Below are 72,089 nucleotides of genomic sequence, written 5' to 3'. Positions count from 1 at the left end.
GAGTGCATAGACTCTACTTCAATAGGTGACCACAAAGATGATTGCATTGGCACAACGAGCATGGAGACTCAGGGAGACAAAGATACAAAGGAGGACAAGCTGTCAAAGCTGCAAATATTGAAAGCCAAACAATTTTTTTGAACTAAATTGAGATCTGAAATCTAAAAGTTATGTTGTGAGTTATATTAAATCAAAATCTCTTATTGTTACTCTCTAACAATTGTATCAGTTAAGGAAAAATCCTATGGACTTAGGTTGGTTTAACAACCATTTTGTAAATCCTTTAATCGGGTGACATTCGAAGTGAATGTTCTAAAGTCTTTTAACCAGGCCCACTTCTAATAGGATGGTTGAAATCCTTTAACCAAGTCATATTTAACAGTGTGTTTTGTAGCCTTTAACAGGGTAGGCCTTTCACAGGACATCACTTTAGAAGAGTGAGAAAGGAGTAGCATGTTAATGGTGGTTTTTCCCAAATTGGGTTTCCACATAAATCACTATGTTATGTGTTGATCTTTAATTTCTTATTCCTACATGTTGTTTCATTAGCAACTTGCTAAGAATAATGTTTAGCTTGGATGCATGGTTAGTTTAAATGGGCTCACTATACTTAGTGAAAAAGTTTTATTAGGACATCTGGACCTTGAATAACTAATTCACCCCCCCCCCCCCCCCCCCCCCCCAAGTTATTCTAAAGTATTTTTAAAAATTGGTATCAGAGCCATCTGCTGATTTGGTTTAAAGGTACTAGAAGCAAAAAGATCAATATGTCCAAGAGAGAAGTTCCCAAGCTCAACAGAGATAACTTCGTTTCATAGAAAATTTTAATGAAGTTTCACGTTGGATCAATAGGTGATCATGCACAAACCTCAATCGAAGTTGAACATGTTGATCTAGTTGGTGTCCCTATTGTAGAAGATATGAAGAAAAAGAAGGAGCACAATCAAGAAATGTTGGAGATTTCCTATGCCCTCAGCTATGTTAAATTTGATGACATCAAGGGATGTACCTCTGCATTCAAGATGTGGAAAGCTTTGTCAAATATTTATGAAGGAGATTAGAATGTCCAAAGAGAAAAAAGAGAAAGCCTCAGAGGAAAGTTTGATGACATGAGAATGGAGGAAGGAGAGAACATTTCTCAATATGCCTCTAGAATAAAGGAAGTAGTAAGTGCAATAAGAAGTTTGGGTGGTCATTTAGATGATGAAATTGTTAATAGAAAATTCTTAAGAACCTTGCTCCCCATCTATGTTATTAGAGTATCAGTCATCCAAGAGTTGAGATGCATACTAGGAAACAAACTAACTCTTGAAGATATAGTGGGAAGACTTACTACATTTGAGTTATCCAACTTTGATAGAGTTATCCAACTTTGATAACTACAAACCTAAGAATCTTGAATCTGCTTTCAAGGCCAAGCTGTTGTTGAAAGACATTGAAGAGGTGACACCAAAGAAGAAGAGAAGAAAGATAAAATATGCATCTAGTGATAGTAGCATAGATGAAGAAGATGTGGAACAATTGGAAGCACTGTTAGCCAAAAGATTTCACAAAGGCAAAGGTAAATTCAAAGGTAAGTTGCCTATCATTTGTTTTAATTGCAATGGAGTTGGACATATTGCTACAAGATGCACATAGAAAAAGAACTACAAAGAAGGCAACAAGTACAAGAACAAAAGAGAAGATGATAGGAGAGATTACAAAGAAAAAGGCAAAAAATGCTATATTGTTGAAGAAGAGAATTCTAATAAAAATGATGATGAGGTAGTCTATGTAGCTATGAAGGATGAGTCAAATGAAGATGAGGCAACAACACTAGTAAGTTGTGTTAACAAGAATGACAGGTGGATCATAAATAGTGGGTGCTCACATCACATGATAGGAGACAAAAGTAAGTTTGTTACCTTAACTCAGTATGATGGAAATAGTGTTAGATTTGGAAATGATGCTCTATGTCTAATCAAAGGAAAAAGTTCCATTAAGCTTATAGAGAAAATTTCATGTGATAATGCATATTATGTTGAAGGATTGAACTACAATCTTCTAAGTGTGTCAAAGTTAAGCAATGTAGGATACAAAGTAGGATTTGGATACAAAATTACCAAAATCTATGACATTGATGGAAATCTGATAGGAAAATGAGACTAAACTAGGACTAATTTGTTTTATCTAGATATGTAGGATTTTGGTTGTCTCATTGTCAGATTTGATGATGTGTAGCTATGGCATAAAAGGCTATGTCACATCAACTTTGATAATCTGATTAGCATTAGCAAAATGAAGAAAGTCTGAGGATTGCCCAAACTAAAGAAGCCTGACAATACAATATGCAAACAGTGTTAGCTAGGAAAGATGACCAATTCAAGTTTCAAAAGTAAGACCTATACTTCCAAAGAAGTACTAGAGTTACTCCATACTAATTTATGTGGACCAATAGAAGTGCAAAGTTACAAAGGAGACATATATATAATGTTTTTTGTTGATGACTACTCTAGGATGATGACTATCATGTTCTTAAAGAAAAAATATGATGCATTTCAAATGTTTAAGTGGTATTTGGCCAAGGTTAAGAAGGAAATAGGAAAGAGTCTGAAGTGTCTAAGATCAAACAGAGGAGGAAAGTTCACATCAAAAGAATTTGAGACATTTTGCAATGATAAAGGAATTAAGAGACAAACATCAACACCTAGAACTCCCCCATAGTATGGCATTGCAGAGAGGAGGAATAGATTAGTGATAGACTATGCCAAAACATTAATGATGGAGAAGAATTTTGTTCTAAAGTACTAGAGAGAAGTTGTAAGTATAGTTGTCTACACCTTGAATTAAGTACAAATCAAGACAGGTACAAATGCAACACCTTTTGAATTATGGTATGGTTACTCACCCAATGTAAAACATTTCAAAGTGTTTGGTTGTAAGTTTTATATTCTTAAAAATTCTAGAAATGGAAAGTTTGATGCAAAGAGTGATGAAGGTATATTCCTTGGATACTCCACTAGAAGTAAAGCATATAATTGTTTAAATACTAACACTAACAAAATTTTGGAGAGTGCCAATGTAAACTTTGATGAGCATGCAGAAGAATCCATCAAGAAACTAGAAGAATACAAATCCTTTGTATACTTTTATGAAGGAATGCCTGTTGAAGAAGTTGACAATCAAGTTGGGAATCAGCAACAAGTTTCATTATCAGCCGAGTCACAACCAATGAATGTCGAGTTACATTTTGAAGCCAAGTTGTAGAATGAAGATAATGCACTTCTGATTCTAAAATTAGTACACATGAAAGAGATGTTGAGTTACCTAAAAGAGATGTGCATAGTGACTCTAAAGCTGAAAGACCAAACATGGAAATAAGGACAGAACCAAGGCTATCAAAGTATGTGAGAAGACATCACCCTACTATACAAATCATTGGTGACAAGGAATAGACTAAGAAATGAATCATGTCTACTGAGCAAGATTGAACCCAAAATAGTGAAAGATACACTACTAGATGATGATTGGTGTAAAGCTATGGAAGAGGAGATTAATCAAATAAAGAAGAATAAAACTTGGGCTTTAGTTCTAAGACCAACTGATAAGAATGTGATTGGTACCAAGTGGGTATTTAGGAACAAGCTAGATGAGAATGGTGAGATCTCACAAGAAATAAGGCCAGACTAGTTTGTAAAGGTTATGCTCCAGAAGAAGGACTAGACTATGGAGAAACATTTGCTCCTATTGCAAGGATAGAAGGAGTAAGAACTCTACTTGCATATGTTTCTTACAAAGGTTTTTAAGTCTATCAAATGGATGTAAAGTCTACTTTTTTGAATGGTATACTAGAAAAGGAAGTCTTCATAGAACAACCAGAGGGATTTATTAATGACAACAACAAGGATATGGTTTGCAAACTGCATAAAGCACTCTATGGTTTGAAACAAGCACCTAAAGCTTGGTATGAGAGACTTCACAAATATCTTGTGAAGATAGGATTTGAGAGAAAAGATGACAACAATAATCTGTATATCAAGACAAAAAAGGTAAAGACATTCTAATATTTGAAATCTTTGTTGATGATATAATATTTGGAGGAAAAGATGCACTATGCAAAGATTTTTCTGATCAAATGAAACATGAGTTTGAGATGTCAATGTTTGGGGAAATCAAATTCTTTGTTGGATTGCAAGTACATCAACTAAAACATGGCATATTTTTTATTTAATCAAAATATATCAAGGAGATACTCAAAACATTTGGCTTAGAGGATTCAAAATCAGTCAGTACACCAATGGTAACAAAACATAAGTTATCTATGAATGATGAGTCAGCTATAGTAAATCAGACAATGTACAGATTAATGATTGGAAAGTTACAGTATGTTATACACAGTAGACTAGACATTGCATTATCTGTTGGAATAGTGGCAAGATTTTTTGCAAACCCAAGAAAAAATCATCTTATGACAGTAGAAAGAATAATGAGGTACCTAAAAGGAACATATGACTTTGGCTTATACTATAAGAAGACTGAAAAGTTTGAGTTGAATGCATACACTGATACAGATTGGGGAGATAACATAGATGACAGGAAAAGTACCAATGGAGGAGCACTCTTCTTAGGTAAAAGATTAGTCACTTGGACTAGCAAAAAGCAAAGTTGTACCTCACAGGCCATAGTTGAAGCTGAGTATGTTATTGTTGCCATCAACTGCACCAATATTGTATGGATCAAGCACCTATTGAATGGTATCAAGGAAAAGGTAATTGAACCTGTGATACTCTATTGTGATAATACAAGTGCCATCAACATATCAAAGAATTCTATGATGCATGCTAAAACAAAGCACATTGCAATTAAATATCACTATGTAAGAGAATTGGTGGAAGACAAACAAGTGAAGATGGAATATGTCAACTCAAAGGAGAAAATTGCTAACATCTTCACAAAACCATTACCTAAAGATGCATTTGAGTATCTTAGAGGTAAGTTAGGGTTGATACCCCTATCCAAGGCTGTTTAAGTAACAACAAGACTGCCATGCATCAAATGAGTTGATTGTTGAAATGGTATAAATTGATGCAAAGGATACTTACTTTAGGTTTTTCCTGAAGTAATTAAAATACTAAAATTTGAAATAAGTCACAAGCAAGGTGACAGAGGGAGAAAATTGGAGTTCCCATAAATGCTACACTTGCATGATAATATGTTGAAACAATATGTCTTTGGCATTGTTGTCAAAGAAGGAGAAATACTAGAAACTAATCAAATCTACAGGATCAAATATGTAAAGGAAGAAATAGCAGAAATAGATCAAATCTATAGTATCAAATGTGTAAAGGGAGAAATAGCATAAAGGAAGGAGAAAAGGAAATAGCAACTAAGAAGGAGAAAACAACGTAGGCAAGAATCAATCAGGATAACAAGATCAGAGAGGGAGTAGAACAAAAAAAGAGAAGTCAGTGTATCAATAAAAGAGATATCCCTAATACTTTGAAAGAGGGAGTTACTTATAGAATTCAGAGGGAGCCATAAGAAATTCAAAGTTGTTGATAGAATGAATAATTTTGGATACAAAGTTTTCTTTTTGACATTTGACTTACTGTTTTAACCTAGTTAGCATTTTGATAACTTGGTTGATCAGTTTGGTTTGCCATTAATACCAAAGAGGGAGATTGTCGAAATCTAATTGAAAAGATCATTATTGAAGAAGGGAGATTGTTGATAAAGAATATTTTCAATCATTATTTTGTCACTAATGTTAAACCTATTATTTGCTGGAATGACAATTGCTTATAAGATCCAGGTACTATCACTTAGTTTCTTGATGAAGAGGATTTAATCAATAACATGTAACAAAATCACCTAAGGGAAAGGTTGAGTTATGGTTTTTTAATGAAGTAAAAGGATCAATTAAGACAATGGTAAAATGATGTATTGATAATACACTTGAAGATACAGAGGTTGGCTACACTTAGAAAATCTAGAAAAATAAGTTGTAACAAAGCTATCTGTAAAGCTTGACTAAATTCATGAGTGGGTGCCAAGCAAGTTAGTTCATGTGAAGCAGATTATTAGTAAGTGCCGAGAAAATGTAAAATCTAGTGTGTGTCGAGTGAAATAGAAGGTTTCAAGCAAGTTCAGGTGCTGAGCTAGACAAAAATGTAATAGGTGTTGAGCATCAGTAAAACTTAGTTGATGTTGAGTGAATCCACAGTATGTGTCGAGCATTAGAAAGTAAATAGTGTCAAGCTACTGCATTATTTGAAAAGTCAAAGGTTTACCAGATCTGAGCCAAAAAGTTTGTTACCTTGAATTTTGTGAACCAGATGGAAGATAAGGATGTTAAGCTGGTGGCACCGAATTTTAGGTTAACCATTTTTAGGTGAATATAAGTGGATTTTAGATGATGTTTCTAGAAGAAAAAAATAAGGGGTAGATACATTGTATCTTACCTAATCCATTCAAACCAAAAATAAGAGTGGGAAGATTAGAGCAGGAAAAGCATTCCAGACTTCTATTTAAGGAGTTATAGGTCAAGAAGCAAAGGGTCTTTAGAGAGAGTGTGTAGTGTCAAGGAGAAGGAATCGAGAGGGAGGAATAGAGTACAAAGACTCTACTTCGATAGGTGATCATAGAGGTGATTTCATTAGCACAAGCATGGAGACTCAAGGAGACAAAGCTTGAAAGGAAGACAAGCTGTCAGAGTTGCAGACACTAAAAGCTAGGAAATTTTGTGAACTAAATTAAGATTTGAAATTTTCAAGTTATGTTGTGAGTTATATCAGATCAATAGCTCTTATTGTTACTCTCTAGCAATTGCATCAGTTAGGGAAAAATCCTATGGACTTAGGTTGGTTTAACATCCATTTTGTAAATCCTTTAACAAGGTGACATTCCAAGTGAATGTTCTAAAGTCCTTTAACCAAGCCCACTTCTAACAGGGTGGTTGAAATCCTTCAACCAGGTCACATTTAACAGTGTGTTTTGTAGCCTTTCATAGGGCATCACTTCAAAAGAGTGAGAAAGGAGTAGCATGTTACTAGTGGTTTTTTCCAAATTGGGTTTCCACATAAATCACTGTGTTATGTATTGATCTTTCATGTCTTATTACTACATGTTGTTTTATCAGTAACTTGCTAAAAATAATATTTAGCTTGGATGCATGGTTAGTTTAAATGGGCTCACTATACTTAGTGAAAAAGTTTTATTAGGACATATGGACCTTGAATAACTAATTCACCCCCCCTCTCAATTATTCTAAAGCGTTTCTAACATATGTCAATATATAATGTTAATGGCAAGTTACAATTGACTTTATTTTTACACACATATAACATATCACATTATGATCAATATGAAGATTAAGTTTTACTATTCATAATGTGATTTCATTATTATAAACATAATAGTGTGGTCACGTTTAGGCTTTGTAATAAGTGTGTTAAACTATCCAAGGGCTTGGGTTGATGTTTTCTCTCCATTTTTGTTCCTTGAGACATTTTTTCATCTTCTATGATCAATTCTCATTTTTTACTTCATCAAGTTTGCAAATGGTGAAGTGGTTATTTGTAAAATTACCACCATAATCTCACATGTTTTTATACCTTTCTAACCATATGTAATTTTATATTTTTAGATGACATTAGCATTGTGAAGTTAATTTCTATAAAAATTGACTTTTACAACATTATGCCAAATCATCCATTAAATGAGAAATATGGTGAGAAAGAAATACACATCAACAAAGGAGTTGAAAAGTTAAGACATTTCATTTAGATAACTGAAAAAGATTACATAGTTCATTACAAACTCCAATAACAATGATGTTAAAAAAAATATATAATGCTTAGAAGATAAGTCTTTGTTACATCCATTCAATGAAATGTTGACATAATTGAATATAATACTGGCACTCTTGCCAAAAATGTGTGCATAAAAGTGTCACACTTCTATAAACCATTATTCTTGAAAGAACGCATGTAAGAGGGAGTCTCAAGAGATGGCTTATAGCTCTCTATCTATGACATGCAAAGACTATGAGATGGTGGCTCTCAAATGAACTAAACTATGCAACCCTTGCAAGGTGCACCATAGAATAAGAGATTCAAAGGGTAGAGGCAAGAGTGCCAATATCCAAGAATCTAGAATAAAATACAATGCAAATGCAAGCTATTCTAAATGAAATGCAAACTAACAAAAAGAACTAAGCTAAAGCATAAATGAAATTGAGCTAAAAAGTATGTCATAATGTAAGTAGAATGAGAGCTAAGCTAAAATGCAAAAATTCAAGAATGCTCCAAGTCTCCAAAATCACCAAGAAAACCTGCAACATAATAATAGTATGAGAGACTAAGATTTTTTTGAATGAGAAGAGAGCCCTCCCTTTTAAAGAAAAATAGATGCTAGAGATTAAGAGGCAAGATGAATGTAATCAAGGGTGGAGTTTGAAAGTGGGAGTGATCCATGTGCACAAGCATCTCAACCAATCACAATTAATGGGTGACATTTGAGAGGGTTTGAAATGTGTGGAGGAGAATTAAAATTATTTTAAAAGTAGAAGATTGCTCTCACATTGAAAAATGTGCATTCAATGAGTGTACACAAAAATGCCTTTTCTTTTATTTCTAAAATAGGAATAATGCTTTATGTGTGCACACTTAGGATAAGAGATGAGTGGGTAATTTTATTTAATTAAAAGGGGGACTTGTTCTTTTAATTAAATATGAACTTGGGATAAAGTGGTCATACAATAGGTTATAATCAAATAAATAGATTTTTGAGGATTTGATAAAAAATAACCATTAGATAAATTATGAAAAAATGCTAGAAAGGGAGCTCATAGTCTACATGACCATTTTTAGTTGATTACATTTTTCCTTCTTTGACTAATGTGTGATCAATCTGGGAACACATGACGTCAAAGAATGAAGAAGCCAAGATGGCAGTAATATATATAGATATCTAATTCCAAAGAATGACATATAGAGAGAGATAGAAAATCCTGAATGTACAGCCTGATAGTAGTAATACTGAACACTAGGAAAAAAAGATGATGTTAGAATTCAAGAGGAATGCTAACACCTAGAAAAGAAAAAAGATTGAGAGCAAGTGAAAAGATCGAAAAAATGCTCCTAAGAAATAGATAGTTGTAGCAAGTGATGATAGATTATTTCTACCCCCTCGGGATTGAAATTGAAATGAGGTAAGGGGAATGCAGAAGTAGACTAGATATGAGAAAATTGAGGTATAGCAATGTCTAAGATGACAGATAGAGGATTAGAACCAAAGAGTGACCACCAAGCAATGAAGATATGCCCCGGTTTGACTAACTTTGACCAAGAAAGATAAAGCATAAGAATTAGGTCAAGTGGTAGAGAGTAGAAATGATGAAAAAATGAAGAAATGATGATTTCCCCTATAAGATTCAAAGATTAAGCCTCAATAGGTCAGCCAACTACATAGAAGAAGGAATAAATTTTGGACTAGCCAGATGAAGCTAAATTTGGATTTTGATCCTGAAAATGGATCAAGGATGTCGAGATTAGAAAAGATAGGTCAAAAGCATAGATGAGATGGTAAGATAGAAAAAGAAGCAAGAAATAGGAAAGAAGAGATAAGATAAGATCTAGAAGATACAAGAGAAAGATGAATGTAGTTAGCTAAAAAGTCCATGAAAGATAAAGAAGAGAGCTCTCTCAACATGAAAAATGCAAAGCTAAGCTAGAATGAACCCTAGAATGCAAGCTAGTATGAAAAGGTACAATTGCAAGGGTTACATAAGGAGGTCCTAGATTTTATCATTGAGCCTTATTAGGACATCAAAATATCATACAATCATCACTAGCATAAACTATGAGGATATACATATGATCTATATTAGATAGATATATGGGAATCCAAGCTATGCATCAAAGACATGCAAGTCAAGATGGCTAATAAAACTAAATATCCTAAGTTTAGTATAGCAAGATTACACCTGTATCAAGGAATAAGTGCCAGGATAACCCCCAAGTGTGGTCTTGCAAAAAAAGTAGTCAACGATGATACGTTTGTAAGCCAAAGTATTAAGTAGGACAAACATGAATGCTCGAAACACTATAGACTAACAAAGTATACCCATAAGAAGAAATCAAGAAAATATGCCCCATGCCCCCAATCTTCTAGCCAATGACATCTTCAAAAGACTATTAGGGAGGGAACATATAGCAAAGAAATTAGCATAGACATCACAAAAAGAAAATAAAGATCAGCATAGTTTAGTTGTTTAAGTGTTTAAGTTCATGTGCATGAGTCACTTGGCCATTTCTTCAAGACTTGATTCTGATAGTGAGAAATATCATGACATCGAAGACCATAGGTAAACTATTTGAAAAGTGTTGAGAAATACTTAATGTCAAGTTGGTGGAGTAGTGTTGAGAAATACTATTTTGTGAGTTGTCAAAGAAAACCTTAATGCACAAGAATACCTCAATAGGCTAAGCCATAGTGTCCCTAAGACAAGGACAAGAAACAATCCCAAGCTAGGAAATGTGTTGTGAAGTGGGTGATTGAGACTTTTGCAAGGGTCTCAAGTAGCACCTATTTTCAGGTTTTCAACACTTGGCACATTTTTTCAGGACTTTTTTCAATTTTTATTTTATTTTTTTTTATATTTTTTTTTATGATACATCAAAGCACCTATTGCTAGGTTTTCACTAAGATGCTCAATTTTTTAGGAAATTTTTTTATTTTTAGGATTTTTCAGCATCATATATGATTTTTTGGATTTTTTAGAATATTTTAGAGATTTCAAGCAAGATCACATCATTTTCTCCCAATGTCTAGCAACGTATAGGACATGATGGAGCAACAAGATGGTAGATAAGCAAAGACATATAAGAAAGGAGTATGAAACAAGTGAAAGTGATCCTGAAGGACCAACTCCTCAAGAGTTCCCAAGCTAGGGAAAGAGGTAAAATAGTAAGATGAAGTGTGTTTTGGATAAGAAATGGAAGTAATGAGCAAGATAGCATGTATGATAAGCAATGAAGCCAACAAGTGAGATACCATGAACCATGTAGTCTAAAAGAGTAGCCATGTCAAGACACCTATGAGAACCATGTTTTGTTTATTGTGATCAAGACTAAGGGGTCAACTAGATAGGATAGTAACAGGATAGAGCAATAAGAGTAAAGCTCAAGATGGAGGCTATGAGTGAATGAAAGAGCATAATATAAAATCTCGTGGATAAGATAGCCAATATGTAAAGATAGCTCAACATTGTCAAGATCAAAGAGAGAAGAGGGGATAGATGGATGATCGAAGAATTACGCATGATGCCTGTTTACTAGGTTTTCATCGTGGTACTTATCCAAGGTGCCACAAGAAGTGATTTTCACAATAGGATGAATTTTATTTCTCTTTACTTTTGCTACCAAGGTGCCATAAGAAGTGGTTTTCACCAGGCACATTTTCATTTATTTTTTTTGCTTTTTTTTCTTTTTCTATTTTTTTTGAATTTTTAGAAAGAGCTCAAGCTGTTTGAATGTAGATAGTGCTCCTATAGGAAAGATAAGTCATGATAAGCCAAGACCATAGAAAGGTATGCTCAAAGATGTTGATAGGATGATGGAAGAGAAATGGTAGTAGGAAGAATATATTGAGGATAAGAGTTCATGTATAGAAAGTAAGTGTAAGCTTTAAAGGATTTCATGAGGGTAGCTAAAATATTGGACAAGATAAACGTTGACACACACCTTGAAGGGTATTGGACTGATGAAGGAATCGTGGATGACATAGCTTGAGGTTTAGATGTATGAGGTGGTAGAAGAGATTTGGACAAAAGTGGAGTGGAAGGCATTGGAATATTTTTAGGAAGATTTTTGGAAGAAGATGGAATGGAAGCCTTTGGAAGCTTGAATGTCAACTTTGAAGTATTTTCAATATTCAAGTCTTTCAAAAGAGACTTGGGAATCCATACAGCTTTAGATTTTCCTTTAGATACTTCAAAACACATTTCTTCAATAATGGATTTAGGAACCCATATTTTCTTTTATTTAGCTTTTTTAATAGTGGACCATTGTGGTCTCTTAAATTTCTTCTTTGCATTCACATGTTGATTAGATGGGACATAGTGATATTCATTTTTCAATGGATTCTTATGTTTGTTCTCACTTCCAAAGGACTTGGGATTTTTGGATGAACAAGGCTGATATGATTGGTTTAGATGGATAGATGGGTGAAAATTCATCAAGACTGAGTGTCTTTGTTGATCTTGAGGTATGATGGGAGAGCTAGGAGTGGAAAATGTAGGAGATGAAGGAACATAAGGTCCCAATATAGATGGAAGGTTTGAAGGCTTTAGCTTTGATGGATGAGGACCAAGGATAAAATTAGGATATGCAAATGGATAGTGAAAAGGGATATTAACATCTCTAGAGTGAGCAACATGGTCAAAGCCATCAATAGACTCATGAGTAACTTTGATAGGAATAACATTTTTAACAGGAGCATTTGAAGCTTGAGCATAATTTTGAAGTGGATATGGAGAAGTAAAACATGAGTGGATGCTTTGATCTTGACAAGTAGCTTTGGATAGTATAGGAAGAGAACTTTTCTCATAATTTTCAATAAGCTCAAGGGAGATAATGGAAGTGGCATCTTCATCATACATGGGGGATGGAAAAGACACAGGATACAGAGGAGTGAAATTTTGAAGGAGATGAAAGGGTGCTTGATCTTGATCTTTCTTGACATTTGTAGCTTTTTATTTTTGGGACTCCTCTTGAAATGGAGCCACTTCTAAGGACAAGGGAGAATGAAGAGTGAATGGAGTAGTGCTTGGGTCTTTAAGCTTAGTAGCATGGAAAAGGTTTGCAGCCAAGTGAAGGCTAGCTTGATTTTATTTTAGAGGTAGCCCTTGAGGATAGGCATAGTGTACCTGAAAAGCATTAGGTTCTTTATTTGATAGAGGCATGATGGAAATATTTGAAGTATTCAAAGGTTTATGAGTGTTGGAAGAAGTGGACATATCAAGGAAACCATCACTAGAAATAGGTTCATTAATATGATCTTTCTCAACAAAAGTATCCTCATCACATGAATCATTAGAGGTATCAATAATTCCATTATCAATAAGATCTTGGATTTTATGTTTTAGCTCAATGCAATCTGAAGTATTATGCTCATTATGTTGATGATAAGCACAATAGATATCCAAGAATGGGTTTCCATATGAGCCAGACTTAGGTAACGTGATGAGCTTTGTGCCAAGAAGTGTTTGCAAAGTGTCATCATAAGAATCTTCCAAGGGAGCAAAAGTTCTATCAAAATTATGTCTAGAGTCCTTTTTTTGTTTCTCAAGTGAATGGCATGCATCCATGTCTTCATCATTTTCTTGTTCAAATATAGGTCCATCATGATATCTTGGAATAGGCTTAAAGTAGGTATCACTTTCTTTCTCTCTAAGGAGGTCTTTTGATCTAGAAGATGAAGACATTTGATGTCTTGGAGTAGAATATGTGGACCTTGAAGAAGATGACCCATGTGTATGTAAAGGTCTTAAGGGAGAATCATTTAAGAATGCAACCTTCTCCTCTAACCTTTTCTCAAGTTTAGACTTCATTTCTATCATGTGCTTAGAGAAATGAAGGTAAGAAAGATCATTTTTCTCTTCTAGTTCTTTGTATTGAGTGTATAAATCTTGAAACTCTTTAGTGGCATGGAGGATATCATGATCATCTAGATTTGGTTGAGGTATGGTAGCACAAGGTTTGAATTCCATAGTGGTAGATAGATAATCAAGCACGAAGGAGACTAGAGGAAGCTAATAATGTGACAAAAGATAACTTGATGTCCAAACTAAAGAGGTAGAGTGTTCACTTGCTAAAATAGTAAAGATAGAGTAAAGTGACTTGTCAAGAAAGTGTCCAAGAAACTTACAACACTAGTGACTCAAGTCAAGATCTAGGAAAGAAGCCAAATATCCAAGTAGATAGAGCAAGTGGGGTGACAAGTGAACAACTTTACCAACATAAGAGTGTAGTCAAGAAATCAAGGCAACCATTTTAGCAAAAAGATAACTAGCAAGAAAACATAGACCATGAAGATAGAAAGACCAAGAGCACTAAGACCAACGAGCCACTTTAAGCATGTTCAAGCACTAGAGACATAGAAGAGAAAAATCAAATGATGAGACTCCCCTTAGCAAGCAACACAAGAAAAATGTTAAGACTTGGTTGACAAAGTTTGACAATAGTTGATAGCATAGCAAGTTTAATGTTCAAAAGCAATTTCTTTCCAAGCAAGATAGTGACACATGGTGTAATGACCCTTGCCCAAACTGACCACAATTTGCCCCAATTTTCTACTTGTAATTTTGTCAAACAATTCATGTGCAACCTTGTAACTTGTTGGTCTGAGTTCATAAATGTTTTCCCAATGATATCCAATGTATATACTACTTGCAAAAGAGTCCTATGATGTTTAGACAAGGTCCTAGATGCAATGCAAATTTCTTTTTGTATTTTAAAATGCAATAGATGAATTATCATGACCCAAATGTGCAGCTACAACCTATCGTCATTATATCAAATAGTTGGCATACATCCCTTTTAAACTTTCAAATAGACAATAACTCAAATAGAGGATTCCCAACTTTAGATATATTATTGGCAATGCAACAATTCTACAATGGCAATAAGATGAGACACCAAGACTCTTGGCTTACATACACATAATTAAATATGATATGAGCTTTCACCTATAGTAGTACCTCCTAAAATGCAACTAGATGACATATAATAGCATTAATTGAACAAAAGAACCTGCTTCTTGAAGTCACCTTGATTCTCCAATGAAGATGCAAGCAATGTCCCAAAGTGATGGCCTCAAATGCCCAATGTAAATTTTTGAAACAACCACCCCTATTTTGATATAAAAGATTATTATAAAATAATTCCCAACTGTTATGGGCTCCAAAATGCAACTAGCTTCATCCAATAATCCTCCTATATAGTGTGCCCAAGGTAGGAAGGGAAATCAAACCAAGATGAGGGAGTAACAAAAAAAATCGTGGTCTCCACAAGCATCCCTAATGTGACTGAGTTTTTATTTTCAGAATCTGAAAATAATATCAAACCTTCTCCTTTCAATATTTGAAGCCAAGGAAGAGTGTAATGCTTCTCCAAAATTGTGCCTAGGCTGAGAATGCTTTGAATGATTCACCAAGTTACTATAGTGAACACTGTAGCAGATCACTATAGCAGACACTATTCTTGGGTACTGTAGTAGCCAACGCTAAATTTGATCTACAAGTAATAACCTTTAAACCCTTTATTCAGAAAATACAATAATACATCAGCTAGTGTACTCAAATATTTTTCTCAATGTAGCACAAATAAAAGACTGAAGTATCTTCCTCCCAGCTGCAATAATTCAAGTGATATTTCACACCCTCAAAATTGCTATCAATAGGAAGTTTTCATTTCCTATTACAAAGAAGTAATCTGCAGAAACCCTAGGCTCCATAAGATGAAACAACAGCAACAACAACATCAAATTTGCCTGCCGAGAATGAAGCCCAGGAAGCCTATTTATTCTTTTTTCTCCACTTTCTCCAAAAACTTCTAGAACATTATTTTATTAAGCGACTTTATAAAATATTTTATAATTCAAGTCACTTTATTAAATTAATTAAATATAAAGTTACCTTTTAATATTTATTTATTTGATAACTTTATAAATAATTAACTCAATACCACTTATTTATTTAATTAAAATAATTAATTAGTCATCCTCATAAAATATTCATTATTTTGGACAACTTAATTAATTAAATTAATTAAATCAAATTACCTCCAAAACGGGGAGATTACAGTCCGCCCCTCCTAAAATTGCTTGTCCTCAAGCAATTCACCACTTGGATCCCACAAGAAGAACTACATAATGTCCATGTCTAACTAACACTCGCACCCAACTGCATTGTGGATATGGAAATAGCCATAGGTACTTGAGTCACTACCACCAAATCCAATCTCTGATAAACTGTCTTGAGTGTGTTGATACTACAAGCTATGTAACTTGCAACTGCCAATTCCATCTGCAAAAGATGGTGCCAATCCATCCCATAATGGATGGTAAGAAACTGGAGCTGATCTACACCTATGTGAAATCAAATCTTCTATTTCTAGGTTAAAAGAAAAATGATGAGCATACCCCACCATATAATGCCAATAGGAACCCCCAAACTCCGTCATTGGCTCACCATCACTGAACTAGGAATTAGTAGATGGCTCCAATCTCTGACTCTAAGTGGTTGTAGGCTGGATAGGACCTTGTGCAATCTGTTCAATAAACCCCACCTCAAAATTCCTATGAGGTAGCATAGTAGAAAGGATCACTATAATCTCCTCAACCAATCTGTGAATAGCACTAGTACCTCGAATGAGAACACCTTCTGACACTTTATGTGAGTCCAGACGAACACCTGCACTATCTAGCAAATACTCCATGAACGGTTCAGTGTAGTAAAAATTATATGAGGAAGCATCAACATACTCCCCCACACACCACAACTGATCCCTTTGTAAAGGTGGCATGACCAACTGTTCCACACTGTCATCTATGTGAGAAGAATCGATCTGGAGACTCAACTCCACTGGTATCCCAAACTCATTAGGACCAGGTACTCCCAAATCTTGAGCATGTGTGTTGGCCCCAACAACATGTTCCTCAATAATAATTACAAGAGCATACTCACCACCAACCACCTCAATATACAAATGAACTGGGTTTGGGGCTGGTGTAGACTGCAAATGGTCCAACTCCACGGTCACCTCCTATAACTAAAACTATGACTCCTGTAGATCTTGTTGTGTATCCTCCAAAGCTTTACTAGTCACTGTGAGTTCCTAGGTAAGCTCACTCACCTCCTCCTCACAATTGAAGAGTGCCTCATAGGCTGTACTCCCCCACTCAACCAAGTGATCACAGTTGGCTACCAAGTGATCATAGTTGGCTACCAACTATAAGTAATCATGTCTCAAGACCCTAACAACTTCACGCAAGGCATGAACCTCTACCAAAGAAAAGTAACCACCACTAGACTCATTTTTCATAGAAGCACCCCAACTAGTAATGGCCAACAAGTGATGAGCGGTATCAAAATTCTTAAGAGTAGTAGCGATATCTCTCTCACCAACTCTCAACTGGCTGGTTACATGGTGACTCTACACTATGGGCCTCCTATGAACTGTCTCAAATACGATGTCCACACTATGAGAGAAAGCTTAATAAAAAAAACTCCCCTCAAGATCACCAATGCTTAGTGTACTTACATTTGAGTACACCTCCACACTCTGAATGCAAGCATTAGACTCATCCTCATCTAACTTCGAAGAAGCTACTGCTAAAACTATCTCATCATCACAATCTCCAGCTCCCTCATCCTTTGTAACTAACTAAGAGTCCAGATCCTGAAAAATATCATCAGGGGTCACTGAAAAAGTAACTCCCTCTAATGATAAGGTAGCTTTGGCTGAAACAAACTCCTACCACTCAGACTCTACCTCATCCTCATCTATGGGTTCTGGCAACACTGAATCAAGGAACCCATCTCCACTAACTATCGATGCTAAATTTGTGCCCAAAGTTAGAAATAAAAATCCAAATACACTACAACACTCATCATCCTCACTCACAACAATGGATGAATTTGGAATGCTAGTGTATATATCCTCTAACTACATCTCCTCTACCAACTCTAACCATGTACACAGCTTGACGTCGACCTGTGGATAAGCTATACTATAGCATGGAGTGTCATCAGGAAAAAAATCTATAACACTCCCATCCTAAGTGTCATCACTAGAAATCTTAATGCTTACATTCTCAACACAAGAATATAACATTGTCTCTTGTACCAAACCCATATTGTGACTGCTATCGTAAATATCAAAACTGTTAGAGCTCAAACTCTCCTCGTAATCATCGCTCAATATCATACAGGGGGCATCATCACCAATGCAACTCACATCATCCTTGAAAGTATCCTCATATGTGTCCATACTAACAACTCTCACATCACCTGCAAGAATCTCAACCACAGACACAGATCGTTGTACACATGACTCATCGTCAACCTATACACCAATAATGTTGGAGCCCAAACTGAAACCAAGTGTACCCTCTGTAATACTTTGATCACTAAGTACAGCACTGGGAGACTCCATAGAAGCCTTGGGCCTATCTGAGGAAGCCACTACCTCCTGAACTGGAGCCACGCTACTGAAGCTGACATACACATCCCCAATGAAAATTCCCTCCGATGAAGAATCTGAATGATCAAAGATGACTATAGCATCAACTGCCTCTGTAGAACCCACAGTAACTACTCTGGGAGCCTCAACCTAGTGATGCTCAATACTACTATTCTCTAGTGGCACAGAAACATCCACTGAGTCTGGTGCAACAAAACTATCATCAACACTATGGACGGTAATAGTAGGTGCTGAACTAGATAATGGTACATCAGCATCACAATCAGTGGATGAAGAAAACTCAAGTCTTCTCCCTTGCGAACTGGATGTCAGCCTACTAAAAGTAGAAGTAAAATATCTCGCTACCCTATCAACTGTAGCCAGATCCAACTATCTCTTTGCAAGTCACTGCTAATGCAATCTTAATTTCTCAACGCTTTCCACCAAAGCATCTAACTTTATTCTCTTCCCTCTACTACTATGTCAACTTCCCAAACTTGACCTCATGTATCTATCCATGGCTGGGAAATAGAAATACTAATCACTCTAGTAATAATCTCATACAAATAATGAAATCAATTCGCACAGGATGGCAAGATTAGAGCTTTGATACCACTGTAATGACCCTTGCTCAAACTGACCACAATTTGCCCTAATTTGATGCTTGTAATTTTGTCAAACAATTCATGTGCAACCTTGTAACTTGCTGGTTTGAGTTCATAAATGTTTTCCCAATGATATCCAATGTATATACTACTTGCAAAAGAGTCCTATGATGTTTAGACAAGGTCCTAGATGCAATGCAGATTTCTTTTTGTATTTTGAAATGCAATAGATGAAGTATCATGACCTAAATGTGCAGCTACAGCCTATAGTCATTATATCAAATAGCTGGCATACATCCCTTTTAAACTTTCAAATAGACAATAACTCAAATAGAGGATTCCCAACTTCAGATATATTATTGACAATGCAACAATTCTATAATGGCAATGAGATGAGACGCCAAGACTCTTGGCTTACATACATATGCTTAAATCTGATATGAGCTTTCACCTACAATAGTACCTCTTAAAATACAAAAAGATGACATATAATAGCATGAATTGAACAAAGGAACCTGGTTCTTGAAGTCACCTTGATTCTCCAATGAAGATGCAAGCAATGTCCCAAAGAGTGATGGCCTCAAATGCCCAATGTAAATGTTTGAAACAACCACCCTTGTTCTGATATAAAAGATTATTATAAAATAATTCCCAGTTGTTATGGGCTCCAAAATGCAACCAGCTTCATCCAATAATCCTCCTATATAGTGTGCCCAAGGTAGGAAGGGAAATCAAACCAAGATGAGGGGAGTAACAAACAAAATCATGTTCTCCACAAGCATCCCTAATGTGACTGAGATTTTATTTTCAGAATCTAAAAATAATATTAAACCTTCTCCTTTCAATATTTGATGCCAAGGAAGAGTGTAATGCTTCTCCAAAATTGTGCCTAGGCTGCTTTGAATGATGCACCAAGTTACTGTAGCGAACACTGTAGTGGATCACTGTAATAGACATTATTCATGGGTATTGTAGCAGCCAACACTAAATTTGATCTGCAAGTAATAACCTTTAAACCCTTTATTCAGAAAGTACAATAATACATCAGTTATTGTACTCAAATATTTTTCCCAATGTAGCACAAATAGAAGACTGAAGTATCTTCCTCCCAGCTGCAATAATTCAAGTGATATTTCACACCCTCAAAATTGCTATCAATAGGAATTTTTCGTTTCCTATGACAAAGAAGTAATCTGTAGAAACCCTAAGCTCCGCAAGATGGAACAACAACAACAACAACAACAACAACATCAAATCTGCTTGCCGAGAATGAAGCGCATGATGCCTATTTATTCTTTTTTCTCCACTTTCTCCAGAAACTTCTAGAACATTATTTTATTAAGCGACTTTATAAAATATTTTATAATTCAAGTCACTTTATTAAATTAATTAAATATAAAGTTACCTTTTAATATTTATTTATTTGATAACTTTATAAATAATTAACTTAATACCACTTATTTATTTAATTAAAATAATTAATTAGTCATCCTCATAAAATATTCATTATTTTGGACAACTTAATTAATTAAATCAAATTACCTCCAAAATGGGGACATTACACATAGAGTAGTCTTCAAACAATCAAGAAAGGGACAAAGCAACCTTGCATGATACAAGCATATGTGAGGTCTCAAAAGAAATCCCTAGAACTATCATTATGTGTATGTTCCAAATATTTCCACAGGTCTAGCACATTTGAGAACACATCAAGCAATATCTACCTAAAAGTCACAATTCATTACTCAACAACTTGGCCCATGCTTGATGCTCCTTTGTCTCACACCAAGTGGTTTCCCACAAGAGATTTGGCTTTGTCATGGAAGTACCATAAGCACAACCAATGGAACACATGTGGTGAGTGTAAATCTTGGGGCGATCCATGTAGTCCACTAGGATTAATCCTTGCACCAAGAAGTTGAGCGGCAAAATAGGGTAGCTACTAACTTAGGGTGTTTAGAAATGGCTTTCATTCATAATGTTCCTCTTGCACCCAATTAAGGGATGACCCACCTTGTGGTGGGTAATAGACCTTGTGGTCACAAGAGCACCTTAAGTGTTCTTACCTACTGATCTCCTTATGGTTGAAATTCCATAAGTGATCACACTAAGTAAAGACAAACACTATGTCTACCAAGGTTTTGTGTCCTTGATAGCCTTGAGTTTATAGTAGGTTGGAAGGGCCAGGTAATTTTCTTGTCCCCACTTGGGTTTTTCCTCTCAAGTTGTCCAAGAGTAGGCCCTCTACAGAATTCTAACTAATACAAAATGGATCCACTCTCAAGGGTCAAGATTTCTGATTCACCTTAAGGGTGAAAAGCATACTCTTCTATCTTGATTGCTTCCCCCAAACACACCAAGAAGATTAAATTACCCCCTTGCTTTTGAAATTCAAAGGTGGGTCAAGATTTATGATTCTCAACAAGGGTGAAGAACATACTCTCCTATCACCAATGAATCTCAATTACAAGTTTAATGTGCCTACAAAAACTGAACTAGTAGATGTTTCACATGAATTTTTTTTTTTAAAAGCAAGTTTGGGTTTTTATGCATTGGGCAGCCCTACAAACAATTGTTAGTAGCCCTTGTGCATTTGAAGTTTTGACATGTGTTCTTTTTTAGCAATGAAAATGAGAAACTCCCTACAAAGAAACCAAGGTTAGGGCATAACAACCAAGTAAGACCTGCAAAAAAAAGTGTTTAGTTGCCTCAAAAATCCAAGTCATCTTCCAACCAAGTGCATGCAAAGAAAGTGCAAGTTAATCACAAGTGCTCTCATTTTTACTCTTTGATTTTGACCTAGTCAATAAGATTGGACTTGTTTGTTATGATTTCAGATTCAAAAATAGAAATGAAAAGAAGAGACCCCTACTAAAAATTAGAGAGCTTTCCAAAAATGCAAGAAATTCAAAAAAATCTCTTCATTTGTGCCCTAGGGACCCATTTTATCAAAACATACTACATTTATCAAATCGAGTTTTTGATCCTTAATATGACCTCAAAATTCAAAACACAAAGAAAGTACCCCCTGTAGAATTCAAAAAAATTTCTAAAAATGTAAGTTTTTTCGAAAGATTTACTGATTTGTGACCAAAAATGACTTTTTATGAAAATAAAGAAAATTCATAACCGACGTAAATCAAGTAAAAATGATCTAAAAATTGGACTGAGACATCTTGGACACATAGTCAACTAGCAAAAAAAAATTAAGAATCAAACTCCAAGTGGTTTAGGAGATATGATCAAATCTTAAAAAACCTAGGATTTTGGCCTTCAAACCAATTTGCATATGGGTTAGCCTTAAAACCAAAGTAAGAACTCTAAAAAATCACTTGATTAGATCTAATATGCTGCTATAAAAAACTAGAAATGAGAAATGAAAGAAAATGGAGTTAGAAACTTGATTCAAGCCCCACGGTGGGCACCAAAAATGTGTGCATAAAAGTGTCACACTTCTATAAACCATTATTCTTGAGAGAACCCATGGAAGAGGGAGTCTCAATAGTTGGCTTATAGCTCTCCATCTATGATGTGCAAAACCTATGAGATGGTGGCTCTCAAATGAACTAAACTATGCAACCCTTCCAAGGTGCACCATAGAATAAGAGATTCAAAGGGTAGAGGCAAGAATGCCAATATCCAAGAATCTAGAATAAAATGCAATGCAAATGCAAGCTATTCTAAATTAAATGCAAGCTAACAAAAAGAACTAAGCTAAAGCATAAATGAAACTGAGCTAAAAAGTATGTCATAATGTAAGTAGAATGAGAGCTAAGCTAAAATGAAAAATGCAAGAATGCTCCAAGTCTCCAAAATCATCAAGAAAACCTGCAGCATAAAAATAGCATGAGAGACTAAGATTTTTTTGAATGAGAAGAGAGCCCTCCATTTTAAAGAAAAAGATGGTAGAGATTAAGAGGCAAGATGAATGTAATCAAGGGTGGAGTTTGAAAGTGGGAGTGATCCATGTGCACAAGCATCTCAACCAATCACAATTAATGGTTGACTTTTGAGAGGGTTTGAAATGTGTGGAGGAGAATTAAAGTTGTTTTAAAAGTAGAAGATTCCTCTCACATCAAAAAAATGTGCACTCATGTGTAGACAAAAATGCCTTTTTTTTAATTTCTAAAATAGGAATAATGCTTTATGTGTGCACACTTAGGATAAGAGATGAGTGGGGAATTTTATTTAATTAAAAGGGGGACATGTTATTTTAATTAAATATGAACTTGGGATAAAGTGGTCATACCATAGGTTATAATTGAATAAATAGATTTTTGAGATTTTGATAAAAAATAACCATTAGATAAATTATGGAAAAATGCTAGAAAACGGGCTCAGAGTCTATATGACCATTTTTAGTTTATTACAATAGGTACATTCCAAAAAGATGCATATACATCATAAGGAAAGAATGAGTGATTAGCTAATAGACTTTTGCAACTTCCAAGTGTTCGATGCCCTACTTCTGAGTGTTCCATTTCTGAATGTCGTCTAACTACTATCTAAAATGGGGGTGTGGCCTAGGTGCTTTTACCTCACCAACCATGAAGTAATTACTCCCCTGTGTTCTTCTTGACATGAAGAATTCACCAACCCTGGCACGAGAAGGTTAGCTTCCCGAAACAAGACAGGTCGATTAGATCTGGTACAACTATGAAACTACTAAAAATATCCATGTGCTGAGTAGCCTAATCATAGATATATGGCAGGGAAATAAAATAAAATTCTACACATCAATACATATGTAGAAACTAAAGAGGACATATTTACCCATGTGTACAAATCAACATACCTGCTCTATGCTTTGAATAAAGTATGCATATCTATCCATATGCAATGTCAAAGATAACAATATTTCTATTGAATTAAATAAAAGGTGGCTTGACCAAGCACTAAATTTGTCAACATGATGCATGGAGAGTCAAACTGTAATTAATCCTACCATGAAGCACTTGACGGATTGAGAGAAGCAAAACAAAATTCATCCATCCCCACCCTCCCATTGCTATAAACACCCATCCATAAGGAATTAACACAACACTCAGGACACTACAAAGATAAAACATATTGTTCATAAAAGGTTATTTCATTTGTGTTCTAACTTCTCTAAGGTAGTCATCATAAGCATATAGAACAACAAGAAAAAATATTTCATACATTTACTGATTTTTTGATTGCCTACATTGATTTTGTACTATCAACTGTCAATTTCAATAACTACACTAAATACAGTAAGTATCCATTTGTATAAATTGATTCAACTAAGTATAGAGAATGATGTACAACCCAAGTCTATGTTGTTAAATCCATGGCGGTAGTTTGTGAAACAAGCTAATACTAGTGGTGCTATAGTAAAACTTTAACACCCTTACAACAATAGATGGAAATAAATGGACATTTATAGAACATGTAGCCATTAAAGTTATATCAATTTGAATTTTAAAAAAACTACAAGAAAGGGTTAAAAGTACACACCTAGTAATACTTGGCTCAACATTCTAAATGACGTAACTGAGCATAGTTTAAAACAAAGAGAGCTTCAGCTATGGCAACTACTATACTATAGTTTAAGTTAACCTCTTTCTGAAATACAAAATTCCAAAGTTACCAACATTTGATTTCATAATCTTCTCAATTAAAATCTATTTGGTCGCTAATAATTCCCATTTACAACCAAGAGATGAATTTACCTCACTAGTTTTCCTACAGGGTTTTAGCTCCAGCCAATAATATCTATGACTTCACAATCAAGCACTAATTGGGAAATAGTTTTTAAAAGAAGAGTCTCTCCTAGTCCTTGCACATGGTTTATAGAATATAACTTCAGTCATAAGACATGTCTTCTCACAAGAAGAACAAGGTCTAAAAGATAAATTTGAAATGTCAAGCAATGTATCAGAATTCAGAGAAAGTTGTGCAATGGAAATGAAGCATAACTAAACTAGAAGAAAAAAATAGACGAGGAGAAACTCACATTCAGCCACAAAATAAGAATATAAGAATCAGTTGACTGACGTTACCAAACTTAGAGTTGGAAATATTGAAGTAACACAAGACAAAGGCAAATTTATGATTAACTCTGCCTCTACTTAGCCGTATCTTGAGGTTTCAATTTTATTTCTCATTGCTGATTTCATAGTCAGATGTAAAAAATAACAAATGCAAACAAAACAAAGATAATGTCTCCATTCCTACCATTTCCTACAGTTGAGCCATACATCAAGTTTTTAAAAATAATTTCCAGCTACAAAGTCTGATGATGAATGCTATTGACGAGTCCATAAATTCAATCATACTGGTAATTTACCATAAACAAAATATTACTCAAACCCCAAAGTAATCACAATACAAATTGCAAATACAAAAATTTAGATAAACATTTTTGAAAAAAAAAACTAACTAGGGAACGATTCAAAGCATAATCCCTTTGACTCCATTACCTTTAACGTTTCCTAGATTTTAATTTCTTAATAAAAAGAAATCATGCAGCATCTAAAAATGTTTCTATTTCCTTTGTTATTAGTTTATATTTGCTGGTGTAAATTTTCAACAAAAAGAACATACCAAAACCCAACCCTCTTTCATTAACAACAATATAGTTTGCAAACAAAAGATATTATATCTATCCTTTGAGAAGGAGAAGAGGAACTTGATTTTCTCTATGTTGCTACTATAGGCACATTACCCTCCTTATCTTTTACCCCTATTCCTTCCAATCTATTATGTGTGTCTGGCCAAAAATGTTTTCTTCTTCAATCTTTCCCAAAAACCAAAGCTTCCCTCTCCAACAACCTCTCCACGTCTATCTCCTTTTTTCCTAAAACGATTTCCTTCCTTCCTTTATCATTTCTCTCTCCATTACTTCCCTATCATGGAGGAGACACTACCCCCGAATTTTGCTGGAAATGGCATTTTCCCACCTCTTTTGCATTTATCTTCCATAAAGATGACCTCAAAAATAACCAATTGCATTTACAAACACAACTATTTAAAGAATTAAATAGATTGGCATAAAGTATATATCACTTCCTATTTATTTATTTTGAAATCTTCTAAAACAAAGAACTATAAAGCGCATTAATTTCCTTTTTTTAAAATCTTTAATAAGTAAGGAAGGAATATAAATTAAAAGGATTAATAGAGCAAATGCAACTATTCCTTATATCATTTCTAATTCCACATTTGTGAAATTAGTTTAAAATATGGTTATCTTACCAATCAAAACATATATATTCATTTAACCATTTCTAAATAAATGCACATTCATTTTCATAGAAACTAAGAATAATAATCAAAATTAAGCATATATTTTAAAAACTAAGTGGTGTATGTTTAACCGCTTAAACCCATCTGTTTGTCCCCTTCCAAGAAGCTAACTCTCTCTACCTTGACCACACCCTCACCTTTGACACTTGCAGGCACACAAACACTTGCAAACATAAAGGAGTCAGTATCCGTCAGTTGATAATAAAACATCACATGTGAACATCATAACAATAATGCATACACATACATCAAAATATGAACATAAATCACATCTACAAAATATCATCAACATGATTGTAAAATGACTTAACCATTTGTTTGACATAACTTAAAAATCCTTAAATAATGATAATTTCTCGAATAGTTAACATATCCCAAGACATGATTAATCTAATCCATGAATTAATCTAGCAAGTTCAAAATAGTTGACCTAGTCAAAATAACAAGGTTGCCACCTAATTGCCATGTAGGCACAAACAAAGAAGTCGTATGACGAGTCATGACAATTTCTCTATATAAGTGTCTTGACATTCTTCTCAGACATACGTTTACAATTTTTTTTTAAAAATTTGATCTCCTTAACCAAATGGAGCATAAATTATATATTATTGTTCTACACTTGAATCTATACACTATTTAAAAAAAAGATTTGATTATAGATTGTTTTGATGCAAGTTATGTCCAACACACAAAGAGGTACCAGAATTTTAGGATGTGATCACTTCAAATATTCATAGAAAAAAAAACTACTTATCAAAAAATTACAAAAAAAATACACAACTTCTAATCTCATTCTTATGTATCATCTTACCAAAGGGTTTTGAAAAAATACTAAATATAACTATATGTTTTGTGGATTGCACATAAACAAGTATTTATGTTTTTTAGCAAAAAATAGGAACAATTTTCCATCCATGCGGTTTGACCCTCTTAATCTATCTATTTTTTAAAAACCTTAATAGATTCAAAACTAGAGTTAAAGTACTACAACTTTTGTGTTTTACACATTTTCTCATTGTGAGTGCATGGCCATCAAATAACTCTTCCAAAATCAAATTTACCTAATTTTAGAAAAAAGGTGTCCACTATCTTCCCCTTTTTGCACACCATCTTGGTGCACTTACCCATAGTGGGAAAATTTATTTGGATATAATCCCTCTCTGAATGAGTGGCGGAATGACCACCTCTCTTGATCTCCATATCCCTTTATGTCTTTCATAGATTTTCTTTGGTGTCATCGTCATCCATGCTTATCATGGCATGGCTTTGTTATAAGGCATCATAGACCACCTATTTGTAGTGGTGGATTTATGCTAGTGCAATTAGGGTTGTTGTTCCATGTACTATTGGTGTCTATATTGTAGGTACATGTACCTATGGTCCCTACCCCTATGCTTGCGGTACCTATCTAGGTACTATTGGGGCACTCTATTTAGCCCTCCTTGGCTTTCCCCTGAGACATACCCTCTTGTGTCTACCATATCCTTTATCTTCATCCCTACCCTCCCCTCTATTCCCTCCATCATCTCTAGCATTGCCCCACCTATACATCCTTATCGGGTCCTAGCCTCCCATCTATAAATACCTATTCAAGATCTCAGAGTCTCACAACTTGATGAGTGACCCACCATGTTGCATATACAAGCGACATACCTACATCTCTTGTACCCTTCCCTCTTTTTAAGGGGATGGGATCCATAAATCTCCATGCCTTCCCAATTTCTTCTATATATCCCCACAATCCTAACTCTTGTGTCATATGAGAGTGAGGAAACCCATCTAGTATGACATCCTATGTGAATCCAAACTGACATATCACTCGAGGTGACTAATATCTAGTGATCATATAAATGGTCCTCCTAAGAAGCCAACAATTTTGTTGGACAAAGGTCAGCTAGTAGGCATCATCTTGTACACTCAATTTGTGCACTTCTCTAAACCCTTCTATCTAAGATCTCATGAATTGGAACACTCGAATGTTAGCTTAAAACTCCCTATCCATGGAGTGCAAAAGTGTGTTTTTGAGCATGTGAAGAGCTCTCAACTAAGCCTTAGAGACACACCCTTGCTAGTAAACCATGCAATGGGAGATTCCTTAGACACAAATAAGAATGTAAATGTCCAGTGGAGTTCTCAAGCATGTAATGCAAGAATGAACTATGCTAATATGGAGTGCAAGAATGCAACTAGATTAAGAAAGATAAGCATATTACAACCATTACTAATTAGACTATGTGAACTTATACTATGCCATAGGAAATCAAGCTACCCTAAATGAATCAAATGCTAAGATGAAGGATGCAAGAATGAGATGAGAAGACTATAAATTCTCCACAAGTGCTCCAAGCAACCTGCAGCATAACATTAGCTCAAAACAGGATCCTTAGAGAGGGAGAGAGCTCTCTTTTTTAACAGTAGACAGACGGTTGAGATCAAGATCGAGAAATGGATGATCAAGTGTGGGGGTTGAATTTTGGCATGATCCATGTGCAAGATCAAGTCAACCAATGAGAAGGAGTTGAATTTTCATGTGAGGCAAAAGTCTTTTCTTTTAATTTGTAAATAGGAAAAAGACTTTATGTGTGCACAATGAGTGGGTTAGAGGAATGGGGTCTTTTATTTAATTAAAAGGGGACATGTTCTTTTAATCAAATATGGACTTAGGATATTATAGTCAAACTATTGGTTAAGATCAATAAATTGATTTGTAGCAATTTGGCCTAGGCAAATAATTAATTAATTTAGCCAAAATGTTAAGAAGGGGGCTAATAGTCTAGATAACCATTTTTAGGTGACTACATATCTATGTCATCCTTCCTCTGATGGTGATCATCCTAGTGCCCCCACAGGCCATGATCTTTGAATAATGTACAATCAAATACTAGGAGCTTGTTAGGCATTGTTCCTACTCATCTTGTTGACATCTATATGCTCTTTGGCCCAAACTAGTAGCAATGTGATGTATGTCCCTAAACTCCTCTCTATGGAGTACATGCACATGTGTAAATCATAATATAATTTCCATAGGATAGCATATCCCTAATAGTAAACAAATCCCTCATCTTCCAACATCTCAATTAGGAAGTGAGCACAACCATCCATGTGAAAACCCATATCTTAGATCAAGCATCATTTTTTCTCTGATCAAACCAACAAAGTGTAGCACTAGCGGTAGTTGCACCTCTATAGTTAGTCACCATGACATCCTTGTTTAGTCTTGTGGTATCCATATCATTTGTCTCCTGAAGTAGGTCTACATATAATACTTCCTCAAGTATGTACTCTATAATTGTGTTCCTTATGGGCACCTTGTAAATCTAAGTGTCACCTAACAAATAATGTCATCATGAGATTTATTATGTTCTCAAACTCAGCCACCCTTAAACATCACACACTAAAGTAAGAATTAAGCTTGGGAAAAAAAGTCAACTTTGATTGTTTAACACTTTTGGTCTAGGAATTAAGTTTAGTGTGTGATGTTTAAGTCGTTCCCTCAAGCTCATGGTCACTTAGGAACATGTTGTAATCAACATAGGGCCACATGTTCGCTACAATCAACTACTCCCATAAATCCATAGTATTAGGTAGTGTTCGCCAAACACCAAGGGCGACAGTTATGCCTGCATCCATTCAAAAATGTGTTAAGTCATTCCTAAGCCTTAAATTTTTCTTCCCGAACCAAATCTTGATTGGTACATCACATCCTGAGTCTACCTTGAGTCAACCCCATGCCCCTCCTAGAGTTTGTGTTGTGGTGATATTTTTCTTGTCTAACTCAATCTGCGAAGACATTGATTCTCCTAGCAGAGAAAAAATGTTGATCTGTAGAGATGGAATTTAATAACTAGTCTCTTTGGTCCCTCAAAGCCCTTGAATCCCCAAACTAGCATTTGTAGGGACACCAATCTCACAATCGACATATTTATCCCAAAACTTTTATTTGCACATGAGTTTTGAGACCCGTCATTGGCCATTAATGCAAAATGAAAGAATAAGAATTATAGCATGTTAGTATAATATTAAATCTTGTTAGTTTGATAGTTTTCATTCTCATGCTAGCTTCATAATCTCATAATCTTGGGTTGACATTACAAGATAGTTCATTATATACTAGTAATGTACTCATTTGATCTTCACTTAGTGCTTCTAATTAGCTCTATTCATCTCAAGCTTGCATATTAGGGGTCTATTGTTATGTTTAGGCGAGCACACCCACATTCTCCAAAAAGAGAAAATCAAACTAGTGTTGGGTGCACTATTTTTAGTTCTATTGAAGGTTATGTGATTTCTTCTATGTTAATTTTGTTTGAAATGATGTCTTTATTTGGTTTTTTTTGCTAATCCTCTTGTGTTTGACATTGTTTAAGCTTGAATAAATAGGTGAAGAAAACATGCATACAATTAAAATATGGGTGGCTATGAAATGGAACAAACTAACCATGTTATATTGTATAACGACGCTCAACAAAAGAAGTGTGGATCCCCTTATATATGTTTTCTTCTAGTCATTTGTTTACTTACTTGGACACCTAAACATTAGGGATATGAAATAGTGCCACCTAAGCAAACCTAACAATTAGTCTACAAGGGATTCATTATTGAATCCTCTGATATTAAGTAGATGTTGTGGTGTAACTGGCTCAAGTTCTCTCCATAGAATTTGTTGATGTAAACGTGACAATACATATCAAAAGAGGAACAAATCAATCAGTCATAAGATAGAACATATTCTTTGCTAAAGATCCAAGATGAATCGATTCCGTTGCAACCCTATACAACCTCTATTACCATTAAAAAAATTCCAAGCTTTTTGGAATCTGTAGAACATAATTTTCTATGAAATATCTATTCAAATAATGAGTTTTTCATGATTCTAGATTGCCCTTAAAAAAAAAAATTGAATAGAAACAAGACAATGTCAGAAAAAGAAGATCCTCACAAGGATGGTATGACAAGGAATTAATCAAGAATATGTGCATGGCTCCCAAGTTATCTTCTAGCTACTCAAACGTGTGAATATGGGATCTTTATGAACCATTTGTGGTACGAATTGGAGGGTCAGATGTTGGGGAAGATTCCCAAGGATATATTAGGATTTCTTCGTCTACATCAATTATAAAGTAGGTTGCAAGAACACCTTGGAGTATGTGATTGTTAAATTTATTACATTAATTAGGTTAGTTTATGTGTTTAGATTAGATAAATAAAATTAGTTCAATATATAGTTGTGGGGAAGTTATTTCCATAAGTAGTTGTTGTAAGGGAAAATAAGACTATATAAAGATGCTCAGACATGAATGTAAATATTATTCAATATCAATTCAGCTTGTATCAGAATGTATCCAAAAAATTTGAATCAATAAAATCAACATTTTATATTTTTGCTCTTTCACTGATTAGAGTTCAAACAATTTTACTATCATTTTTTTTCAATCTTATAGTTTTTACCAGTCTTAATAATATGCATACATAACTCTGTCCATGTTTGTTGTTTGTGAATAATATCATTGTTTTTAGTGTCATGCGTTCATACTAACCATGAAATGCAACAAACTAGTCGTATTCTTTTCTAGAGTGATGCTTAATGATAAATAGTAACATTGATGCTTGTTGAGAAACTATCATGCAGTTTGATATTCACTAACATTATATTGAGTAAATGATAATAATGCTTGAAAACAAGTAATGTGTTTCCTTGAATGTAATATTTTTCTTTTTGACAATTTTGTGTAGAAATGTTATTTTATTATTTACTTGGACATGTAAAATAGTAAGGATGTGAAACATTAAGAGGGAGAAGATATACCATTATGATGTAAAACAATATAGTAAGGGTATAGGAAACAAAAGTTGAAATGAACACCAAGGAAACAATAGAAATAAGCATTCCTTGTGATTGTAAAATTAAAATGAGTGAAACACTAAGAGTTTTGACATGTAAATGAAAACTGATAAGGTCATAGAAAACTAGAAGGGAATGAAGTTAAGGGGAAGTGTAAAGCACTGCGAGAGAACCCAAAATAAATTAACCTAAAGTTTCACTAAGTTTGCCAAACATTTTTTTAAAAAAGATAATAACTTAACAATAATAGATATTAAATAGTAGAAGCAATTAACATACACACATACATCAACAACACATAAATAGGTTACAACTCTTAAGGGTCCCATGATGTTGAATCACATTTAATTTAATTAACATTAAATCCAATACATAATAAATCCACATCAAATAATAATATACAAGTATGAATCCATTTAAATAATATACAGTCATCTCGAATGCCACTTGGCAATAATCATAATGCACCATCATCCATTGTACAGGTCACAGGGTATGAAGAGTTGAAATAATATACATCATGAAATAGATTACATCATCTCATAAGATCTATGAAATCAAATATAATACAATAGGTATAACCATCCATCATAAAAATAGAAGAATAGAATGGAAGGAACATTTGCACAAGCACATCCAACAACGACATCCAATAGTTAGATCTTAATGGTATAAGAAAAAACACTACCACCTGACCTTGTGGAATCCAAAAAGGTCCACTCCCATCACATTGAGGAGATAAACTCAAGTCCTAAATACGATAACAAAGTCAAAAGTCAAAACCAACATCTAGGTTCAAGGAATCACCTAAAAGCAAACTACCTCAAGGGTACCAAGACACAAGTATCAACTAAACCTAGAAGAAACACAAACATGGAGGAAATCTATTATGCATGTGGGCAAGTTTCATCGCACGAACCAACTCTAGGGTTACTCGACTAGTCTTTTAATCCTCCGGCCCCCTAGTAACTCTATGGGGCACAGTAACAAAGCCTGGTCACAACCAAGCATCCTCTCTACTCCTATCCTAGCCTGTACTAGCACTCTAGGCATGGGCAAGGAAAACAATGACTCTTATTAATTCATTTTAAACCCATTTAATGAAATGTTATCACTTATTAAATAACCTACAAGGGGTTACTCATCAACCTCTTTAGGGCCTCGTCCTCCATTGCAGCCACTTCCCAACATGACATATAGATAACCTACTCTAAGCTTAGTAAAGCTCAAATATCACAAAAGACCACATACCACACATCAATTCTTAAACAAGCAACTGATAAGTACTAAAAAATAATGATCATAATCACAAATTCCACTGCTACAATCATCCTAATAGGACTGATCCCAAAATCAAGTACCCATAAACCAAATCAATGTCATTACATGACATCACCAAAAGCAATTCATACAAACACCTCAATCCTTTATGAGCGACTGAAAAGCAATCCAAAAATAATTGATCAAAGACTCAAAGGTTAAATCAGATAGGTACACCATTCACCCTAGTTTCACAGAAGAACATTGAAAAGCAATAACGATCAATAGATCAAAACACTTCATGGAGCATACAAGATACATTACTATGGTTGAGTATAAAATATCATAATCAAAACATCATCATGACATCACAAAATAGAACTTTTGAGCCTTCGGCAATAAAACTTGATTGGTCAAAGCTAAGTCAACCTGACACCCAATAGTAAAATCACACGTCATAAAAAGAGTGGATACAAAATTAACTTTCACAATATATTAGGTTTTGAAAACACACCAGTTCCATTTTCACTTATAGGTTTTCAAGTTTTCAATTTTGTTATCAAATATATCAATTCATAATGTTTTTCGATCTCTATCCAAATTTCAATTTCCAATTTCTCTAGTTACCATCATTAAGGTTTTCTCGAGTTCACTAGAATCCCTGACAATTCAACTAATTCATATAAAGTTATTTAAACATAGTTTTATAGTTCAATTCATTATCAAAACATAAGAGTTCAGTGAACATACACATCACAATTTTCATCTTTTTAAAGTATGTTAATTACTAAGATTTTTGAATAAGAAAATTTCCCTAGTATTACAAATCATTTTCATATATCTGAACCATATAAACACATCCAAGTTTACTAAAGATAACCATTAATTCTCCCAATTAATTTCTTTGATTTTCAAGTTACCTTAGAATTATATTTAAATAATACAGTAATAAATCAAATTTTCAAATAATTAAATTAATTTTTTTAACAATACTTATTAAAATTATTAATAATAATAATTATCAATTAATTAAACTTTGGAAAAACTTTCCCAAAAAGGAAACCTACTAAAAATATAGACTTTCTCAAAATGGAAACCTGCTAAAAATAGAAACTTTTTCGAAATAGAAACCCTACTAAAAACATAAACTTTTCCAAAATAGAAACCTACTAAAAACATAAACTTTTCGAAAATAGAAACCTACTAAAAATAAAAACTCTCCAAAAATAAAAACCTACTAAAAATAGAAACTTTCCAAAAATAGAAACTTACTAAAAATTTAAACTTTCCAAAAATGGAAACTTACTAAAAACATAAACTTTTCAAAAATAGAAACCTGCTAAAAATGGAAACTTACCAAACTAGATCTGATAGAGCAACAAAATTTAAACAATTAAATTTAGTAATTTAAAACTAGATTTCTTTTTAGAATCCCTATCTTGAATTTAAACAAATCCATTACGAATCACCCAATCTAAATCAAATGAGGGTTTCCAATCTCAATTTAACAAATAAGGGTTTCAATTTAATTAATTTGTTCACAGACAGAATCAAGAACAAAGAACAGTATATTTCAACACAAGGGTTTTAACCAAATCTAAAATTCTGAAAATAGATATATCTAGACATGAAGAAGACAAAATTTTGAAAGACGGAAAACTATTGTACAAATAAACTATGAGATCCTACCTAGATCTTATGCTAAAACGACAAACACACAGAACATGCAACAATTCCCTTTTTTCGAAAAATCTTCATCTCTGAAATTGCTCCTCCAAAACCTATGTAATTGGAAAATGAGCTCTAAATCTCAGATAAAGAATTCTTCCTTAATTTGGGGCTCTGATTATGCAATCACGTAATCTCTAACAAAGAGTTCTCCCTTAATTTAGGGTTCTGATTGTGCAATCATGCAATCTCTGATAAAGAGTTCTCCCTTAATTTGGGGCTCTGGTTGTGCAATCATGCAAGGAAACTCGTTGATCAATTACTGTTTATTTATCTTATTATCGTTTACCTTTTCATGCACAACTCTTTTAGATATTTAATAATTTCTTTATTTAATTTATTATATTTTAATTTCATGATTACGCTTTATGCAATTTAATTAAAATAAACCTTATTAAATAATTGCTTACTCTCTCTTATTAATTTTTGAAGTGTTTTTAATATAATATTTATTAACTAAGTGATAATAATATTTAGCATTTATTTAAAAATGAACTCCTAAATATATTATTATTAAATTAAATAAATATTATCACGTCCAAAATTAGACTATAACTTTATCTTTAAATAAATTCACAAGACGTTTTAATAATATATTTATTAATTTAACTAATAATATTATTTAGAGTTTATTATTTAAAATAAAACCCCTAAATAATTATTATTAAATTAAATAAATATAATTACGCCTAAATTAGAACCATAACTTTATCTTTAAGTTTCATTATTTTATTTAATAAATTCATGAGACGTTTTTAATAATATATTTATTAACTTAATTAATAACATTATTTAGAGTTTATTATTAAAATAAAAATCCTAAATAACTATCATTGAATTAAATAAATATAAATACGCCTAAATTAGAACTTCAATAAAATCTTTAAATTTAATTATTGTATTTAATTAATTTTTCAATTAATTAAATATAATTAAATATCAAATTTTCTTTATAAAATTTCCATTAAATTAAATCATTAAATTATCTTTTAATTTGATTTAATTATAAGAGAATCACAATAGATCCACAAAACCAAAAATGACAACTCGACTGAAGATAAAGAACATAATCAAACTCCAGGGTTAAAATCATGAATCCAGGTCACTTGACGAATTTAGAAAGGTGAAACTAACTCAAATACTTGTCCTATTTTCTAGGACAATTGGCTTAGGGTTTAGGATTTGGACTCAAGAGTTATCTCCCCACTTATACCATTGAAATATTGTGATAGGGTACACTCATCCTAGCAATTTAGGGAAGTCGATACCCGGTACCTGCAAACTACATAAAATCCATGCATGTACAAACACAATATATTCTAAACTAAACATGTAATGGCAAGAAGTGGTTCATCATGTAGATCCCGACTAGCAGGTGACGATAACTCCCTTCCTCAACCACATCAGAAACATCAAACATAAAGAAAATATACACGTACACCATACACATGCAAGTATGGGGTAAGTATCCATAGAAACCATATAAAAATCATTCATCTAACTAACATCATTAAATAACTGAAAGTCACTACATGAGCATATATATCATCCTCAAACAATCATGAGATAATTGAAATAACTAAGTAATTCATTATATAAATCAATTGAGTATAAAATAATATTTAATCTGATCTGGTAACCAAGCACCGATAATCATAAAACATAATAAAAAAATTGACCTAAAGAATCCGGTACTATAACAGAAAAGTCAAGTAGGGGTAGACATTACAGAAAGACTAGAAAAGTGTGACGGTGTAAAACAATAAGGATTAAGAATACTAAGAAGGATATAAACATGTAGAAAACAAAATACAAGACATATATCAACAAGAGAGGGATTTTAGACTTTTAGAACAATTATTTGAAATAGTAGGGTCTTGAGAGAGCAACGAAAGCATAAGGATATAAAATAGTAAATATTTGTATAAAAGGGTAGATAAACATATCTAATAAAAATAAATAATTGTGTAGACCAGCGAATATGCAAAATATTAATTACACATGATAATAAGATAGAAAAGAATGGACATAGAAAACTAAGTAGGATACGAGCATTATAGAAATAAAAGAGAACACATTTACTTAAGACTATAAAACATTAAGAAAGGGTTTAAATACTTGAAATTGTGTATTATCCCTCCTCTTAAATGATTGGTATGTCTTCTTATGGCTCAAATGAGATAAATTCATGTATATTTGTGTGTGAAGCTTTCTATGTTGGTTTGGCACCACTTATGAGTATACTCTTTCCAATTTGAATATTTAATATCCATTGAATTGGCAAAGTTAATTTAAATTCACCACTTTTGATTATATTATCCTTCATCACAAAAAATGGTGCTCTTAAAGTCTTTTTACGATAAAGTAGGTGGATGGGAGATTACGTGAATAGTAGTTAACCGCTTCAAGTGGAAATAGGGGAAAGGGCAAGTGCAATAATGTGTGATTGTGGTCATGTCCTAAGATGCACACATAGTCTTACTAGTGAATTGCATTACCAATTGTTGTCCTATTTTGGGTCTATTGACTTCCATGTGATAATATATTCTTCTAATGTTGGTTTTCGGCTAGGGCAGTGAACCTTAGATGACTATCATATTGTGGATAATTTTGTTATATGTGAACAACTTTTTTTGTAAATATGGCCTAATGATGAGCACACCAAAATATGTTAGTACAATGGACAGGTGCTAATTGATTACATCAAACTTGTTTGTTTGTTATCTTTTATACTATATTTGTTATTGTAATATTGCGATCAAGATTTAGTTGTGTAGTCTTTGAATCAATCTTATTGACCAATGTTTCATAAGTAGTGGTTCACACAAACCCATCTCATGAGAATGCATGAAAGACTTAACCCTCATTGGATCTAGGTGATGCTCACAGAGGTAAAACACCAAGAATGAATATTTTTATGTTAATATATATTTAAGTCAAATTTTACATGGTGTACAAAATCATATTAATTATTATTTGGAATTTTTTTGCTGACTTTTCTACCCATACATAAATACTTGGACAACTAAATGCTCACATGTTAGTCCTTTAGCACTCCAATCATGTGTATTGAGGCATGAATTGGCTCCTCCACTCTAATTTTGTCTATTCTCAATACTCCCATGTATTGGAGCAATATTGACTCCTCTATCACATGTACAACTTAAGTTGGCTTCATGATGAACTTGATATTTTTGAAAGAGAAACCACAAATTTAAGTCTTCACTAAGAAGTAGGATATGTATGTCTTGTTCTGAAAATAATTAATGCCTCCTAAAGAAGTATGGCGTAATTCTATATTACGAAGATATTTGCTAGTGAACAAACATGAAGGAACATTTCGAGGAGGCAATATTACACAAGATGATGAATCTACTAATTCAGCTCCACAACAAAAGGAACAACTTGGAGAAATTCAACAGCTCAATTATTCTTTTGGTTCCTTAGACTGGTGGTCTTGGTGGTCTTGTAGAAGTCATTAAAATCCTTTTATTTCATTTACATACTATAAATAGACCTAAAAACATATAAGGTATTGCGAACTGTAAAAACACCTTTTCTTTCCTTCTCTATTGTTCATGGGTCTCTATCACATTGGTAGTGTCAATAATGACTTTTTGCTCCACTTTCAATAAATAAAAATAAAAATAGAACTTTTTGGCTTCACGTCAACACCAAAGACATACGGACATGGGTTTTTCGCGCGGAGCAATTGAGTGGAAGACTTTGGAAAGTTGCTGGAGTCCAGCATTCCTTTCTATCCATCATAGATGCCAAACTCCAGTAGAGGATCAGCCTTAACAGATGCCACAGTCCAAGAGCCGTCATTTGAACTTTTTCCGTCTCTTGAGGGTTTTATCTAGGAAAATGATCTTGGCCCCTTGGCGATTGCGCATTTGATCGAAATGATTCTGCATGTCGAATGCAAAGGACCTTGGACAGAGAGATGGGTCATAGTTTTCTATTGCAATCTCCAACGAGCCTTTGGATCTCTAGATTATTCTACTGCTAGAACTTTCCTCTGAGAGCAACCATGAAAATGCCTTATTTTTAAACGTGTATGATGTTACCAGACATTATTCAGACACTCTTAAAGGAAAAGTTGGCTGAATCTCGTATAACTCGTTCTTATTGAAACTAAACTCATACAGGTATGTTCAAATCACTCTCTTGATTTTAATTAAGTGTGAATGTTCATTTTGTTACTATTTGCAACATTAATTGTCGGTGAATGAGTGAATTCATTTAGCACCTCGTTGCTCGAGGTAATGCAGTAATCACCCAATTGAATTTTGTGCTTGTCACGAGATAAATTTTGAAGCAATGCAGTCGGTTCCTAAAGAGAGTACAGCATCACAAATACATTTGCTTTTGCATAAGCTTATTTCGCGCTGCATCTTTAAGAATGGCCATTTGTTTTTGTTTTTTTAATGTTTGAAGATGATCAGCTGTAACATACTGAGAGGAATTGTGTTTCTGATTATTGTGCTTTTATTTTTAATTGTTTTCGACCAGTGCAGCCACAGAATATGAATACAATCTCTAAGTTGCTTTCATGGCCAACAAAAGGTCGAAGAATGAGCGCAACCATTAGGTGGTTTTTGTTGTCAATGCAGGGTAGAGGAGACAGCCTTTATATTCAGTCATCCTTGGTACTTGGGCAGCACCATGTTATACCTATTTCCAAAGGCAATTTAGATTGTTTTGCTTCCATAACTCGCCAGTCAAAATTTCATTGAATCTGTTTAGTATGATTTTCTACATTGACTGCAATGTTAGCAGAGTTAACATGTGGGGAGTGCCTGTGGGACTTCTTTAATCATATACAATCTGTAGACAAACATCCATGGCAAGGATTTGTTTTCTGATTGGGGAATGTCAATGAAAAGACCTTTGATTTTGTATTGTTAATTTGCTGTGTACTGAAGCTTCACAAAAATTATATTCAATATCTTAAAAGATGCTTCTCCTTTCACATTGATGTAGAAAGATATATGTCATCCGCAAAATGAAAGATGGTGAATCAATTGCCTTCTTTCCTGAATGAAATTCCATCAGTTTTCCTCCTGCCATTTGAATCGTCCCACTAAGAGTCTCCCATTGTAAGGCTAATGTAATCTCCTCGTTATAAACCCCTCGTGCCTGCAAAAGGATGTTCCATGTCCCTGTTTAACGATAAACATGGGAAGATGATGCCTTTTTATAAGTCCAATGTAATCTCCTCGTTGTAAACTCAAACCGAGTGCCTTCCTTTTTTTTAACAGTAATATGTTCTCTGATTTATCGCCTCAAAGAAAAGGTAGACTGCTCTCATTAACCAGCATAGAAAGGAGAAGTTTAAGCTATTGGGATATTTTGACATAGAGATAGTTTTAGTATTTGATAGACCACATTGCAAAGATCTCTCTCTTTATATTGATCCAACCTGTGTGTTTGAGCTGCTTTGAGAATCAGGATGAGTTTTATGGTGCCCATGAGCTTATTTCAGTTGTGGCGGGAGCCAGAAAAAAACTCCATTCTGAATACAAAACTTTATGTGCTTCATGCGCCCTCACTCTCCAAAATGCTAGTAGACAACGGTGGTGAAGCCATCTGGTCTGAAAGCTTTACCCAGGTTGAAAGAGAACACTATTAAACTCTGTTCCAGCAGCTAGCTGCATAAGAAGCCTACTATAATCAAAGTTAAAATATGTTGAAGAATAGGCTTTGCCATAATTTTTAAAGAGAAGATTCAATCAAGGCATTACAAAAGTATTCTTGAAGCTGGAGATACACTCCATATTTTGATTTTGAATTGCTTGGATCATATTTGTGTGCCTTCTGGTTTGATTGCATTCCACTAATTTGATCCATTATTCTCTTGCATTTTTGTTACCAATATATTCTCTTGTTTCTGAAGGATGGTTAGTCCGACAGTGCTTTATTTCTCTTGTTTTTCCAGTTTTTGAGATATAAAAACAAGTCGCAACCATTCTGATTACTTATGTGAAGATAGAAACCATTGTTATCATTTCAAGCGTTTTCTGCATATCACAAATCAACTTTGATTGTTATTATTTATTACAAGAATATGAACAAGAACAAAGTAAACATGATATACTATCATACATTCCATAGTTGATTCGTGCAAGTAAGTGTGAAATATTAGGATGTAAGGAAGATTTGTGCAAAGAAGAAGTGTGAAACATTAGGACACAAGGAAAATGCGCGTTTGCTATCAAAATTGAATATCTGAATAACATGATGATAATTTAGAAAACACGTTTCCAGACCCATGAAAACGTGCAACAGGTAGCAACAAACACTTTTAAAACCCGAGTATACCTTATTGTGAGTTATCATACAAGAAAAATCTCCAGAGATGAAGCAATCAGTATTATAAATCATTAAATACACACTAAGAACGCCATTCAATAACGACACCATATGTACTATTAATTTCATTTATCACCTGCAGGTTTCTAGTTTTTACAAGAATAATCAATGCTGGCTTGGCTTAAAACACCAAGCAATCACCAGATTGACCTGCAGTTGGTAAAGGTCACTTTTACATATTCATTTTTCTGTTCGACACAGTGAACTTGTTAAGTAATTGGTCCAGTAGAATCCGCATGACCATGACTACTGATACAATAGAATCTTCCCTTGCTGTAGGTTTCTATAAGTGATGCCCTGAACGAGGTCCAATCATTATAATTGAATGTCAAAATATGATGTATGCTTCTGATAGAGCTGAGCAAATAACTGGTGGCACTTCTATTTTCAACAAATTGAGCTATTCACTAGCCGATTCACTTTCATTATCAGGAGGTAAAGAAGTCTCTGAAGCACTATCATCAATAACAATATTTGAGATACTGCCAGTGATACTTCCATTTTCACTGTCTGAAACAACTGCAGAAGTGTCTTCATTGGTTTGTTTTGTGAGACTCCAAAGCATAATGCTTGCAGTCAGGGTAAGTATCATTTTTGGATTAACCTGTAAGCTCATAAAAGCGACCAAAACAATGATTTAGTGATGATTAATAGAATTGTTTGATACCTGTGGTTGTGCTTACATTCATTTCATTCCTACCAAAAAGTAATCAGCTCCAACAAAATACCTCAACAATGTCTTCGGGTAGCAGGAATATTGAGCACCCCAGTTTCCTTGCCACACTTATTATGTAGGTTGCATTTAGCCTCTTCTCATCATCTGAAAAATGGCATAGCACTTAGCACTTAGAATTATAAGAATCTGCCCTAATTTTGGATTTATTTAAGATGTATTTCAAGTTATAAAATACAGCTTTTTCAAATATGTAAAGTCTAAAATAGAAGTGGAGACCAATAAGAGTACCCACCATCCTCGCCTTTTGTGACAATGTACCAATTCACCACCCTAGGCTCAACAGCACTTAAAAGTTCAAGGAAAAATATTCCATTTGCAATAGTTTTATCCTGAAATAAAGCAGTTTCAATTATTCAGTATACTAAAATGAGTGAGAATTCAGTAAGTAGATAGAAATAACCAGCTTAATCATAAAGAAATACTCTTGAAGAGATAAAGTACCAAGTGAAAAAAATGTATAAAATAAGTGCTTGGGATACATGCTAAAACAATACTCAAAAAATTACAATGACAGACCTTAAAGCTCTCCATCCGAGAAGTTCTGTCTGTGCTAGTAACTTTTTTATTTGCCCAATTCAAAATATCTGAGTCTGAAATCTCTTTACCATTTGACTGCAACCTAAGATTCTTGAGAAGTTGAAGCATGCTATATCGCATTAACTGCCATAAAAATGCTGAAGACCAGAAATGTTGTTATTTATGTTTATGACATAAATATGCTAAACAAGTATTTATGCATCGTCCCACATGTATAACACGACTAATAATGAGAAGCTTGCATTCAAACATAATTTACATATGAAAAGATCAAATGAAAGTCTCATAAGAAAGTGACAGGCGCATTTTGGAAACCAGATTATAAATCAATCAATAACATAATCTATACTGTTTGAAATAAAGCTCAAGTCTACCTTCATGTCTATTTTGTTCTTGACACATAGCAAAGAAACACAATGATTCTGAAGATTCGCATCCAAAGAAATGTCATGATAGACCTTCATGTTGATGCGTGGTTTAGAAAATAAAATTGTACATACAATAAACTGAATACAGAACTTTGTATTTTGTTTCCAATTTTTAGATGTTTTATAATTTATATCTGAACTGGCCCTTAACAATGAAAGAGACTTGCTCGTCATTTACCAGATCTGCTAATGAAAGGTAACCAATTTACCTTCTGCTGTCCAAATGAAAAAATTAGAGAGGAGTCATAGAGTAAAAACTCACCAACTCAAAAATTACTAAAGACAAACCCTCAGGTAAGTCACCTGAAAACTCACTGGTAAGATCCTGGTGAGTTATTCTTCCAAATTCACATGTGAGTAGAGAACAGGTATCCACAATTACATAATGAACAGTTAACAGACAAAAACACATAAAAAATCCCATCATTATCACAATTTTGAATTTCTTCATCCAATTTTCACTCCTTCAAACATTGACAGAAATGCATTTGCAAATTTTGTGTGATCTTGGGCTCATTTGACAAATATTTTGGCAGAACTTACAAGTTGCATAACATTTCTGTTATATGGTTATCCGTTGAAGTTTGCATTTTATAATATTTAATTTTTTGTTTAGGCAGGGTTCAGATTCACTTTTTGACATTTTTGTTTAAGATATTGCAACAAGTGGCAACCTTGTATGTAATTATTGTGTGATAAAGACGAGAGGAGTCAACTGCCTCAAATATCACCTTGCACCAATCCATGAAAGAGAAGTTTCACTTTGTGATAGAGTTGAGTCCAGTGTTATATGAGAGGTAATTAGTCTCCTTTCTACATGCGAAGAGAAGCAAAAGCAGTGTCTGCAGGACCTAATCACATTTGACATGATAGTGCACACTACAATGTTTGAAACTTATGATCATATGACTGGGTACACTATGACGTATATTGAACATCATTTTAAATCTATAAATTCATTTTTGTCCATTTTTTATAAAAGGTTGTTTTGCAAATATTTGTTTGTTTTATGTTTGGAAATTTCATGAGATTTTGATAAGTCTCAACATTGACTCAAATTCAGGTCTGCCATGTTTTTGCAAAGGCCAATTTTTTAGACTATACTTAGAAAACCTGCACTATGTATCCTTGTATTGGTATCCTGTTGCTACCAAACATGCCCCTTGATAATGATGTTACAAAGGCATCTTGTTCACCTACGCAACACTGCTATGACATCTGGAACTTTTCCTTAATTTATTTCCAGTTTCTTAGCTCAAAATAACCTAGTTAAAAATCAAATAATGAACTGAAGTTGGTTTTACAGCTTTGACTTGCTGTCAACTGGTCTTTCGTGAGTTTGTCCACTTCAAACTGAACATTAAGAAATCTTCAAACCTGGTGTTTGTCACTTCGTCAATGGTCCTGAACAATATTTTTAGGAAATATTTCTTGTCAATATGGATGTAATTTTGGATTTATTCTGATGCTTTCTTTTATTTCCCTCAAAATTTTGTAAAATGAATTTCCGAATATTCCAGTGATTGTTATGTACCTAAAGTGTCATCAGCAAGATGATAATGTTATTTTAAACTTCTGTTTTAGGATGTTTTCCACAAAAAAATAAGTACCTCATCTTTTTCCGTATGATACATTTCATATCAATTGACACACTGAATGATAAGATGTTCATTTTAGAATAAGAGCTTGTGCTTAAATCCCACTTTTCCCAGTTTTACCTGAATCATTTACTAAGGGGCAGTAAGATCGCACATACATCTATGAGCTCATTTATTGGGGCTTGGACTATTTTTTGTTTGGAGCAAAGTTGCATCTTTCTTTCCAACTTTAATATCTTGCCCACTTCATTCTTTCTTCAATGTCTTTTATTTAACGAGGCAATGTGATCTCTAATCTATTGTCATATTTTTTCAAAAGAATTCTGCTAGCAGTTCCTACCAAAGCTTATAGGCTTATTGATTATATGGAGGCATGAAAAGAAGAAAAGTGCCCTGACCAAGAGGTGAGAAAGAACCTATCAATTCAAGTGATAAAACAAATTGCCTTGATGAATCTGATATGGCTGAAGGATCCACTGCTTTATCACAGGATAATTTTGAGGCTTTTGAAGGATATATTGCAAAGGAATTAGGTTTTTCCAATGATCATGTTCCTTCTGCTCCCCCTAATGATTTTTTTCTGCTAGAATTCAGTTGTCATGCTCCCCCTAATGATTTTTTTCTGCTAGAATTCAATTGTCATGCTCCCCCCATAGATTGCAGCACCATATCACTGCCTTTAAACCTTAACAATGGGATTGAATATGGTAGGAATTCTACAAAGTGGGGCAACAGAATTTCATTATTAAATTTTACAAGGCAGAAATTTATTGGTTAGTGATAGACTGACATTAAGTAAGGATTATTAGCAGTTGCCAAGCAGTAGGTCAATAAATAAACAATGAAAGGACTTACTAAAATAATAGTCTCAATGAACAGGTACAACCCTCTATTTAGGGATACAAAAGAGAGAACAAATCATTTGGAGATAGAATCAGCATATCAATTCAGACCATCGAATCAGAACAGCATGTCAGAGGTATAATTCAGTCAAGTTGCATCAATTCAGATCAGCATTGAATGCACCAATTCAGAAATACATCCAGCCCAAAAACTATAATTCAAAAAAAAAAGTCAAGCAGCACTCGATGTAGAAGCATACAAAGATTGTTTGAATTGTCAATCCATCAAGTACTATTAATCAGCAATAGCCTAGCATATATATTGAGTTATCAATTTTAAATTCTATCCAGTATTCTGATCAGGCAATGTCCAGGCTCATGGACTTGGCTAAGGTTTGGAAGGATGGTCTTGTTGAGTTGAGTAGTAGCTTTAAGATAGATTCTACCTGATGACAAATCCTTGCACCTGCTGTTGTTCCCTATCTTCGTTATGCTGGTTCTGCGTGTACACAGTTCTCTATTTCATCCTCTCGTCTCTTCATCCATTTCCTAGGTGCAGTTGTAATGCTCCCGTTTATTAGCTTCGACAGTCTGGGCTGCATTCTTCCTGGTGCCTGTCGTATCTGTCATCATGCCTATTTGGCGTCAGCATAGCAGCGGCATTCAGTTTTGCCAGCTCGCTCTCTCTAGTAACAGTTGAATTCATCGTTATGATCCCTCTGTTCAAAAGCAGCTTCCTTCATATTCACGTCTTCATTTTGTAGCGATGGAATTTTATTGGGAATGAGGTTCAAGTTCGTGTTTTGATAAACTATCTAAGACTCTTTTTGGTGACCGTTTTTATTTACCTTCTGTGTATCATCAGTCTCATTAATGTCATGTAAATAAAAGACGTGTTGTCTATTCTTGAATATGTAATAACAACAACAAAACTTGCGAGCGGGCATGTTTCAGTTGATGCTTATTGTGTGTGAGAGTTGTAATGAAAATTACAATTGTGTAGAAAATTGTAGAATAGAGACAAATCACATAACACAATAGTTACATGGAAAACCTGGTAAAAATATAACAGTAAAAAACCACAGGCCAATCGCTCAACTTTATTTCTCGCGACTTTTCACAGTTACAACAATGTTCAGAACGTATGAACAGTCATGATTTTGAGTTGCATATAACAACCGAGTTGCAGAGTTCAAAATACAGACCACTTACTAAATTTAGCAAGTTACTAAATTAAGTATGACCCATACAACATGTAATACAATGTTCAAAACGTATGAACAGTCATGATTTCGAGTTGCATATAACAATCGAGTTGCAGAGTTCGAAATACAGACCACTTACTAAATTTAGCAAGTTACTAAATAAAGTATGACCCATACAACATGTAATACACTTGTCAAAAATACTATATCAGGAAGTTACCAAAATTACTTACTATTTATAATTTTATAGTAAGTCTACTCATACAAACTTTCTAATTATAGTAAGTCTCCAAAAAAATTGACTAGTCTGTGATGACTCAACCCCTTTTGATGACTCGACCAAAACTAGATGATGAATATGATGACTTACATTCCAACAAGAGTTACATTTTGTGACGAAGAGGTATTCGTCATTTTTCAGTATATACAGTTTATTCTGCAGATTTGAAGATTAATAAGGATAGATGTTTGAAAAGTCGACAATCTCAGATGTTATTATTTTGAGAGCGATCGTTTAGAACAGAATGCAATTGATAGCCTTATCAAATCTGCTCTCTTATAGAGTTTATGATTGAGAAGATACCTGTGCATATCATGTATCATTCTCTGTTGTTTATTTAACTTCTGATCACTGTTTGATTTATCAGAGGTATAGTAATTGTATTCTCAGGTATAATAAAGGATCAAGATTTCTGTGGGCTGGGTTGATTCCCTCATTGAGGAGGGTTTTTCCCAGAGTAAGAATTGTGCTTTCATTATTATATTTCGTCTTTTCTTTTATTCTCATATTCTGGTTTAAAAATTAACAGGTCTTTCATGCCCTTGAGAAGTTAGGGATAGGTCCTTGGTATTATCGTTGTTGAGCTAGGGACAGAACCCTTTAATTTCAACAGTTTTGCAAAGTATTTCCAGAGAATTCATGATTTGATCAAACTCTGGTTATTGTGCTTCAAATTACTGACCTGAATATTACTATAAATTCTGCTTTGATAGAGCTATTTTCACTTTTTTGAGTAAGTATTATTTTTTTAAAGCCAAAACGAGGAATATCACTAAAGGGAACATTACAAGATGTAGTTTCACACAAGTCGTCTGTCCACGAGAAGATTTCATTATTATTGATAAGTGCACTATCTCAGTCTAAGAAATGCACAATTTGAGTCATATAAAATGAATTTATTCAACATTGCTACAATAGATCAAGTTTACAAATGGCTGGGCAAAGAAAAAGTAGATGGAGTATTCTTAACTCATTATCCCATGGAATAAACCAGATAGAGGAGGTCTTGGCTATACTAACATCATATTGGCAAGCAATGGTCTACATATTTCTTGACTTAATTGAGAGAAGACATCCTAAACTATTGGTTGATTCTTTCCTTCAAAAGAAACCAAATCATGAACCACTGGTGCATACTATATCTTCTTTAGAGAAAAACAAATATATTACAGTGGCATCACCATGCTCATCCTTTGGCAGTGGAGATATATGGTGGCACAACCTTGCATCAGTTATCACTGTGAAAATTAGTCGTCAATGGATTCATTGTTGATCATGCTCGGGCATGACCTCTTGTTTATTAAATCCTATAAGTTAGTTTCCTCAAATAGTATAATTATTGGACTCAGTTTCCTCAAATAGTATGATTATTGGATTCCAAATAGCTACAATTAGTCAGATATACAGATGGGCAATGTGGGAAAATCAATTGGTATTATGACCACTGTAGAGCTAAAGACTAGACAGAATTGAATAGGTCTTGGCTTACCCTTTGATCACATAGGCGCGTAATGGCAAACAAACCATAACCATCAAGGGGAATCAATAATGTGAACCCTCTTTCCTCAAAGGGAAAAAAAAACCCAAACCTACACCATCCAAACTGAATCGCATATTATTATATAGGCATTCCCATGTCGCAAGAAGGAGCATTCTTCCTCTCAACCTAGGTACCTACGTTTTATTGACAAAGATACTAGATTGACATACGGTTATACTATGTTCATTCTTTGACAACAGAGGAAAAAAAGATGGCACGATCTTGTATCAATCGGTGTGAAGATCGATTTTAATTGAATTAGTGGTCATGGTGAGATTTAAAACCCTTGTTTGAGGATATCCTATCAATAATTTTTTGAGTTAGGACAATGGTCGGGTTCCTATTGTAGGATTCGTAATTGTATTTAAAATTGTGGAGATTTATTTCAGATGGACTTTGATGGTCCTGGTGAGTTCTAGGCTCTTATTTGAGGACATCTTATCAATAAGTTTCCTCAAATAGTACAACCATTGGGTTCCCATTAGTGTTCCTCATTGGATGTACAACTGTGAATCGATGCCATTTGGAGATAGTTGATGATGGAAGATGTCAATATCAAAGATATAATCTTTTTGAATCATGACTTATAATGGAGCATAAGCATCTTGCTTGGAGTACTAGGACTTCGACTCTCACATGAAACACATCACCATCAACATTTATTGAGAGATATCTAGACAATGGGGAGGTATCATTGGCGAGGGATGTTAATGTAGTGTAAATAGGGTTGTTGACATGTGATGATATGCAATGTCACCTTTTATCTTTAGCCATGCTGTAGTGTAACAAGGAGATGTTGTTTGATAACATAACAATGCAATCACTATGCCAAAAGCCAAGATTGATGGTATATGGCACCCACTAGGGTTAAGAATTGGATTTTTCATCTAGCCAAAGTACCAATGGATGCACCCCCTCATAGACACATGGCTGTTGGGCCCACCATTTTGTACCCTAAAAACCAATGTGACAAGGGAGATTGCAGTGTGTACATTTCATTTAGGGCCCTTTGGTCAAGTTTAAGCGGGGATGGTAAGGTTAGCATTGGATAAATATCCCAATGAATTAAAGAGGTTGGCTTGGCATCCTTTGGATAATGTGTGAAAGAAATGTTAATGTTCCCCAAGTCAGCCATGTTAGTGAAAGACACTAAACCCACTAGGTTCCCTACATTACTAACAAAAATTGTTATAGAAAGTTATCAATTAGTGATCGATAGAATTGGATAATCAATACCCCAAGTAAATTTAATATTAGTGCAGTAATCAAATTATTAGATTATTTCACGTTATAAAAGAGCTGATAATTTTAATGAAATTCATTCTTGTAGTACTGGGTTGCAAGCTTTGGGTTTAACCATCAAGGAAACTCCGTAGTTAAGCGCGCTGAGGCTGGAGTAGTACTGGGATGGGTGACCTCCCGGGAAGTCCCGGTGCTTCACCCTTGTGAGCATCACCTAGATCCAATGAGTGCTAAGTGTTCCATTTATTCTCATGAGGGATGGATTCATGTTGAATCACTACTCATGAAACATGGGTCAATGAGTTTGACTCAAAAATCACACAGTTAAATCCTGATAGCAATATCACAATTCATTCTTGTATCAAATATTGGCTTCCAATGGATCATAAATATTATTACTTTAGATCTGCTTGAATTTTTTTGTCAGTGATGCTGAAATATACTTGCAGAGTTTGAATTCATATCAAAATCAATTGAGGATATTGGTATGGACATAAGCAGATCATTAATTTCTGATGTGATTAGGAACACATACCCAGAATTAGTTTTTTATTTCCTTGCACAATATCATTTCCAGCAAGATTAACAAGTGAAAACTTCAGCTGTTTCCCAATCTTGATTACTTGGTTGCAATTTTCCACTTTCTTGAATGGCATCTTTATGGGAGGCCTACTTGCTTGTTTCCAGTTTACAATACCAGGTACCACTTTGTCAAGCACTTCCAGGAGGACCCATCTGCAAAATAGTGGAAAGCAATAAATGACAATGAAATAAAATTGACAGGAACATCATGAAAAAATGCCTAGCAATTCAAATGCAAATAAAGTTGCAATAATTGACCACTTACCCATTTCGGACATCCTCAAAACCACTATTGACATATGTGTCAATACCAAGACTGTTAATCCATAAGCGGAAAGCTCTCTCTTCTCTAGAAACATGCACATCATCATGCATCATCTCTGCAAAGGAGATCTTGTTTGAATCGACTGACAATCCATTCCTGAAACCATCATAATAAATACAAAAAGCTGAATGAATTCATTTGGAAGAGGATCTCGCTCTTCAACATTAGATCAAAAATTGCACTACACAATCAGGACTCTCAAGTCTTAACTCTTCAATAACAATGCAGATGCCACAGTGTTTCAGATAATCACTAGAACCACTCATTGTCATGAATTTATCAGTCCTTGTTTGGTATTTAGTGTGAATAATGTGGATTAATGAAGAAACTTTGGGGACACTTAATCCACCCATCATATGGATTTCGTGAGACTTTCATGTCTGTGGATTGTTATGTTGATCAAATGCACTAGGTTTGGATAACATGCTGAACCAATAAGCTCCACACATATCTACAACGAAATATGAAAGCAAGAAAAAAAAAAGTGCAAAAAAGAAAAACAGAAAAAGCCATGAAATGTGGCAACACGAAATTACAGCAATATTTTCCATAAATTCATCTTAATCTAATAGGCCAAGCACTTTCACTGGACAGATCCTCACTTAGAACAGATTGAACTGGTCAGCTACTTGTCTCTGACAACCTTCTTCACAAAGGTTGCAGTTACAGAGTTGAAAAAAACTAGAGCAATTAACAAAAAAAGAAAGAAAAGTATGAATTCCAACATTAGTGAAAATATTCTTATTGATGTCAATCATGAGTGAAAAAAATGCTATTTACAATTAGCAAGAGAAATGGGTATATAAAATTCAAATTATACATTACTTATTTTTGATAAATATGCAATTCAATGTTAAAACGTGGCATGATTACCTCCACATTGTAGCTTCAACAAACGAATGTCAAAACAGTGTATCCATGAGACAAATTTATATAACTTACAAAGCAAGGCTGGTTCTGGAGTATCTAGGAATCAAGACCTTTATTAACATGCAACAAAGCAGAGTTCTTTGCTAAAGTAAAACTATGTATTCTCATGCTTCTCCATAGTTGTAGAGGCATGTTTGTTACCATCCTCCTAAGGCATGGATGCAGATAACATTTACTCTTCCCAAAAAATTAAACATAAAGCATTTCAAAACAGAAATCACAGAGAATTTCTGTCTTCGCTGGATTCTTATTTCAAGTGAATTCTCAATACAGCTAGACACTCCGTTATGGCATAATGATTCAAGTTAGCAATCCTTTGCAGCAGCTTTACAATCCTATCTGGAAATACTAGTTCTTTACACTTTTCCGGAAATGATTCTTTACACAATGATATTGGCAATATATTGTTGGCTGACAAATTTTCCCTCTTAAAAGATATTGGAATACGGGTGATACTCTTGCTCAAGGTTGTTATCACCTTTTATTACTTCCAAGGTACAGCCCCCTACATAACAGCCAACTTGGCAAAAGGGTCAGACTCTAGGGGAAAGTTATCCACCCTCTAACTTCACCATCCAACCTAATGTTTTACATTAAACAGTGGAAAGCAAGGGAAGGAAGCTCTTCAAACGTGCTCCCCCATCTTTGGATTCCAAAAGCAGAATTTTTTATCATTCATAAGGATGCCAAGGCAAGGGATCAACAAAAAGGTTGAACAAGAAGCTTAAAATGACCTCAGAAGACAAAAAGTGAAAATTTCCATAAGCTGCACAATACTAATCTCCCCTCAAACCCAGAATAAGTTTGTTCAGAAAAAATGACAAGAACTGCCTCCTTGGCAAAAGGGTCCTCAGACTCTAGGGAAAAAGTTATCCACCCTCTAACTTCACCACCCAACCTAATGTTTTGCATAAAATAGTGAATAGCAAGGGAAGGAAGCCCTTCAAATGAGCTCCCCCATCTTTTTTGGATTCCAAAAGCAGAGATTTCTATCATTCATAAGGATACCAAGGCAAGGGATCAACATAAAGGTTGAACAAGAAGCTCAAATAACCTCACAAGACAAAAAATGAAAACTTCCATATGTTGCACAATACTAATCTTCTCTCAAACCCAGAATAATTTTGTTCAGAAAAGATGGCAAGAACAGATCTGAAAGAAGCAGGGAAGACATAAGCATTGTGTAAAAATGAGGACGGAATCGTCCCTAACTCTGCTAGGGAAGCTTATTTAAGTAAATAAAAATTATTATTATTAAAGAGAAAATTGCATCTTCCATTTATATTATTTGAAAGACAGGCATGCAGGGTTGTGTGTGTCATTATTAGTGCTGAAAATTATAGTAACATGTGTCTCAGTGATAGCAAGCAGTCACTACCTGTGCAGTATTCTACATTAATGCAAACCTGGACCGAACACCACCAAAAGGAAGGAAACAGAGCTGAATTTGCATAGTCTGCTCACAGCACCCACCTGTAGACACTTGGACTATTCTTGGCTCAATTTGTAAATCTCATTAAGAATGGTTCCAATTTTTGGCATCGCCAGATAACAAAGAGGGATGTCAGAGTCATGCCAGTTTTTTCACCATTCTTATGCTGAAACAGAGATTCAGAAACGCCTGTAATAAAATCTATCGGATCGCACGTGTAAAATTCAAAATAATATACATCTACTATTCATGTCACGTCATCCCCAAACTTCATCAATAATCTGGATCCCAAGATATTTCCATGGGACAACCCTCTAGACTGAGAGAATCTAAACAAGCTATATAGGGATGAATTGTTTACAATTAAACAGATAGTGTCAAAGAGAAAAGACATTAGAATGAACATGAAAGCTCAAAAGTTGGTGTTTTGTACATGGCACTTTTGAGAAAGACATGAATATCTTTCTTCTGGCCATATCAACTCTGGGATAGCTATCATAAATACACACACACACACACACACACACAGATCTCAAAAATGTGAATTTTGTATGTAGCAATCTTGAGAAAGACATGAATATCTTTCTTCTAGTCACATTAATTCTCAGATAGCTTACACAAACACACACTAGATAGAGGCAAGCAAACCATTATGAAAGTTGAAACGGTTGAGCTTAGTTGTGACTTCACATGTCAATGTTTTGAATGAATAGCGTCAGATATAATAGTCAATTTTGACTCGATCTCCAAAAGAACAAAGGTAACAACAATATCCCTTGGTGATATATTTTGTGAGACAACTTTCACAATTTGGTCGGTAGATGTTCGGAGCCCTGAGAAAGCTAATGATGAAGACCATGCATATTTTTGTTGAATGCTTGGGTAAGATCATATCTGATTTATGAGGATGGCTTGTACCACTACAAAAGAGTACATGGCATTTAATTTGTATGGGTTGCTAAACTTGGAAATAATATGTAATTGGACAAAACTATGATTCATTTGATAGGATAGTTTTAATTTTTATGTTTACTAACAATTCATTTAAGAGACTTAAATGTAGATCAATCATTTGTCATTCGTAATGGCTACTTGCACAAGTGCTGAGATTAATGAAGATGCATAAAATAAATGCAACAATACTAATAAGAAGAGGATGAGGATAAACTAAACGTAGAAAAATGCTTCCAAATTTGCTACACGAACTCACTACCATGGCATAAAGGGACTATGCTTTGCAGGCAAGAGGAGCTGTAATTAATTTTTGAGCTATATGAGCTGTAGCTAAAAATGCTGACAAAGAGTTTATATAAACAGGTAATGTAACTATATGGCGTCAAGATATAGTTATGTGAACAAAGGAACCCATGAGTTCATTGCTAAGGCTACAGGTAATTAAATGTTCATCAAAGCAAACCAACTTTACTAATTTTATTCTAGCCTATTGAATTTATTATGAAATTACTGCCAATACATTTTTCATACATTACGTTCAAACATATCAAATAAATTAAAACATATAAATTGAAATCACGCAACAATATAAAGAGAAATATGATAGATCACTGAACATTTCTCGAGAGAGTGCCCTGTACACAGTCCAACTTTTCATCCTCCAACATAATTCCAATTGCTGACAATAAACTTCTATAATATCCACTATAAAGGTGGCTACTAGTTCGAATCCTTCATATCAAGTCATTTTTACATGTGGCATTGAGTTTGTTGCTCAAAATTGTTCATTGAAAAAGTTAAAAGTTCAATAAAGATTGGTGAAGGCATCATACATCTCTTTGATTAATATTTTTTCATCATTGCAAGTAATCAAATGATCTTTTACAAAAACCAAGATGATATGTTTTCCCTTGACCATCTTGTTATGTTCAGCCAAATAAACAAGATCAACTAGAGATATCGCCATAGTTTCACATAGACCCAAAGATCAACTTCTTCCAACAACATATGCAAATATGAAATTTGCACTTCCAAAGAGTAAAATTTGAAGCACCTAGGTGGTTGCACTCTGAGACCAAAAGTAGTAGTCATGTTTGTAACCATTGGAAAATGTTGAAAATGAACAAATCAATTGAAATTAAATAAGCTTAGCATCCTACATCATGTGCAGATCAAGACCCAAGAGCAACCAAGGCATTGTGCCCAACAATCTTTGACACTTACCAGATATTTCAATCACTAAAGGGACTAAAATATCCCTAAAACTCCTCACATGCAGGAGCATATTCCATTCACCAATTCAGAAGATCTTAGTAACAGTGCCTTGATACTATTTTAAAATTCAAGCCAACGCTAATGTCTGTGTTAAGAAATAACCCTAACTACAAACTAAAACTTCAAGCAATATTGTTGATTTCTTAGTACATTGAATTCAAAAAAAATCCACTAACAGTACAAATGAAGAAAAATAATAATAAAAATTGAGAAATAGTATATGAAGCTGTCTGAAATCCCATTTTGATTTTTTCTGTATCACAAAAGTGAGTGTCCATGGTCATTTGAAGATTTGCTACTTGGGTGAATATAATAGAACTAACCCACCAGTTAAAGCTGGGTCCCTATCATGATTCCATCACTTACACTCTCTAAAACTAGGAAAACTCAATGATTCTATGCCCTGGACAAAAACATAAAAATATAACATCAAATTAAGGAGAGCTAACACTAAATAAAGTGCGGTAAATTTAAAAAAGCTAAATATAGTTTACTAAAATTTTCTGCTAGTGTTTTTCACCTAAGAACAACAGCTGAATGACACAAAAAGTTTAGTGCTCTAATGTAAGAAAAAAACGAATTGAGAATGTGTTAGTGTAGATCCTTAAACTAGAAGCGAGTCTAGGAAACTAAAGACAGTAACTGGAATCATTGGGAGTAAAGCATCTACATCTGCAGAGTGTACAAGTTGTATGAGCAGACTCTGGCATATATATCACTTTATTGACTTTTCAAATTTTACTAATTGAGAAACCAAAGAAATCCTGTACATGCAGAGGCCAACTATGACTTGTTTTACATAATTCATTCTACAATAAACTCTTGTAGAAAAAATTGGCTCCACTGCAGTTGTACCCTGATTACTTGATTCACTGTACTCCTCTAAAAGGCTCTCAAGTGAGCAGATTTACCCCAAAGTTAGCTGCATTCACTTTCAATGGCATTGTTTCAGCATGTGGTGATGACAAGAGAGCTAATATAAGAAAACAAGATTATAGAAAAGGGGTTGCCTTTCTATAAACTATAAAGTAACTCAGATCTTAACCAAATACAATGAAAATGTAACCATGTCAGCAGATTGCTCAATGCTGGCAGCAAATATCAATATTTAATGGAAGGAAACTCCAAGAACAACATGAAGGTATGAATAAAGGCAGCTTGGTGTATTGAACTCTTAAGATGCTCTACAGTATAAAATTTGAATCATGATATAAGCAAGAAAAGTGCTAACTTGTAAACAGGAAAATATCAAAGACAGCTAGTTAAACATTATGATTGGATCTTGGAAGCATATGGTAGCAAAAGGAAAATGAATATAATAAGAACTGCAGTTTATTAAGCAATCCCTCTACATCTTAGATTGTCCTTTTAAGTGCCAAATTATAACTTAATGATTGGTCTTTGACAAACTGAACAAAAGAATAAAAAAACTGTGGACAATAAAAACACAGGTTAGCAAATTCCACATTCTGGCCTACTATGCCATCTTGTCATTGAGTTCAACTATTCCTGCAACACTCTTCGGATTCCTCCTAAGAGAGATCTAGAACCCTAAAACTCCATGATAGCTTCAAGGATATTCTGTGGGCTGCTAGGTGCTAATGACTGTGAGATAGCTTTTTGGTGCCAGTGTCAGACTCTCCGCCAGTATTTAAATCCAAACCACAAAAAGGGAGTGCCTGGACGTTCAGCGCCATACTATCTTTTGTTGGTTTTGTTTGCAATGTCCTATTCCTAAGGTAAGGCTGGCAAAGTATGAGTGATCATAAACAAAAAATGTAAAACTCTGACTTCTCTCTTCCAATTGAATTGAATTGCAAGGAAAGAGAAGTAGAGCTAAAAGAACTGATATTATACTCCAAGTCCTCACCTCACAAAAAGGCCGCTATGAATACCAAGCTAACTTCTTGATACAGGAAGAGTGTTCTTCAATACCAAGTGATTAAAGAAACAATGTCTTTATTTATCTAGCATCAACAATGGTAATATAGAGGCCTCTAAATAGTAGTCACATATTTTAAACATAGTATTTAAGTTTATGTAAAAATCAAGGAGGTAAAGGAACTATCTTCAAGTTATGTTTTTCTTCAGCTCAAATACACCCCCCACCATGTTCGAAATAAATAAAAAAGGTTGCATGGGTATAGGAGTACTTGGGTACTTCGGGTATGGGTACAGGTACGACTATTTTTCAAAATAGGGGATGGGGGTACCTAAGTACATCAAATTGTTGTTTGATATAATTTAATATTTATAGTAAATCAGAAAAAATTGAGTCATAACAATGATTTTTCAAATCCAGGAATAGTTATAAAGTTTGTAGTTGTAATATATTGTTTTCAGTTTCAGATTTGCAATATGTTTGTAATTATTGAATATACTAAACGTTTAGATGCATAACAGACAAGGCAGACTTTAAACATGTAGAAGATCATAAGTCATGTAACAATGACATACAGCGAATGATAAACATCTAACTTGAACACTGATAAAGTTTAATGTTAATTAGTATTGTATCAAAGTTTCAAACTGATTATGTATTGAATTATGCTCGATAAACAACAAACTGATATGCAAACAAAAAAGCATAACAAAAACCAGAGATCTTAATCAAGGTCCTTAGCTATGATGCTCTCCACTAAGTACCTGGTACGTGGGTAAATGTACCGGGTACTTGGGTACCTGGGTATGCATCCTAGGGGTGTGGGTACGCATACCCATGCAACCGTGAAAAAAAGTTAGTAATATAAACTTATCAAATAATTATAAAAATGCTTCCTAGAAACTGCTATGAAAGTATGCAATGACATTAAAAGAACTAGAATAACATTGCAACTCCCTCTTACCTTTCATGAAAAAGGTGAGCGACAAATGCAAGATTAAGATTTGGAGACCCTTCCACAATATCTTTTGGAGACAAGTATCGTTTACAGCTCATTTTTTCTGCCTGGGATAGAATTATGTTTGCCCTTTCCATAGGGTCCTTAGCATCCAGGGTAGAGAGGCTACAATACTCTGGTGCAAGAACATTTAGCAGAACAGCATAAGCTTCTCCATCCTGTATCAATCAAAAAAAATAAAAAATGAAGCACGTGATTTTTGGATGGAAGAGCAAAACATACTGATTAATTTCGTTTTAGTATTGGTAAATTCACCAACATAATTATAGAATAACATGAATAGGGTATTAATTCTGCAGAAAACCCAAAAGAAAATTCAAAATAAACCTTAAAAAATCACTAAATTATGATAAAAGCATCCATAAGTTTGAATAGCTATACATGCCAAATTTCTGAAGATCAATAGGAATTTTACTCAGGCAACAAAGAAGTTGCAAAGACAGTTCATTTCATGCACATAAATCCATGCACCCACACAAAGTCTATTCTAAAGTAGGCTATGGAAATAAAATAGACAAAATGCCTTCAGAAACTAACACAATTGCTTAAATAGTTTCCAATGATAACATCTGGCTCACAAACATGTGTCCTTACACAACACCATGCAATCTAAAGGATTTTCAGCTCTTTAGAGCAGTAAACAGTTGAGGAATCATTGGCATGGTGTCAAATCGTGATTTTCTGAGACAATTTGGTAAGACGGAAAGATCCCAAGAAATCTCAGTGCATAAACAAAAGAGGCTAAGAATCGTTAATTAACCTGGTGAATTAAAAATTGGGTTTATCATAACCAATATCCAAATCATATGATATAATTATCAGGCCACTCAAAATAAAATAGATTTTACTTTTTAGCTTCATCATTCTTTACCTTTACATCCGAAGAGAAGTTCGTAATATTTCTGTTGTAACCCGCCTTTTGAAGATGGAAATTCATCCACTTAAGCAAAACCTTGTCAGGTGGTAGATTCATAAGCTCCTCCACATCCTGTAAATTGGATTCAGATAAACATGTTATGAGAATTCAACTGACATTAACATACAAAAAGACTGATAAATTTGCAGAGGAAAGAAGTTCTTTTTCCAGACCTTACTATCATCAATCAACTCAACAAGTTCGGGTGTTTTCTTCAAATTTAGGTCTGCTAGCAATTGAATCTGAATTTGCACAATCGGCAAAGCTTTAGAAGAATGTCATAATACAATATTTTATATAGGTGACAAGCAAAAATGGCAACTTCCTTACATCAAGACTAAAAATGACTGGAAAACTCCATATCACAGGAAAATAAACTCAAATTTTGTGAAGGCGGTGTGGCTTTCTAGGCATTATTATACAAATAACACAAAATCAAATACACCATACCAGATCATTGCTCCTACCAGCTAAAGTAAATATAAAAACTCCTCCATGCTTACCTTGATAATTTGTGATATCAAGCCAAGAACAAGATGTGGCTGCAAGATAATACAGAAAATATATTATCATCTAAAAGTTTGAAGTACCATTTATATAAAAATAAAAATTTACAAAACAGAAAGAAACATCAAAATATTCATGAAAGCAAAGCATGTTACTTACTACATTGAGAGAATTTTAGATTACAAGTATATTATATAGATTTTGAGCAATAACAAGAAACAATAAGAAAAAGCATTCAATCTTGAAAAGGATACCTGTGAAATCCTTATTAAGTATTTAATCTATTTGAACAAATTGCTTATGGAGATTATGTCAATTCATATATATTCTTGTCAACTGACCCATCAAAATCTATGTCAGAATATTTCTTAGTTATACAACATAGTAGGATTTCCTTACCAATGAAAGAAATGCATATATAAAAAGAATGAAAAATCCATGATGTTTCCAAAGAATTGTTTCTCAGTCAAAGGTACTGACTGACCAACTCCAAGTAGGATAGTGCGGATAGGTCGGAAAACCCTAAAAGGATTTCAAAGGTAAGCAACATGGTGTTTTTATTCATTAGTTTAAAGCTACAGAAGGATCATTTTATGTCTGGCTAGCTCAGCTTACAAAATCTTATAGCTATTTAAGAATCTGAATTATTATGCAGACATGTAATACGTAAAGCCCCAAAAACAGACTTTCAGCAAATTTGAATTTTTCACCAAGGAAATGTCATGTTGAAGTTACTAATTAATTTTCTTTATTTTACTAAGTAAATATGTTGCATCAAGTTTACTTATTGATTTATTTTACTCACCCGCCCTTCAATTAAATCTTGTGTTCCAATATTTACTACTGTGCATCCAATTGCCTTTGCAGAATTAAGACAAAGTGTATGATTTTCATTCTTCTCCCAAGGATTGAGTTTCTTCTTGGTATTTATTGCTCGATCATCAATAGTGCCAGGAACAGCCACATTAATCAGTTTACTGCATCATGCCCACAACAATATGAAAAGTCATTTTCATCATTCTTAGACATTAAGTTATAACAGATACTAAGCCAAAAAAATTCATTCCCCCCTTATGTTTATTGATGGAAATAAAATACAAAGTTTTGAATGTGTGAGGACTATTCATAGTACATACCACAGAAGAATGCCATCTTTGGCAATCTCAAAAAGATCATTTGTCAGAGGATCAACTGGAAGGTATCTTTTCATCACCATATCATCTTCAAGGTAGCTGTTGATATGGGCTACATATGCGATCTTCTCAGATTCATTGATTGTGTGAAGCAAGGTGGTTGTGGCATTCTTCAAAAATGCAGAATTGTTCTTTGAACCACCCAATTTTGTGGTTATATTTGTCTGCAAATTAAGGTATATCTGCCAAAAACATTGTGCCAAGTTAAAAAAAAATAGCTAAAACTATTTTGCAAAAACAGCAGTAAAGCTATTGTTAAAACTCAAAACGTTATATCCAAGTATTCTCGCACATCAGTTAAAATTAAAATTGAAATTGTTTATTCTGGTATATGAAATAACTTAAAATCAACAAGGGGCTCATTATAGATCGACTGTAGTTGATGAATGTCAACTACTATTTAAGCATTAGTTTCTAATTTGTTCAAGAATTTTAATATTACCTCCACAGTTGAGTATATATTCCTATAAATGTAGTTAAGTTCATCTTGTGTTTGCACTAGCTTTATTACTTTTAACTGTAGTTATATCTAGTCTTGGCATTTCCTATCATCCATTTGTACAGTGTTAAGTTGAGCATTTCAACTTTCTCAGGTTAAATTTTGTTATAAATTGGAAGCACTTCACACAGTTTTTTCCTGAAGCATTTTAATAGATCAAGAAAAGGGCTAATCAGACCACTAATCCTACAGTGAGGCCACATAATGCTTAAATGGTTTGCTTTATGGTATCAGACCAAGTTCTCCGACTAAATATATTTTGATCCAGCAGGACACAGGTGATTCTTCTTTTGTTTGGGTGTAGGCTTAGAGTCACCTGGATCATCAGGCCCTCAACAACAGTATTTACTACCATCTTAGACATCCTCCTGTGGCTGAGTTTTTTCCCACATTATAATGGCGTGGGTTAGTCTTGTAGTCCTATGCCTCAGTAAAAAACAATTAAAATCAATATCAGCTATATAAACACCAATTTAGGCTCCACGATGAAAGAGATATTCCATGTCAATGCACAAGCCACAAACTGTTCCATACCAGGAAACTGTATAATTAGGCCATGAAATCCCCTAGAGAGGCTTCATTTAAGACTAGTTTTTTACAGCCAGCAATAACATGTTTTGGTCCAGTGGGGCTGTGGGGGCTATTCCCCCTTCAATAAGTTATATCTCTCAATACAAATTTCTCTGCAGCAATGCTATAAAGAAAGGTATCAAAAATAGTATATTCTAATATAGATGCATTAGCACTTGACTCTTGAAAATAAACAGCTTAAAATAGAAATATAGTTATAAAATTTCAATTTCCTTATAAATTTGATTAAATTGTAATTTGACTCACCCTTAGAAAAGCTTCAAAATCAATATCCTCTTCAGCATCTGGATGGTCTTTAGCCACAATATCTCCCACTTCCTCCTTGCTAAACAACTCCTTAAATGCCTTCATATTGGTCAACTCAGTTTTCAATACATTGCGAGTCACTCTGCCAGTTTCCTTCTTCATGGACCAAAACTGTTAGAAACAAGACATTATTTCCAAACAGTCAGAACTCCCATAGATAGCAGGCAACTCTGTTAAAAACAAAATTATGTCCACCTATTTAACAGAAATTTCTTTTATACAATCCTATTCATATGTGCTTGAAAAGTTTTGTAATATTTCTTTTTTTCTGAACACAATATTTTTCATCTCTGATTTGTATTTTTTCTTAAATATAAATTTATCTCAGTTATGTGGTATAATCATTTCTCTCACGTGATTAATTTCTTCTTTCCATTTCAAGTTTTTTAAATGCAACTTTTTTCAATCTCTTGAATAAAAGCCTTCAAAGCAACTTTCTTACATAGTTTCTAAATTTTAAACTTCTCCCAATATAGTGAATAAAATTTTCTTTCATGCACTAGCAGAGGCAAGCACATTGTTATGTTGAGCTGCATTCCAAATCGCACTTACAAAAACTTAGCTTACAGTTATACAAGTAACTAGACTTGTAAAATATGCTTTTAGCCACCATCTGCAAGGTACAAAATAAGTTTCCATGTGGCAGTCTGCATCACTTTGCTTTCTTTAATCTTAGTTATTAACCAGGCATGGCGTTTTTTGCCCCATTCAGTATTCTGATTGGTATAATTGAATCTACTTCAGGGTATCACAAGCCAAAGACCTTGAGAAACCCTTTTTTGATAACAAAAGAATGCCCTTACATGAAACCATTTTCTTATGTGCCCATGAAAATTTTAAAGCAATTAATTTCTCTAAATAGAAAATTTCTCCAAAAATAAATCTTTCCACATGCTTCCTAATTTTATTATTTATTGAGTTAACGTTTCCATCCAACAGTTCTATCTGTACTTTTGGAGTTTCTAAATATACTAAATTTGTTTCATTCCAGCAATCTTTCTAACTGCTATTTTGAAATTTCTAATTATTATAAAAAAAATCGAAACTTATGAGCATAAATTTTATTTAAAAGTCATTTTTTGCTTTGCCTTTGATTCAACATTTTTCTTAAGCTGCTCTAAAAATTCCTTTCAAGTTGCCTTTCTCTTTTTCGAAACCTACTGAAAAAAAAACAGCAAATCGAATAAAAAGTTATTTCCATTCATACTTTTTTTCTTTGTTCTTGATCTTTTAAGCTCTAGGTTTCTCTCAGAGTATTGAACATTAAATTTCTCTCAAACAATCCTTTAATTCATATAGAAGCTTCTGACTAACAAAAAAACAATATATTGAATAGATGGAACACAGAACAGGAGTAAGGGAGTGTGGAAACACAGAACCAGACTAGGGTGTACAGGCAGGTGAGAGGGATGGCACAAAAGCAGGGAACAAAGGCAGCATAAGTAGATAAATAGCTTCTTTTGCAGAAGTGATCACTGGGACTCTAACAAACTTATGTGCAGAATTGGAAAGAATTTTGTTTAAACTGAAAAAGATCAGTAAACAATGTCCAGACACTTCAGTTTCCTGCCTGGTAAAGTTGGGGCTTCTTTAGGGGAGCTGGGAGCAGTAATTTACAGTGTTCCAGTGGGATGCATCTGGCCCTCAAATCAACTTCCCTGTCCCCAGTGGTGTTTCAGGTACAGTGGGACAGCAGGGATGATCATGCCCAAAACTCTCAAATTTTTGAAATGTGTTTGAAGTAATAAGAAACATGGAGGTGACCTCTGGCCATCCCCAAGATGGCTGGCAATTTGGGAATGTCTGAGATGTCCCTTGATCATCCGAGTGATAGCCAGTCCCTGAGATGCCCGGAAATATTTGAGATGTCTCTCAACTGGCCTGGTGACAGCCAGAAACCCCGACAGCATGGCAAGCTTTTATAATGTTTGAAAAAAAAAAAAAAAAAACTGTAACATTAATTAAAATACAGTTAAATATATTATGAGGGCATTATAACAGCAGAAATCAAAAATCATGACAGTAGCATAACAGCAATAAAATTAATCCTAACAACAGTGCCCATAGTGTAAAGGCAATAATGAGCGTTTGGGATGGGTTTCTCTTCAGCTACTTGCAATCTCATTTTTGAAGTTATCAAGTCCTTTGAAATAAGATGCTCCTGTTAAGGGACTATGTGTCATTGTGCTACCTTAATGTATACAGATCATTCTCAAAAGGGGAAAAAGAAAGGTGATCAATAATCATCTATATGAATGAGCTTTGATCTCTAGTGAAGTGTTTGGTCATTAACTGGGGCTTATGTGAAGGAAGGTGAGGAAATGTAGGGTGTGAAGAAATCAATGAACTCGGCATAATTTTGATTGTTGACTCTGCTGTAGAACTCTTGTAATCACGTCATCTTATTCCAATGAAATCACATGAAAAGGAACAAAGAGTCGGTTTATGATGTTCACAACAAGGAGGGACTAGTCATCCTGGTAGCAGACAATTTGTCTTCCATATTTACAGAATGAATCAACGAAGCGACTGTAAGAAGCCCATAAAGCAGACATATAAGTGTCTGATGGTTCCAAATTTCCAATATATACAGAACGGAAAAATTGGGAGTGGTTTATTTGAGGGTTTGGTAATAAACTTTTTGTATTGATGCCAAATTTTTGTGGTTCGTGGGTGCACAACCCGGGTTGTTTACTAGAAAGAAAAAAGGGAAAAAATTCTTTCTTTAGTTGTCAAAGTTTTAAAACCAGAACTTGTCTCAGTCTCTTTAATAATTTATCTTTTGTGCACTACCTTAGCCAGCAATCATTATGTTGAGTAATACATTATGGACGCACTAAAACTAAATTGGGTTTTTTTCTGAAAACTGTATTTAACCACTTTCAGTATAGTCTGTCCTGGTTCACCTTCAATAATTATTTTAACATTCACCAGAACTAGGCCTGGTGTCATCTCGCCTGGTTTGGTTAATCAATTTTCATTGTTTAAAAAACCCATTTTTGGACCCTTCTAACTGTGCTGTTGAATTTTTAAAAGAGTTTTTACTCATTGGACTTTTGAATAAAAGTTTATTTCAAGCAATTCTTTCTATCTGTGATTTTTAAGCCTCTCATATCTATTTTTTCCCGCAATCTACCATATAAATTCATCTTCCTAAAATCCTCCTCTTCTTTGCTTCTCTGGTTTACAAACCTGTTTTTTTCCTCAATCCAAAGATAAAATTGTCTTTCAGGAATCACTCCACCCTTAGCTTTTGAAGTTTTCGAAATCTGATTATTTACTTCACTCAAGTGAATTTCAAAATGTATTTATTTCCCGGATTGCTATTAATGTTTCTTAACTCGAAATATCTTGTCAATCAAGTATCAACTGAAAAAAAATTCTTGTGAAAAGGTCGGTTTCTAATTTGATTTTAGAGTTTTTAGAAACCTAAATTATTTTCAATCTTCAAGTCAAACCTTTAAAATCTCAAAAATGAAAATAGCATGAATAAAAGATTCCTTCAAGCAATCCTATCTTCATTGTTAATAGTTTTCTTACAAATCTATTTAGCTGAATAATTTCTTCTTTACTTCTAGAGCTCCCAATGTCTAACTTTTGCTCAATCTATTCAATAAGATTTTCCGCCATCCAATAAATCATTCTTCTCTTCAATATATTTGAAGTTTTTATCACATAAATTTCGCATCTTACACAGAGCAACAATTTCATATCAAAATGCATTTGAACTGATAGAAAATGGGCTCATACTAAACAGTTTTAAGGTCGGATTCATCACACAGGGCATTAAAATTAACAGGGAAAAGTTTGCATACTTGTGTTCTCAGAGAGCGAAGCTCCACTTGGGTGAATTGGCTTTGCAACCAAGGATCGGAAACCAAAACACCCACATATCCTGTCAATTTTACGCCGCCAGGAATGGGTTCCATGTCCAATATTGTATGAACTTACTGAAAAAATAAAAACTTATGTTTCAAGCTTCGAAAGTATTGAAAACAACTGCTCTCTCTTCAAAGATAGGGCAAAGAACTGATAGAAGAAATGTGAATCGCACAAAAATGCTCGCTAAAACGCGGAGATTTGTAATAGAAATATATGGTGCACGGGTGCCACAAGGAACAGAGTTATGATGCGCTGTAAATGATCAACTCGCCAAATGACAGGTTTCGCTAACTCACGGCGGGTTTTACGGTGGCTACGGGACAACAATCTGTTATGATAACTAGGATTTCTATTTTTAAGTTTTAAATTGCCTGGCTGTAGGTTACCCTTGGTTCTGTCTTATTTGGGAGAAGAAATATTTTTTTTTTTTGTAAATTGAGAGGATAAACATTTATATAAGAAAGTGGTTCTTGGTTATTTCAATTAAAAATTATTTATTTTCTGTAATAGAAGTTTTACAAAAAAAAAAAACTTATAAGATAATTTAGAAAAAAATTAAAGAAATTAGGAGTTTCTATTTTTAAAATTATTATTTTAAATTTGAAGAGGTGGAATTGGAAGTTATCTTTTAAGTTTAAAAGATGTTATTACTATGTATAGTTAACTAATAATTTTAGAGATTTTTTTACTTTTTCTATTTATATTATTAAAATTTAAAAGTTATCTATTACATAAGATTATTTTGTTTATTCTTATAAATGCTTAAAAATACATTATGAACTATTATAGAAAGACTCTTTATTTAGATACATATAAATAAAATGTAAATATAATTAGTGAATAAATATATTTATTTAATATTTTGAATAATATTTTTATTAAATCTAATATTATTTAGCTACTTATAAAATAGACTTTAGGATGGAATTAAGTGTCTTTTAGCAATGTCATGTAATATTATAGTAAGTTTAAATGATACATTACTTTTCAATAGAATAGTTTAATATATGTATACAAGTGTTTTTTATTTTTTAATATGATTTTGTAGAAAGTTGGGTTCATTTATCTAATATGACTTGATTTACTAAATATAATATATTGATTTCTAAATAGTCTCTATATGATCCAATTTAATCTCTCAATCTACAAGAATCCCAACTCTACCTTCTTGAAATCAAACTCAAAATTAAAATTTAATACAGGAATCTTCTTTTCTTTATGTCATAATACTAAACGCATTTTCAAAAAAAAAGAAAAAAAAGATAGTCAAATTTAAATTTAAAAATTGAATAAATTTATACAATCTAATATATTTTAAATGGCCATTTAATTTTACATAGCCATTAACTTTCTTTCAAATTAAAAAAATATTTTATTTGAAAGAAATTAACAAGACTTTATATTTAGTAAAGGGTAGATCCCTTATTTTGGCTGCTTCTATATCAAAAACAAGACTTTATCTTTAATTAAGATATGATGAACCACTTTATTCAATTAAATTAATTCCATTGGAAAATAACAATATTCTTTGGAAATATATGAGGAGAAGGAAACAATGCTTTTGTAATGTGGGCTTAACATTCTCTATCGTTTCCATTGGTCGGTGAAAGAAGAATGAATTTTGTTACAATACAAAAGTATAAAATAATAAAAATAAAACTTAAAAGAGAGATGTGCTGGCAGGATGGTGTGGTCGAAGATGAGGGGCGGTTAGGACAATGAGGATTATAAGAGCGCGACGTATTCATTTTGACTTATCATGTGGTCGGTTTCAACGGAATATCCACATGGGTCCCCCTTTCTTTTATTTTCTTAATTGGGATTCCTTCTCAATCAAGAATCTCTTACTATGAATATGTACGTACATCATCATTAATTCCCTTTTCATTCTATCTTGTGAAGCTCGTATAGTTTTCTAATTAGAAGGACTTCCTTCTTACACACTCTTGGAGACCCTTTTCTATTCTTTCTAAAATTAATCACATACTATGTTTGATATTTATACTCTTTTGAAGTATAGAGCATACTTGTAAAGGTTAAAAATATTTATATAATTATTTTGAGCTTTAGTGATTTGTCAGGGGTATTTTGATTTTGCAATTTTAATACATATTTTTGATTGATTTGATATCTTTTTAATTAGAGTTGGAGTAGTAATGTGATAGGATCGAAAAGCTTTGACTGTTTCACCTTTATGAGTATCCCCTGAATGCAATGAGTGCTAAGTGTTCCATTCATTTTCATAAGAAATGAGTTCTTATGAACCACTCTCCTGAAACACATGTCAATGGGTTTGACTCAAAAACTAAATAGTTGAAACCTAATCAATACCATAATCTCTAGTAATTTCAAATTTTAAATCCACTTTCTATTCGTTCTAAAATTTATAAATTTTGTGTACATATACTCACGCTAGATATTCATACTCTTTCAAAATATTGAGTAGAATTGTAAGGTGAAAAGTTTTTGTATTTTGTTTTTGTTTCTATAATTTTGGGGTGAGTTTCTTAATTATGCAATCTTAACACATGATTTCGATTGATTTGATATCAGCATGATTTGTTTCCGGATTTGATTGAGTGTATAATTTTTAGCATCAACGTTTCGGATCACACTTTTTGATCCATCATCAGGATGAGAGAAAGGCAAGAATAGAATGGTAAAATTATACACACAATTGAATCCATAAACAAATCATGTTGTTAAAATGGATTGTGGAAACTTGATAAAATTCATTGATTTGATATCTTTATTAATTTTTAATTTTAAGTAATTTTTAGAAGTGGAATATAATCCTCTATTCAAATAAATTTAATTATTTAATTATAAATTTGTGTAGTCAAGTCATGATATGCCCCTTGTTATTCCATATCTTTACCCTGTACTCTCAACTCATTATTGCAATAGGAAAAATTGTAATAACTTTGTTTGTACTATTTGTACAACCCCACGTTCTTAGATGTAGAATCATCATACTCTGTTCTATTTGTACCTCGGTGTGCCCGTGCCATAAATATCACTATGAACTACACTAGTCAAAATAATGTGTGTTGACAGATAAACTTTGCACTACTTAGACAATTTTCTAAATACTTCTATTAAATCTCCATCTTCATGAATTGCACACTTAATCTTGATTGTATGTTACGACAAATGAAAATCTTATATCATCTATCCTAGCCAAATTGCCAAAAATCTCCCCCTTTGGCATTGATGCCAATATGTGAGAAAATTGGTTGAGTCCCAAAAACTTCAAATTTTCAAAACTTGTAACAACTGTTACATGGCCATTGCAAAAAATTTTAAAACTTGTGGATTATTGTTCTTTTTAATACCCAATGAGCCTCTAAAAGGCCATTATTTTGTGAACTTTTTATCTTGTTTTTAATAGTTATCTTGCAAGAAACAGTTTATGACTCTATGGTTTGAGCAAAAGAAACTTATGTTTTATGAATATGCTATCTATATGTTAAGACATGGAGATTGAGGAATAGATTGATCAATCATGATGTGTTTGTTTGAATCTATGGCTTTTTATGGTTTAATGAAGGATATTACATGCTGATAAATATTTCCTCATCCATGCTATGTTTGGGTAGGTTCCTTCCTAGAGCCGTAGGATTTGCAAGTGTGGTAATTTGAACATTATACCTTTTCTAACATTGATGATGAAATAAATGCATATATGTAGAAGTTATTGTGTTTAATGCTTTGTAGGTATTGTTGTGCGTATTGAAGACAACTTCAGCATTGAGTCAAAGCCAACTAGATGATTGATGAATCACCGCAAAAGCATATCATGGTGTGAATTATGTTATGGTAGTGCATGAAGATAGCTTCCTCAACCTGCTATATTCCTGGGGGAGTTAAAACACAATGAATGTTGTTTATGTTATAAACTTTATGATCTATAATTGATCCTCATTGATGGAGTGATCGTAGGAGTAGGAAGTTGTTAAAGCTTTCCTTTAAATAATTTTTGCTATAACCTTGAAAGGAGATTTGTTTTTTTTTGATATTTTCTTGGTTTGACCAGAAGGAAATAGAGTAGATTGTTCTGTTCAGCAGAGTAGAATCTTGTTTTCAAATGTAATTTTTTATTATGAATGAATAGAATATAGAGTTCAAGTTGTAATGGGCACCCCTGAATGTCCCAAAAACTAAACCAAATTGCTGAAAGGAATTATGTCAAACAGTTTGCATTCAACTTCTTAAAACCCCTTATAACTCTGGAAATCAAACGTTTATTTGTTTGTTGTGTTTCGTGCATGGAATTGGTATCATACAACATAAACAAGAAAGAAACTACAACAATATGCAAAGTGGAAATGAACTGCTGCTAATAAAATGTTATTTTCAGAATTCATAAAACCAAATACATGGCAGATTTATTAACTCACTAATTACTTCAGCAATATTGACATAATACTCCAGCCCATGCTTTCGAACTTGCTGCTACAATACTTTGTCCTTCAATCAGTCCACTACCTTCGTAATACCATTCCCTCAAAGCGGCATAAGCGTCGGACAAGTAGTGAAGAAGATATGAGCAAAATACTAAATTTGCCTGTAGCCGAAAATGCAACTAAACTGCCTGATAATGAAGCCAATAACAAAGAATTCCAAAGGCCAAACCCCAAGGGAATGACGTCTAGAATGTTACAAGAGAGGATAGACGTCCTCAAATGCCAAGAACGGAGCTGCAACTCACACACCAATTTCTTCTCATATTCAACCTGTCTAATGAAGCCACAAATGCTTCCTTTTATTCTATTTTCAAGGGTCCGCTCAACTCATATGGGCAATGTGGGATAAAAGATGTGTAATATAAAACATATATTAAAATACCCCTTATGTCTCCCCTGGGTACACATCACCATAAAATAAATATTAAAGTAACACTTTAATATTTTACAATTAAATTAGACGTTACTTTAATAAAACTTCAGGCATTAAAATGTATTAGCAATCGGACTCCGAATAATGTGAGTGATAGCTCATCGGAAAGCTCTCACCGAGGAGTATCGAATCCAATCACCAAAATTGACCTGCACTGTGTCCTGTCGACTTACTAAAAATAGTAAGTATGCCTGAAACTGAGTAAATCAACTTCGTTTTGGCCCAAACTGGAAATGACTAGGCCAAAACACTCCAGGATCCCATTAAACCCTTCGTTAGCCCTCGGGACCATGTAGAACAAGGCTAACGCACACACACTTGGTCAACTGCTAAAAGATGGGATCATTACACAAGTTTCCACCTTCAGACTTGATTGTTTTTTGTTCACTCATCCAAGGGGGCCCACTTGGTGAGTAAACTACTTTGTTAGAATAGATTTCCTTTCTTAGTTTGTTTCCTTGCAAAGTAGACTTCTATTGTTCCTGTAGCCACTGATAACAGAATCATTGGACTATTCCTGCAACATAAGTGTTTAAATATATTTACTATTTGCAACATTACTCTAAGCAAAAAGGCAAATGTTGTTTTAGTTCCTAGCTTAGTTTCCTTCAACATTTCTTTCATGTTGTAGTTGTAATGACTTAAAGAGGAATCAAAGCATATAATTTGCAGCCACCCTCTCAAGCTTATGCTCCTAGGTTGACAAATAAAATGAAGTTAGTATGTTATACTTAGGAAAATGCTTGATTCTATCTAGTCATGAAGTCAATGTAGAAGGATGTCCAATCCTTTATTACTAAGGTATTTAGCTAACTGGTCAATACCATCTTTTCATAAAGTTACTCCCCCTTTGACTACACTCTTACTTATATCTCCCTTATACAATTTTAGTCACTATACTCCCCCTTACATATTACGTTCTTCACATACAATTTTCCTCATTCACTCTCCCTTTAACATCAATGACAAAGGTGGTGTCAAAACATATATACAAATCAAAATTTTGAACTTCTACCTTTTAAGATTGTGGAGTAGGTATCATTACAATACAATCCACAAAATTCTTCTTCAAAATAGAGAATTATTTTTCAAATCTTTCCTTGACTACTTCAAATATGTTGAGTAATGCACATAGCCCATAAGATGCAATCTCCACTACATTTAAATATGAATATACAAATTTTTCA

At 33.8% G+C, this 72,089-nt stretch overlaps 1 protein-coding gene and 1 long non-coding RNA gene across 5 annotated transcripts; one reads left to right on the top strand and one right to left on the bottom strand.

Annotated features, from left to right (window-relative positions):
• The first annotated feature begins 38,603 nt into the window (after positions 1–38,603).
• LOC149557388 (uncharacterized) lies at positions 38,604–61,050 on the top strand. 4 transcript variants are annotated; one of them, XR_016364875.1, is made up of 2 exons: positions 38,604–39,079; positions 60,400–61,050. It is a non-coding gene; the product is annotated as an uncharacterized LOC149557388 (long non-coding RNA). The 4 variants fall into 4 exon arrangements; XR_016364876.1 differs by lacking the exon at positions 60,400–61,050 and adding an exon at positions 45,482–46,406 and having other exon boundaries at positions 38,610–39,079; XR_016364873.1 differs by lacking the exon at positions 60,400–61,050 and adding an exon at positions 39,449–39,839 and having other exon boundaries at positions 38,610–39,079.
• On the bottom strand, positions 41,338–66,175 carry LOC149557387 (fimbrin-4-like). The gene is made up of 14 exons (XM_089832043.1): positions 65,937–66,175; positions 62,062–62,232; positions 60,669–60,907; positions 60,338–60,509; positions 59,529–59,567; positions 59,199–59,267; positions 58,981–59,097; positions 58,056–58,267; positions 50,559–50,714; positions 50,247–50,446; positions 42,556–42,713; positions 42,272–42,368; positions 42,032–42,123; positions 41,338–41,907 (listed from the first exon to the last, which is right to left on the bottom strand). The coding sequence occupies exons 1-14, from the start codon at positions 66,048–66,050 to the stop codon at positions 41,704–41,706; spliced, it is 2,040 nt and encodes a 679-aa protein (XP_089688169.1). The 5' UTR covers positions 66,051–66,175; the 3' UTR covers positions 41,338–41,703.
• Between the last annotated feature and the right edge of the window lie 5,914 nt (positions 66,176–72,089).

The sequence above is a fragment of the Cupressus sempervirens genome, chromosome 5 (assembly GCF_028749045.1).
Source record: "Cupressus sempervirens isolate cs-2001-9-10 chromosome 5, ASM2874904v1, whole genome shotgun sequence".
Classification (NCBI taxonomy): Eukaryota; Viridiplantae; Streptophyta; class Pinopsida; order Cupressales; family Cupressaceae; genus Cupressus; species Cupressus sempervirens.
The sequence above is the reverse complement of the archived record's forward strand: the minus strand, read 5'-3'. Positions and strand labels throughout refer to the sequence as shown.

Coding starts and splice junctions, on each gene's coding strand:
- LOC149557387 (XM_089832043.1), bottom strand. CDS start 66,050: ATGGAACCCATTCCTGGCGGCGTAAAATTGACAGGATATGTGGGTGTT. Junction 60,908..62,061: donor ATTTTGAAGCTTTTCTAAGG/GTGAGTCAAATT, acceptor TGTTTTTGGCAG/ATATACCTTAATTTGCAGAC. Junction 42,714..50,246: donor AAATAAAAAACTAATTCTGG/GTATGTGTTCCT, acceptor TCTGGTCTTCAG/CATTTTTATGGCAGTTAATG.